Source organism: Acomys russatus, chromosome 23 (genome assembly GCF_903995435.1).
Source record: "Acomys russatus chromosome 23, mAcoRus1.1, whole genome shotgun sequence".
NCBI classification, from domain to species: Eukaryota; Metazoa; Chordata; class Mammalia; order Rodentia; family Muridae; genus Acomys; species Acomys russatus.
The window spans coordinates 9,096,627-9,168,715 of record NC_067159.1 but is presented as its reverse complement, the minus strand read 5'-3'; the positions used below and the strand labels follow the sequence as shown (position 1 = coordinate 9,168,715).

The 72,089-nt window shown below is 42.0% G+C and overlaps 2 protein-coding genes and 1 pseudogene across 3 annotated transcripts in view; 2 read left to right on the top strand and 1 right to left on the bottom strand.

Moving 5' to 3' along the window:
• The window catches only part of LOC127206564 (acidic mammalian chitinase), an 18,850-nt gene extending 15,034 nt beyond the window's left edge, over window positions 1–3,816 (bottom strand). The window contains exons 1-3 of the mRNA XM_051165875.1: window positions 3,784–3,816; window positions 3,328–3,394; window positions 2,927–3,128 (exon numbers count right to left, since the gene is read on the bottom strand). Of these exons, the coding sequence (XP_051021832.1) occupies window positions 2,927–3,128; window positions 3,328–3,394; window positions 3,784–3,795 (281 nt within the window). The 5' untranslated portion in view covers window positions 3,796–3,816. The remainder of the gene's footprint in view (window positions 1–2,926; window positions 3,129–3,327; window positions 3,395–3,783) is intronic.
• Window positions 3,817–24,842: 21,026 nt separating this feature from the next.
• On the top strand, window positions 24,843–38,405 carry LOC127206139 (suppressor of cytokine signaling 6-like; annotated as a pseudogene).
• Window positions 38,406–40,019: 1,614 nt separating this feature from the next.
• Window positions 40,020–60,487, top strand: Pifo (primary cilia formation). Of its 2 annotated transcripts, none has more exons than XM_051165676.1 (6): window positions 40,020–40,194; window positions 56,001–56,143; window positions 56,741–56,839; window positions 57,587–57,717; window positions 59,099–59,216; window positions 60,235–60,487. In XM_051165676.1, exons 1-6 carry the CDS (start codon window positions 40,020–40,022, stop codon window positions 60,301–60,303), a joined length of 735 nt encoding a protein of 244 aa, XP_051021633.1. In that variant the 3' UTR covers window positions 60,304–60,487. The 2 variants fall into 2 exon arrangements, with proteins under 2 accessions (XP_051021633.1, XP_051021634.1); XM_051165677.1 differs by lacking the exon at window positions 40,020–40,194 and adding an exon at window positions 55,674–55,896.
• The last annotated feature ends 11,602 nt before the right edge of the window (window positions 60,488–72,089 follow it).

Genomic DNA, 72,089 nt, shown 5'->3' with positions numbered 1-72,089 from the left:
TGTCAAGAGAACAAAGCGACAGCCTACAGACTGGGAAAAGATCTTCACCAACCCTACATCTGACAGAGGTCTAATATCCAAAATATATAAAGAACTCAAGAAATTAAACACCACCAAACCGAATAACCCAATTGAGAAATGGGGCTTGGAACTAAACAGAGAATTCTCAACAGAGGAATATCTAATGGCTGAGAAACACTTAAAGAAATGCTCAACCTCCTTAGTCATCAGGGAAATGCAAATCAAAACAACTCTGAGATTCCATCTTACACCCATCAGAATGGCTAAGATCAAAAACTCAAGCGACACCACATGCTGGCGAGGATGTGGGGAGAGAGGAACACTCCTTCATTGCTGGTGGGAATGCAAACTAGTACAGCCACTTTGGAAATCTATCTGGTGCTATCTCAGAAAAATGGGAATAGGGCTTCCTCAAGACCCAGCTATTCCACTCCTTGGAATATACCCAGAAGATGCTCCAGCACACAACAAGAAACTTTGCTCAGCCATGTTCATAGCAGCCTTATTCATAATAGCCAGATCATGGAAACAGCCTAAGTGTCCCTCAGTAGAAGAATGGATAAAGAAACTGTGGTACATATACACCTTGGGATACTACTCAGCTATTAAAAACAAGGAATTCCTGAAATTTGTGGATAAATGGATTGAGCTAGAAATTATCATAATGAGTGAGTTAACCCAGAAGCAGAAAGACTTAAATGGTACATACTCACTTATATCTGCATACTAGCCCAAGGGGCATGTCCCACGAAAGCTTTCACTTACCAGGAAACTGGGACAGAGGGGAGGACATCCTATTGGGACTCTAGATGAGAGAAGCATGGGAGAATGGCAAAGTAGAAGGATCCAGAGGGTCCTAGAAACCTACATTATGATAGGCAGATATGGGCCCAGGGGTCCCACTCAAACTAAGGCACCAGCCCAAGGACAATACAGACGGTAAACTTTAAGCCCCTACCCAGATCTAGCCAATGGTCAGAACATTCTTCACAGTTGAGTGGAGAGTGGGATATGACTTTCTCATGTACTCTGGTGCCTCACATTTGACCATGTCCCCTGGAGGGGGAGACCTGGTGGCACTCAGAGGAAGGACAGCAGGTTGCCAAGAAGAGACTTGATACCCTATGAGCATATACAGGGGGAGGTAATCCCCCTCAGGAACAGTCATAGGAGAGGGGAATAAGGGGAAAAGGGGAGGGAGGGAAGAATGGGAGGACACAAGGGATGGGATAACCACTGAGATGTAACAAGAATAATTAATAATAAAAAATTTTTTTAAAAATACAACTTTCTGAACATGACACCTGTAATACAGGCACCAAGATCAACAGTTAATAAGTGAGACCTCATGAAACTGAAAACTTCAGTAAGGCAAAGGGCAACATCAATTGAACAAAATCGTAGCCTACAAAATGGGAAAATATTTTTACTAATATTTACCCATCTGAGAGAGGACTAATACCAAAAATATATAAAGAACTCAAGAAACTATCCAAATCCAAACTATCTAAATCCAAAAACCAAATATTTCAATTACAAATGGGGAATAGATCTAAAGAGTGAATTCTCAATAGAGGAATATTAAATGGCCAAGAAACACTGGAAGTGTTGAAAATTCTTGGTTGCCAGAGAAATGCAAATGAAAACTATTTTAAGATTCCATCTTACACCTGTCAGAGTGGTTAAGATAAATAGCATAGGTGACAGATCATGCTGATGAGAAGAAACTGGAACAAGTGGAATAGTCATCCATTGCTGATGGGAGTACAAACTTATACTATCACTATGGAAATCAGTATAGTCGTTCCTCAGAAAACTGAGGAGCTGATCTACCTCTAGACCCAGATCTACCACTCATGAGCATATACCCAAAGAATTCTCTATTCGACAATAAGGACACTTGCTCAAGTATGTTCATTGTGGCTCTATCCATATTAGCCAGGAAGTGGAAACAACCTAGATGCCCCTCAACTGAATAATGGATAAAGAAAATAAGAAAATGTAGTACAATTATACAACGGAGTATTACTTGGCTGGTTAGAAAAATAAGCAAAAAATAAGACATTGTGAAATTTGAAGGCAAATGTATGGAACTAGAAAAACAATCATCCTGAGTGCAGTAGCCCAGACCCAGAATGAGAAATATGAGATGTATTCAATTACAAGTGAATATTAGCCATTAAGTAAATGATAACCAAGCTACAATTCATAGGCCCAGAGAGGTTACATAAAGAGAAGGGTTCTAGGGTAGGTGCAGAGATCTTTCTGGCAGCAAGCCATAAATCAAACAGGTAATAATCATAGAAGAGAGGGTAGAAAGACTGTAGGAAACAGAGACATTGGACTACAAGGAAAATGTTTTACACACACAACAGAGAAGTTGCACATATGAATTCCCAGCATTTCAACAGCACACACACCATGTCCATAACCTCAAGCCAGATAAAATATAAGCATGGAGGGGCAAGGTGGTCAAAATGTCCTATTCCTATCTGAAGCCACTAATGCCCATTGATAGCCTCCGGGAGAGTCGGTTTTCTTTAAGGATGCAACTCCGAGTAGGTAAGCCATACTCCAGTGGATGCCCACATATTCAAGAATATACGGACAGCACGAATTAGACTCAATGGGTTTAAAACAAAAGCGAGGACACTATGTTGCATAGGTAAAGAAAGAGGGAGCATCTGGGAGGGTTTGGTAGGGGACTGATATGATTTAAATCCATTACACAACTTCTTTAAATTAATTTTCAAATAATAAATAAATAAATAAATAAATAAATAAATAAATAAATAGCATGGACTTGTTATTGCAAGTGTTATGAGTAACATCTTCAGAAGCACTAGTGGTGGCCACCACTGGTCCAAAATTTTTGGACCTAAAATTTTTTACCCTCTCATTTTACCTGTTTTTCAAGCCATTGAAAGCTTTGTAGAGAGTAACATCATTCCATTCTATGGTGGTGATCTCATTGTTCTGCATCCCAGCAAAGGCGTAGATCAGGTGAGTACACAGGCAGGGGTTGATGTCATCAGGCTTGAAACTCCCCAAGCCTGGCCGATACTGGGCCCAGTTGGTGAAGTAGCATATCAGATTGTAGGCAGACCCTGTGGTGGCCAGGAATAAGAACGATGATCTGGGTGTATTTAGTCGCTGGACTGTGGTAACAGTTTGGGCTCTGCTTCTGTTTCCCTCTCTGTCTCAGAGGCCTGATCTGGGAGTACTCTTACAGATAAGAGATGGTACAAGTATATGTGGGGGGGAACTTGGGAAAGCTTAGGCTCCTTCTAAGAAAAAATTACTCACAGTTCATGAAGCTCAGTGGACCCATGAAGCCCAGTAGATGAGAATTTAAAATTCTTAGGTGATCAAGCTATAAAGAATAACAGCTGAGCTAAAGTCTATGCCCTCACAATGCAAATCCCCCCTCTCTCTCTCCCTTTTTTTCTAATGTGTTTTATTTCCTAACACATTTTCTAAATAGAATAATGCTGGGATGTATTTTTAATTAATTATATTAAGACAATAGCATTATATAAATTCAAATGTTTGAATTTCATGGCAAGCAATTGTTTTGTCAGCAGTAAAACTTGGAATCAGTAGCAGGGCACACTGGCACATGCCTGTAAACCCAGAACTTATCGAGGCAAAGGCAGGTGGGTCGCTGTGAATCTACAAAGCAAGTTCAGGCCAGACAAGGCTACACAGATAAACCCTGTCTTGAAAAAAAACAAAATAAAAATCATGAAATAGGTGACTTACCCAGATGAGCATTCAGCAGAAGGGCCAGACCTACAAAGAGAAAAACACATTTATTCTGAAACCGCTGCCTAAATCCTCTAGGATATAACTGTAAAGCCTTATGGTATATCAAGTTTACCATGTATTGTGTCAGCCCAAGTGAAACTTTGCAGTTGTATAAAGGGATGGTCTTTCCATCAAACATTCTTTGATCTACACTTTACCGATTGGTCAAAAATTGTCCTTATCCTTTAATACAATTCTGTGTCCCATTTTTGTAAGTGAGAAGTCTACTATCTATGAAGCAAGGCTGACTGAAATTGCTCCTATTTTGTAGCACTCAGTGACCACACAATCAGATATGCCTCATTTCCCAGAGCTGGTGTGAATTCAGTACTTCAACAGATAAGCCATCCTTAGAAACTGAGTCAAGCTACAGGAATATGTTGGTAGAATCTTCAGAGAAGGTTTGCTAGAGAAGGGTATGTCTCTAGATGTTTCTCCTTGGCTTCAGCTGAGCACTTTCTTTTAGGCATTATCTTGCTCTATAGCTCAGGCTGGTCTTGACCTAGGGAACCTCCTGTCTGTACCACTTGAATCCCACGACCACAGGCTTGGATCTCCATCAAGAGAACTCAGTCACATAGCTCTGCTTCTTTTATATATTGAGCTTTGAGATCCCTTTTTGCAAAGGTTTTGAGGCACAACAAAGTTTCTAATTCACAAATTTAGAGCAGCTTGTAAGTCTTACTTAAATGTGAATTGGCCATTAAAAAAAAAAACACTCGATCAATCATCTGAGTGTTTAAGAGTGACGGTTTTGTCATCATAGTCTCAGCAGGACTATGAAGCATAGATAAGAAATAATTCTACAGAAAGCAGAGCAAAGAAGAGCTGCAAATCTCTGTGCAGATTCCTGTTTCTTTCATCTTCAAAAGAGCCACTTCCAGGATACAGAGAAGTAAATAAACATAATATCAGTTTAAGGCAGGTGGTGTTGGAAGATAAATGGATAAAATGAATGGCTAGGCAGGACAGGAAAGAGTAAGATGAGCATCAAAAGACCATGAGACGGACTTTTAGGGCTGTGGCAGTGACTGGAGCCTAGAGCAAAGAAAGAATGATGGTATGAGGAAAGAACATTTGCCGTGAGAAGAAGGAAATGAAAAGTATAGAGGTGTAGGGTGCCGGCTGCTTTGTGCTTGTGAGATCACCAGAGAAAAGGACATTAGGCAAGGCCAACGCTCTGCCTCTAACTACAGACTTACCTGCCACAAGAATAACCTTGGCCATGGTGCCTTCAACACTGCCCCAGCAAAGCCTTACATGGCTTTTTATATCATCTCAGTGCGTACTTATCACAAGGCTTTCTAAGTGGACGGTGTTTAACCAAGAACCAAGATGAGACTAATCATTAAATTCACAGGACTCCCGCCCCCCCACCCCCCGCAGATTTGACTGCTTAGATCTCTCACCTCTGCCATCACCTTCCCCACCCTATATGTACCGTGTGTCTCCTTGGAAGGGGCATGTAGACCATTAGAATTGACCTTGAAACTTAATAGCTTTTTTGGCAGCTCCCATTGTGGACAAACACCTGTTCATATACTGAAGTTAGGTTTCATTTTGTGGACATTTTGTGCCTGGAATAAAAGAATATTCTTATTGGAAAGCAAACACTAACAGCCCTTGGAAATTATTAGCTGTTTTGAAGCCATTTTATTTCATGGAACTTTCACAGGCATCATGCATAATCAGTGCCTAAAGAACTTTTCCTCTTTGAGGGATGCTTCCTAAACATCCTGCCTATACCTGTTCTTAAGAGTGACTTCACACTATAATTATAGGGTACTTGGGTACTTGCTGAGACTGAAACATCAACCAAGGACCACACATAAACTAGAACTAGGCTCCCTACAAAGATATATCTGATGGGCATCTCAAGCTTTGTGGATCCTCTAGTGAGAGGATCGGGGACTTTCTCTGACATGGACTTCGTTGCCAGCTTTTTGATCATTTCCCTCTTGTGGAAGTGCCTTGCCAGGCCACAGGGGAAGAGGACACACTTAGTCCTGATGCAACTTGATATATTGGGGTGGATTGGAAGTGGGGCTCCCCTTTTCTGAGGAATAGGAGAGGGGAGAGAGGAAGGGAGAGTGGGACAGAGAGGTGAGGAGGGATGGGGCTATGACCGGAATGTAAAGTGAATTAACTAATTAGTTAATTAATTTAAAAAAGAATTTATGAATGGGAAAATATTCTGATTTACCATTCTTTCTAGTAAACTTCTACTTTAGCCAAAATGTTTTTCTAGTTATAAACATAAATTTTAGAAAGCAATTTGACACCATTTCCATTTTGCAAAACAATAGAATAGATTCTCCAAACTCTTGATTGTCACAGACATGAGGATAACTCATAACAGCTTTGCTTGACAAAATTCCAGAGACCTCTGACTGTCCAGCATGGTCACTAGACATCCAAAACAGCTGTTGAGGCTTTGCTTGACAAAGTTCCAAAGATCTCCAGCTGATCACCACTACCCCTAAATATTATCTATGGCCCAGGTGTAATGTTGTTTAGAAATCTGCTAGCTATCCTAAAACTGTTTTTTCTCTTTATTTCTCGGCCCTTAGGAAACTCATACAGGGAAAAAAATTTCCCACAGAGAATGTTGAAAGAGGACATCTTGCCAAAGGCTTGAAACAATGATAAAGTGTTTTGCTCTGACTGTGAGCACCCAGGCAGAGACTGCATGAAAGAAAGTTAAGACCTGGACATAACAGTACCTGGCTAGATACTGTTATCTGTTGAAATGTTTCCTTATAATTTGCTTTGAGAGGACTAGAAGGTGGGCTTGGAATGTCATGCTTTACAGATATTTTACAATAGAGGAACCCTTGGCAAGTTAGCCTAGGCTTGGATAGCACAAATGTTGGTTTGGGACTGGAAGTAGGTCAAGTTTTTTCTTTAGAGAACATTTAGCTCAAGCTATGTTCCTATGACCATCTTGTCATCTTTATCCTGGGGAAATTTATGATCAAACTTTCCTCCATATTGTTTATTTTTTTTATTAATTTATTCTTGTTACATCTCAATGTTTATCCCATCCCTTGTATCCTCCCATTCCTCCCCCCCCCCCATTTTCCCATTATTCCCCTCCCCTATGACTGTTCCTGAGGGGGATTACGTCCCCCTATATATTCTCATAGGGTATCAAGTCTCTTCTTGGCTACTTGCTGTCCTTCCTCTGAGTGCCACCAGGTCTCCCCCTCCAGGGGACATGGTCAAATGTGAGGCACCAGAGTACGTGAGAAAGTCATATCACACTCTCCACTCAACTGTGGAGAATATTCTGACCATTGGCTAGATCTGGGAAGGGGTTTAAAGTTTACCTCCTGTATTGTCCTTGGCTGGTGCCTTAGTTTGAGCGGGACCCCTGGGCCCAAATCTGCCTATCATATTGTTCTACTTGTAGATTTCTAGGACCCTCTGGATCCTTTTATTTTGCTGTTCTCCCATGCGTCTCTCATTTAGAGTCCCAATAGGATGCCTTCCTCTCTGTCCCAGTTTCCTGGTAAGTGAAGGCTTTTGTGGGACATGCCCCTTGGGCTAGTATGCAGATATAAGTGAGTATATACCATTTGATTCTTTCTGCTTCTGGGTTAACTCACTCATTATGATCATTTCTAGCTCAATCCATTTATCCACAAATTTCGGGAATTCCTTGCTTTTAATAGCTGAGTAGTATTCCATAGTGTATATGTACCACAGTTTCTTTATCCACTCTTCTACTGAGGGACACTTAGGCTGTTTCCATGTTCTGGCTATTATGAATAAGGCTGCTATGAACATGGTTGAGCAAAGTTTCTTGTTGTGTGCTGGAGCATCTTCTGGGTATATTCCAAGGAGTGGAATAGCTGGGTCTTGAGGAAGCCCTATTCCCATTTTTCTGAGATAGCACCAGATAGATTTCCAAAGTGGCTGTACTAGTTTGCATTCCCACCAGCAATGAAGGAGTGTTCCTCTCTCCCCACATCCTCGCCAGCATGTGGTGTCGCTTGAATTTTTGATCTTAGCCATTCTGATGGGTGTAAGATGGAATCTCAGAGTTGTTTTGGTTTGCATTTCCCTGATGACTAAGGAGGTTGAGCATTTCTTTAAGTGTTTCTCAGCCATTTGATACTCCTCTGTTGAGAATTCTCTGTTTAGTTCCAAGCCCCATTTCTCAATTGGGTTATTCGGTTTGGTGGTGTTTAATTTCTTGAGTTCTTTATATATTTTGGATATTAGACCTTTGTCAGATGTAGGGTTGGTGAAGATTTTTTCCCAGTCTGTAGGCTGTCGCTTTGTTCTCTTGCCTCCATATTGTTTAAAAGATAACAAAGCAGGTTATGCTGACTGTAGTTTGGAAATTAATTGATTTTTTTTTTTTTTTTTTTTTTTTTTGCTGGTTGCTTTGTTGTAGGTTACAGAACTTTTTGTGTTTCCTTGTTACTCTGTTGATTTCTGATTGCCCTAGTGATTGTAAGGATGAAAAAAAATCATGATGTAATATGTAACAAAAAAATTGAACTTCATTTCAATAAAATACTGGGGTTGGCCCAAGGAGAGAAGGCAAGCAAGTAACAGACATGAGAGAGTAAGAGAAGGGGATGGGGTACAGCAAGAGGGATGGATAGATGGGGAATGACAAGAGAGATAAATAGACGGATAACAGCAAGCAAGAAAAAAACTGAAAAGATGGGCAACAGCACGCAAGGAGATATTTGGACAGACAGACAGCAAGTGAGATAGAGACAGAGATAGATAGAAAAATTCTCCTGGCCTTGAAGACCTTCAGCTTGTATTTCACATGCCTGAGTCTCTGAGTATTTTTTTCCTCTGTTCCTCAACCTCTCCTCAACAACTGGTTCCTTTAGCTAGATGTTCAACCAACGGTTGGTTTTCCTTAACTAGCCTTTCACTGTCTGCTCAATTCTCCCTACTGCAGATCCACCTGTCTTCTCTCCTCTTTGTTGTTCCCAGAGCTGGTCTTGGGGAGCAGCATTTGATTAGATTTAAAGTGCCTGACATAAACTCCCTCCTGTAGAACAGACCTCAAATCCAAGCAAAGAGCTATTGGTTAGTCTCATAACTGTCACTTCACTACTGTACCAATAAAAACATCATGGCTGGCAGAACATTATTACAGTACACATCCTCTACAGCCTTGTACAGTGATTGGCTTTTCTTCACCAGCAGCCTGCACAGCACAGTATGAAAGCTGGAAGCTTCCAGCTTCATTCCAAGTTGATTTCTCTGTGGCCTCCAAAGTTTGCAGTTTCTTCAGCTATAGGGTTTAACAATCTAGTTCTAGTGGGTAACCAAGAGCAACAGTAATAGCCTGAATTGTTAGAGAGTACAACAGCTGAAACAAAGGAATGGGGATGAGCTAGAAGGAAAGGCTTAGAGGATTCAGCAGAGTCCCCAAGAAATGGTAGATAGAGGGTCATCTTGTTCTTTTTCAAGAACATGATCTTATTTTTCATTAATTTCCAAAGTTCAGAATGAGAAACTACCTATAGTCAGTAACTGGTGAGTTTGAAGCTGAATAGACTTCTAGGCATGGGCCATATTGCACACATTCCTAATAAAGACAGAAAATGATAAATATATCTGTTGTATTTCCACCTGCCCTTTGATAAAGAGAACTCATACTGTTAGTGGTTATATTAAATACCAATTTAGTGCCTTGTATCATTAAATATCCATTGTGAGAGCCAGAGATCTACAAAATGTGTACATGCATATATGGAGGTGGACATTGTATTATGCATATAGTTATTTTAACAGTTTTTAGGAATAAATTCTGGGCAGCGAAAATAAAATCAGAGCCATAGGCCCAGCATGTAGGAAAAGTTCTACCCATAGGGAAAGGCAACAGGAAGGCAGAAGCTTATTGTGACATGCGGGCAGAAAATTTGGGTTTTCATAAATTCCCATGAGGCAAGAGAAAATCAAGATAAGAGACGAAGTTAACATGTCCAGTGTTGGCTAGTACTAGGATCACCAAAGAAGCCTCTTTAGCTTTTCGTTTTCATTTTTGAGAATATAATTAAAACATTTCTCCTTTCCCACTCCCATGCATACTTCCCAACTCTCCTCAAATTCATGCCTCTTTTTTCCTTGTTATCACATGGATGGACAGATGGATGGATGGATGGATGGATGGATGGATATACATATACATTCCTGAATAAAACTTGTTGAGACCATATAACATTACTTGTATCCATGCCAAGACCATGTAATGTTACTGTACGTTTTCAGGGCTGACTGTTTGGTACTGAACAACCAATTTGTGTGCTCTTCCTTGGTAGGGCCAGCTTTCCTTCTATTGGCTTTACTCATAGTTCCTTTTTATACAGTTGAGTCCTCATGGGTTTTTCTCTGTCCATGTGGCATCTTTGCTAGTATTGTCCTTGTTCAGCTCACATTTGGACAATCACATTGGTGAGACATTACAAATGTGGCTCCTAGGCAATCATGTTGATGATATTTTATAAACATGGCTTCTGAAATGACAAACAGACACAATCTCACAGAAAATTCCCTGGTCCTCTGGCTCTTACAATCTTTCCACCCCTCTTCTGCAATGTTCCCTGAGCCTTAGGTGCAGGTGTGCTTTGTAGATGTATCCACTGGGACTGAGTTACACAATGCCACATTTTGACTGGTTGTGGTTTTCTGTAGTAGTCTCCATCTGTTGCAAAGACTATCTTTTCTTGAATTACTGCAGGTCTATAATTAAAAAGGGAACATGGACTGTATTTGATCCTGAGGGTCCAGGATATTTTTCTCAGAGGGAATTGTGTGCACATACGAGTAGATAGGTGACAAAAAGCTTTATTTCTAGTGTACCCTATAGGTATTAGTTGTCATATTTAGTCATTTTCCTTATTTAGCCCCAAAATTCATGCTTGATAAGTCTCTATATGTAGTAATATATTCCATCCATAAGCCAATTAGACTCAACATAAAGATGATTCATCAGAGTACAGAGTTCCTCATGGGTTGCCCCCATGTACCTTCCTTGCTCCCTCCATGGCCTTATCCAGCCTCCTTTTCATCCTCAGTCAGGAAGATAATGATCAGGGTCTGAGTATCCGCACATCCTGGAAGACAAGTGGCAAAAATAGAGGCAATCAAACCAGACACTCTCGTGGAATCCTCCTGAAAGTACAGCCCTACATGTTTCCAGTTCAAGAGAGACGGGATATAGACCCAGTAGGGTCCTAAAAGCCATCACTCATCATTCTCTGCACAAAGGGGAAGTCGTCTTAGTGGCAGGTTGCCAAGAAGAGACTTGATACCCTATGAGCATATACAGGGGGAGGTAATCCCCCTTAGGAACAATCATAGGGGAGGGGAATAATGGGAGGGAGGGAAGAATGGGAGGATACAAGGGATGGGATAAACATTGAGATGCAACAAGAATAAATTAATTTTAAAAAAAAAAAGAAAAAAGGTGTTTTGTTTTCTTTTGGAGTTTGGTTTTTGTTTTGTGTTTGTTTGTTTGTTTTGAACCTTGGTAAAGGAAGGAGACCATAAGCCAATGGCAGACCCACCGGAAAAGTAATTTTATCTTCACGGTTTATTCAAAATAATCTCAGATTCATTAGTTTGTATTTTAAGGAAAACAGAGGTTTTAAAAGGAAAAAGGGGAATTCAAGATAGAGAACATGGCTCACAGAACAGAAGCCAAAGAAGCAGATGAAGCACATGATATCTCCTAGTAGTCATGATCAAAGAAGAAACCGTGGAAGCAGTGACCTGCCTTTCTACAGGGATACGAGAACACAGGTTATTCTATGCTCTAAATGGGCTCAACAAGCACAAAGACAAGAGTCTTTTTTATCATGCATAGAGTCATTTAGGACAGATGACTTATACTAAAGGACTAACGTGTGATGATACCAAAAATGTGTGGGGAGACAAAACTAGAGAGTCCCATTACAGTGAGAAACACTTCCCTTTATGAAGCAGTGAGAAGTCATTCAAACAAATCTCCAGCCACATGAAAATTTTGGCCACACATGACACAATTTATAAAGCAAAGAAGGGAGTTAGAGTAAACTTCCACAGTGACCATCTCCGGGAGCAGCGGTGATAGGTAAGGGAGCAGATGGTCCTGAGAAGAAAGGAGACTCCAGGGTCAGAGAAATGGCATAATGGGTTTGAGTCTCCATGATCAGTGAGTTATAGAAAACAGAGATAACAAAAGTACCAAAAAGAAATGAGGTGATCTTAAGTGAACAGTATATTGAAGCTATCCACAGAGATCTAAGTAGGAGGAAGAGATGATCTCAAGGGGAAAATAAACAGAATATCATCACCCACGAGAGTTATGGACTGAGGGCTGGTTGCATTATGCTGAATACTGAAGCCAACATTACTTGTGAAAGAATCATTAATAGGAGAAGAAGACTCTTAAGCATAGAGGAACTGAATGGATCCACTTCAGATATAGAGGTCAGAAGAGAGAAAAGGAAGAGGAATAGGAAAATAATTGAAGGTAAGGAGGTAATAAGTTTTTGAACAAAAAAAAAGAATAGGATACATTTTCTTAAGGAGGGACCTTATTTTTACAATGAGTAAGTAAATTACTTCAAAAAAATGAAGAAATGTGAAGTTAACTAATATTCTTGAATGATAAAATAAAGAGTTATAAAGAGTGAAAGAAGTGGTCAAGAAATTGCTTCACTACCAAATAACTATACATAAAACTATCAAATTCAGCCAGGTGATGACACATGGCTTGAATCTTAGCACCCAGGAAACAGAGGCAGGCAGATCTCTGAGCTTGAGGCCACCCCGATCTACAAAGCAAGTTCCGGGACAGCCAAGGCTATACAGAAAAATTCTGTCTTGAAAAAACAAAAACAAAAAAACTCTAACAAATCAATTACACATAAATCTTTAACTTAATAATCTACTCAATAATGGAACTTATGGGTTGTTTCTGGGCTTAAGGCCAATCTTTTCTTCCAATAAAGCGAAATCCAGAGAGCATTGTTCCCTGTCAATATTGAGTCTTCAAATAGCCTTTAACTTTCTGGTCACTTCCAAGATCAACATTTTAAAGCAATTAAAGCAAAGGAGAATCTGATAAAGTACATAAGAGGAGGCAGTGGCAGTGGACAGGACATTCTCCACAGTTGAGTGGAGAGTGGGGACTGACTTTCACATGAACTCTGGTGCTCCATATTTGACCATGTCCCTTTGATGGGTAGGCCTAGGGGCACTCAGAGGAAGGATAGCAGGCTTGATACCCTATGAGCATATTCAGGGGGAGGAGGTCCCCCTCAGTCACAGTCATAGGGGAGGGGAGTAGGAGAAGAGCGGGAGGGAGGGAGGAATGGGAGGATACAAGGGATGGGATAACTATTGAGATGTAATATGAATGAATTACTAAAAAAAAGAGAGAGAGAAGATGAGGCAGTGGGTACACAGGTATGCTTTGGGAGATCAGCTCTCCCTACTTGCTAATCAGGAAGCACCTCAACTCTGCCTGTGACCCATGTTCTCCCTCTTGATATTTTTTTGCTCCTTAAAATTTTTGTTTACCTTCAAATACAAACTAAAGAGTCTGAGGTCATTTCTTTTGAACAAGTATAAAGATTAACATTCCTTTCTTTGTAAGTCTACTATTTCCTTAAAGGCTCTCTTCCTTCACCAGGCCTCAACGACTTATAAATGAGAGTTAAAAGGAACATGTTCTTGGGACTGTGTGGACCTCAGGGGGTCTATAACCTGAAGATGATCTTTTCAAGAAAGAAATACAGGAAAAGTTACTGCTAAAACAATCATTGGTTCACAAAGGTTGTTCAGTCACAGAAGCTTCCTTCCAAATCATTCATCCTCTGCCACCTTGAGGCCAGATCTTTATGGTAACAGTGGTAAAGGTGTTAACTCCAGGGACAGACCACCAAGTTGCCCTGCTTTATTTCTCTGTGACTTCAAAACTTAGCATGACCCTCCATAATTTGGCTTAAAACAAAGTACAATAACTGTTTTCTTTTATAGTTGGAAACTCTCTAAGCTTAGAGGATAGGGACCATTGAGCAAAAATCCAAATGCTGAAGCCTGTAACATGGGAGTATGCAAAATAAATATTATGCAGGCATGATGGCACATGGTGATTCTACAGTATTTGGAAGATGGAAACAATACCGTCAGGGTTTTAAGATCATCCTTAGCCACAAATTGAGATCAAGGACAACCCAGCCAACATAAGAATCTGTCTCAAAATCAAACAAATAAACAATGGTAAAAGCATGAAGAGACATAACTATGGTGACGTCTCTGTGAAAGTGTGGTCCATTTGGTCAATAAGATGGTCCCTCTTACTGTCTCTGGAAAACAACCCTGAGAGGTGACAGAAGAAATATGTCCGTCCCAGCTCACACCCAGCTGGCCTAGATTAGCTGTGTGGCACATTCCAAGTAACATGGAGACTTTTGGCTCCAAAAAAATAGTTCATTTCTTCCTGGGGGAAATGTCTTAGTTACAAGTGCCAAATAGCCACATGTAACCTTCCCTTCCATGTCTGTTTCCAAATGAATAAAATGAGTGAAATGACAGTCACTACTCATCTAGTCTGGCTGAAGATTAACGAGTGAATGAATATCAGTTCCTCAGAATAATACCTAGAAGTTGTATGCTAAGAACGCACCAGTGAAGGTTATTGCTAGGACACGATGCTTGAGCATATCAAAGTCACAGTCTACCAGCTTCAACCTTTTATTTCAGCTGCAGGGAATAGCTTCCACAGTAATTTACTTGTCTCCTAATTCTTAGATATATCTAAGCAGACTTTTCTCACTGAAGTACCTACTCAAACTAACGACATTGCAACAAACATCATTCCTGTGTCAGTCATGGCATGTTACCGGGAAAGTTCTCTGGAAATCTGTAGTTTGTAATTAGTACTCACTAGTGAAGAATATGACCGTTTATTCACCTTCTTCTGATAACATGCCATGCCTACCAGCCATTAGACCACAAGCTGACTAGGCATGGGCCCCTCGATTCTGATTACTTCAATCCCTGCCTGTGCTCTCACTTGGTCAGTGCCTTTGCCAACATCAGGACAAGATACTGACCAACTTGTGAAATGATGTGACTCGCTACAAGGCATTGTTGGCTATAGAAATAACAAGTAACAGAAGAAACAATGTCTGAAGCCTTCTTTTATATTTTTTACTAAATAAGTTATTTCATCCTGATCAGTTTTTCCTCCCTCCAGTCCCTCGATCTCACCTCAACTTCCCCGCCCCATCTACCCTTCCTCTCCTTCTCCTCAAAAGAAGGGGAAGACTTCCATGGATATCAAGCAGCCTTGCCATATCAAGTTGCAGTAGGACTAGGTGCATCTTCTTCTACTGAGGCTAGACAAGGCATCCCTTGTCTAGGGGAAAGGGATCCAAAGGCAGGCAACGTAGTCAGAGACAACACCTGCTCCTGATTTAGGAGTGCCATGTGAAGACCCAGCTGCATAACTGTTATGTATGCACAGAAGGGCTATGTCCATCCCATGCAGGCTCTCTGCCTGGTAGTTCAGTCTCTATGAATAACCATGGGACCAGGATAGTTGACTGTAGGTTTTCTTGTGGTGCCCTTGGCCCCTCTACCCCCTACAATCCTTTCTTTCCCTCTTCCACAAAATTACCCAAGCTCCACTTAGTGTTTGGTTGTGGTTATGTGCATCAGTTTCCATCAGCTGCTAGGTGAAGCATCTCTGATGACAGTAATGCTAGGATCCTGTCTGCAATATAGCAGAATATTATTAATAGTGTCAGGAATGGTCTCCCTCTCATGGCGTTGGTATCAAGCAGAGCCAGTCATTTCCCTCAATTTCTATCTTTTACCCCTGCACTTTGTAGGCAGGACAATTTGTGAGTCTAAGGTTTTGTGGCTGGGTTGGTGTCCCAGTCCCTCCATTGGAAGTCTTGCCTGGTAACAGTAGATGGCCTGTTCAGGTTCCATATCTGCCATTTCTAGGAGTTGTAGGTGGAATCACTCCCATAGATTCCTGGGAGTTCCCATTGTCCTAGGTTTCTAGCTCATCCCAGAGAAGTCTCCCCAGTCCAGTTGTCTCTCCCAGTACTGTTTCCCTCTGTGCATCCCACACCTCATCTGTCCTGTTCCCACTCATTAGTAAGACATCTGGTCCCTTCCATTGTGAAGTTAATAAATATTTGCACATAACTTTAGGTTTATCTTCAGTTTGTCAGCCCTAATGTCTTTCCATGGCACTTAAAATACCTCCTCTCTTGTTTAAATAATTTAAAACAAAGATGGAATGTGCCAGAGTATGAGGTGAGGGATAATAACACAAATCACCATTTTCCAACTTCATTATGTGGGCTTTAAGAGTCTGATGTACTCACTCCACGATGGCTTGTCCTTGAGGATTATAAGGAATTCCTGTGGTATGTTTAATATTAAAGGCAGAACAAAAATGAGCAAAACCTTTACTGGAATAAGCAGGGGCATTATTGTTTTTAAAGGTTTATGCATTCTTAGATAAGAGAAACAATAGAACGAATGTGGTACAACATCCTTTAAGGCTTCTCCGTACTTGAGAATACTATTTATACAAACATGTACAAAAGAGTTTCTTCCAAAAGAAGGAATGTGTGTAACATCCATTTGGCACAAATCTCCAGCCCTCAAGCCTTGAGGGTTTACACCTAATTGTTGGGTTGAATGCTGAACTGGACAGACCTGGCACTGCTTAACAACTTGTGGAGCCCCTTCTCTGAACAAATGAAATTGATGCTGAAGAGTTTTGATGATATAAGGCATGCTTGTTCTGTGGGGGTGAGTGTTGGCATAGTCAATTTTGTAGCTTCATCTGTCAAGCGATTTCCTTCTGACAGAGGTCCCAGAAGAGAAGAATGAGCTTGCAGATGAGTAAGAAAACAGGGGAACTCTCTTGTCTGTACCAAAGTCAGAAGTTCAAGCAGGAGGTCATTTATTTAAGTCTTATCATAATCAATAACAGCAACTGGGAAAAGTCGAGCAACATAGTGAAAATCAGTATAAACATTAAAGGACAATGTGAAAACATAGAAACAGCAATCTCAACCTTTTGAGCTAAAGTAAAAGAAGTCTGCTTTTTCACTCTTTGTGCCTCTGTAACTACTACTGGGATACCTGTGCTGAAACATCAGTAAAGACAGTAATGGCACAAAAAAATCAGTTATTGCTGAAAAATATAGGTAAGGTGACAACCTGTAATTTGAGAAATTTCCCCAAAGGGTGATGAGGAAGATGAAACTTTATTTGTCCTGTATAATTATGAAATGTCAATTGTCTATCCTCTGACATATTTTAAAACCACTCAAACTGTTCATTATTATAAGGTACTAAGACAGAAGTGAAGTCTGGGCCAGGTGTCGTAGTGCACGCTTTTAATCCCAACACTTGGGAGGCAGAGGCAGGTGGATCTTTGTGCATTCGAGGCCAGCCTGGTCTACAAAGGGAGTCTGTAATAGCCAAGGCTACACAGAGAAACCCTGTCTCAAAAAATGAAAAAGTGACGTCTCCTCCTAATATTTCTCTGCTTTGTTTCCTTGCTTTCATAATTACCATAGCAACCAAGGTATTGTAAGCAGCTAAAACTGTTCTTAAAGCAGCTGACAAATGGACCCATTCTAAAGGACCTTCCTGCCAAATGACCCCAGTGTAAAGCACATAGGCAGGACCAAAAGTTCCCAGGGCAAAGCAAGGGAAATTATCTGTAACTGATGTTTATTTAATTTTTGATAGACAAGTTGCAAAAGCAGAATTTCCCTCTTGTATTAAGTCATGAGGGGAAGTTGGATCTGAAGGCCCTTTCAAACTATTAAATGATCATTTTAAGTCTTTAGTAGTCAATTTTAAGAAAGGACTAACCCAATGTACTTCTCCCAACACCTAAAGTTTTCAGATGTGAGAAATTCAAATGTAGATGCTGAGGAATCCCAGACGGTGTCTGGGTAATTCTACCTAGATAATTGAAAGAAGGTTGTAGTTGAATTTTGTCAGGAGAAATTTTAAGTCAGTAGGCTTCAAGAGCCAGGGTCATTCCCTGCAAAGTTTGCATAAAATAATCATGATTAGGATGAGGCAATAAGATATCAATCATATCATAGATAATAAGGACAAGGGGATGTTTTTGCCTTGTGGATAACAACGCTTCATCCACAAACTTCTGACACAGTGTTTTCCATACCCTGAGGCAAAACATTCCACTGAAAATGTTGGTGAGGTCTTTGTAAATTAATTTAAGGGAGACTATAAACAAATCTTTTTCTATCCTGTTTAGCAAGCTTAATAGTAAAAAAAAAAAAAATCAACCTTGCAAATCAATTACTACCACTTGGTATCAAGGAGGAATCATTGTGGGAGTTGGCAATCCAGGCTGTAAAGCTCAATTGTTTCCATAGTAGCATTCACCTTTTTGAAATCTTGTAATGAACTCCATTTCCCAGATAGATTTCTTTTTTATAACAAAAACAGGAGACTTCCATAGCCTTGTAGATTTTTCTAAATTTCCCTGTTGCAGTTGTTCTTGGACTAAAATTTGAGCAGCCATTGTTTTATCCAGAATGCTTCATTTGAAAGCCAAACAATAGAGTCAGCAGTTAATCCAAAGGCCCAGAGGAAAAAGGATGCCCCAGTCCCAGGCTCTCCACCCTGGAGAACAGGTTTGAGTATGTATAGACCATGTTTGCCCAATCCTTTATAAGGATCAAAACTCATCTGAAAGATCTTGTAGCCCAGGAGAACTTTATTTTTCTTGGGAATTCCTTCCTCCTTGGGCCAACTCCAGTACTTTATTTAAAATGAAATTCAGTGGGTTTTTTTTTTCCATTACAGACTACATCATTATTTTCTCATATTTTATAATCAATGGGGCATTTAAAAATCAACAGAGCAAGAAAACAATCTAAAAAGAAATGCAAAACAGTTCTGTATCACCTACAATAAAGCATACAGCAAAAATCAATCAATTTCCAAGCAATGGTCAGCATGACATGATTATTACTTCTTAAATAATTCTTGGGAAAGTTTAATCATCAATCTCCCTGGGCTAAAACCATTGTTTTTACATGATTGTCATAGCTTGAAACTAAATGTTCTCTGATGAAGAAAAAACTTGACTTACTCTCAGTCCCAAACCAACAGGCGTGCCATCCATCTTTATCCAAGCCTAAGCTGCCAAGAGATCCTCTATTGTAAAATATATGTAAAGCATGATGTTCCAACCCACCTTCTATTGCTTTCAAAGCAGATTCTAAAGAAACTTTTCTACAGCGAACAGTATCTAGCCAGGTATTCTTATGTCAAGGTCCTAACTTTCTTTAAAGCAGTTTCTGCTTGGCTGCTCACAGTCAAACTCTCATTGTCTCAAGCCTTTGGCCAGATGCCTTCTTTCAACATACTCTGTGGGAAGAAGTTTTCCAGTGTGAATCTCACTAGTACTAGAAATAAAGAGAAAGACAGTTTTAGGAGAAACAGATTTCAAAGCAGTTTTTAGAAAAAATTTCACCTGAACCATATATAATATTTAAGGTCAGTGGTGATCAGCCAGAGATCTTTGGATGTTGTTTGTGATGTGCTTTGTTTCAGTTTGCAAATGTTTTTATTGAATGTTCCTGCATCAATGTTCATAAAGGAGATTGGTATAAAATTATCTTTCTTCATTGAGTCTTTGTGTGGTTTAAGTATAAGAATGACTGTGGCCTCATAAAATTAATTTAGTATTGTTCCTACTGTTTCTATTTGGTGTAATAATTTTAGGAGTATTTATATTAGCTTTTCTTTGAAGACCTGGTAGGATTCTACACTAAAACCATCTGGCCCTGGCCTCTTTTGGTTAGGAGACTTTTAATGACTGCTTCTATTTCCTTAGGAGTTATAGGCCTATTTTCATTATTTACCTGACCCTGGTTTAGCTTTAATAGGTGGTATCTATCAAAAAAATCCATTTCATTCTAATATTATGGAATACAGGTTTTTCAATAAAACCTAATGATTCTTTGGATTTCCTTGGTGTCTGTTGTTATGTCTTCCTTTTCACTTCTAATTTTGTTAATTTGGGTATTCTTTCTCTGCCTTTTAGTTAATTTGGCTAAGGGCTTGTCTACCTTGTTCATTTTCTCAACGAGCACATTCCTTGTTTCATTTATTTTTTGTATTGTTCTCTTTGTTTCTAACCCCTTAGTTTCAGCCCTGAGTTTGATTAGTTCCTGCCCATCTACTCTTCTTTGATGTGTTTGCCTATTGTTCTAGGACTTTCAGGTGGGCTGTTAAGTTGCTAATATGAGATCTCACTGTTTTCCTTATGAAGGCACTTAGTGCTATGAACTAACTTTGAGTATGATGTGCCCTCATTTTCACTAAACTCTAGAAAGATGTTAATTTCTTCCTTGACCCTGTGGTCACTGAGTAGAAATGTCTTCAGTTTCCATGAGCTTGTAGGCTTTCTGTTCTTTTTTTTTTTTTTTTTTGGTAGAAGTCCAGCTTTAACCCATCATGGCCTGACAAGATACAGGAGATTGATCCAAAATGGTGGTGCTAAGTATGCTCCATAACTGAACAGCAGGACAGCAGTGAGAGCAGAGCAATTTACAGGCTTACAGTGGACCCCAAAGCCCAAAATGGCTATCTTTCTCAAGTGAGACAAGAACCTACACTGTGAGAAAATCTTGGGTCTAACTCCAGGTCACCCAGCTAAACCCTGGAAAACCCTCCAGGGGTCCCGCTAGCACGGCCTCATCTTCAGGCCTTCAGGTACATGTGTGGGGCAGCTCCAACTGTGGGTGCCTACTATCACTCAGCAGAGACTTTCCAGATACTGAAGCTCGCAGGCCCCCACCTCAGACCCTCCTGTGAAGTGGTAACCTTCCAGAATGGGGCATGCAGCTTGTATCACAGGTGCCCACTATCACTGATATGCTGTGGAGACTTCCCGTGTACCGTGTCTTGAAGCCCCAATCTCAGATCCTCCCATGAAGTGGTTAGCTTTTTGGGAGGGGACACACAGCTCAGAGGCCCACTATCACTGCCACAATGCACAGACATGCTGGGTACTAAACTTCTGGCCCCAACTTCACAGCATTCTATGAAGTGATTACCCACCAGATGGTTATGTTCAAGATACCACAACCTCAACCTTTCCTGTGGAGAAATGAATACCTTCTGATACCTAAGCAGGCAAATCCAACTTTGAGCTCCCCAACTCAGTGATCACAGTGTCTGAGCACATTGACTGAATAGAGTGGCTGGGCAGTGGGACCTCATTAATCTTGGAGCAAGACAGCCAATAGCAAGGCAGTAAACTCCAGGTCTTGCCTTCTCAAGAAAACAATACCTGGGCACCTGAGGAGCTGACTTGGCCCCCAGGTTCATACAGCTGAGGAGAGGCCCCAGCAAGTCCCTGAGAACCACCCACCAATCCAAGACCACTCCCAACAATCTGAGGAGGACACCTTCAGTAACATCCAGCTTCCTGTCCAGGGATCTACCCACACACCCTCCAGGAACTCCAGCAGGCACCAGGATCTACTGGCCAACACCATAGACAATAGATGGCTAAAGGCCAGCATAAAAACATAACCAACAAAAACCAGAGAAATATGGCATCTTCAGAACCCAGTTATCCTATAGCAAGCAGCCCTGGATCCCCTAACACAACTTAAACACAATAAAAAGACATTAAATACATACTTATGAAAATGATAATGGAGGAAACAAAGAAAGTCTTTAAAAAAATACAATAAATCCTGAGGGGGATTACCTCCCCCTGTATATGCTCATAGGGTATCAAGTCTCTTCTTGGTAACCTGCTGTCCTTCCTCTGAGTGCCACCAGGTCTCCCCCTCCAGGGGACTTGGTCAAATGTGAGGCACCAGAGTACGTGTGAAAGTCTTACCCCACTCAATAAGTTTGAGGCCTTTAGAGAGGAAATGAATAAATCACTGTTAGATTTTCAGGAAAATACAAAGAGGTGAAGGAATTAAACAAATCATATAAAGAAATAGAGGAAAATGTAAACAAACAGATGAAGGAATTCAATAAAATGATTCGAGACCTAAAGATGGAAATGGAAACAATAAGGAAAGCACAAACTGAGGATATCCTGGAGAGGGAGAATTTAGGGAAGAAAACAGGAGCTAAAGAGGTAAGTGTCACCAACAGAATACAAGAGTTGGAGGAAAGATTCTCAGATGTAGAAGACACAATGGAAGAAATTGATGCATCTGTCAAGAAAAATATTAAATCTAAAAAATTCCTGACACAAAATATCCAAGAAATCAAGGACACCATGAAAATATGAAACCTAAGAATTATAGGATTCAAAGAAAGAGAAGATTCCTGGCTCTAAGGTCTGGAAAATATTTTCAACAAAATCATATAAGAAAATTACAGCAATCTCAAGAAAGATGCCTATAAGCATACAAGAGGCCTACAGAATACCAAATAGATTAGACCAGAAAAGAAAATCCTACAGCCACATAATAATCAAAACACTAAATGTACAAAAGAAACAAAGAATATTAAAAGCTGCAAGGGGAAAAGGCCAAGTAACCTATAATGGCAAACCTATCATAATCACACCTGATTTCTCTGCAGAGACCATAAAAACCAAAAGGGTCTGGGAATGCATCTTACAAACCCTAAGAGACCACAGATGCCGGTCAGGACTACTATACCCAGCAAATCTTTCAGTCACCATAGATGGAGAAAACAAGATATTTCACAACATAACCAAACTTAAACAATATCTATGCTCAAATCCATCACTACAAAAGTTACTAGAAGGAAAACTCCCACCTGAGAAGGTTAGCTACACCAAAAAAGCAGGATATAAGTGACTTTACTACAGCAAAATCAAAATCAGACAACCCCACAAACACATTTCCACAATCAGCACTAAAATAAAAGGTTCTAACAGTCACTGGTCACTAATATCTCTCAACATCAATGGACTCAACTGTGCAATAAAAAGAAACAGACTAACAGAATGGATGTAAAATCAGGACCCATCATTCTGCTGCATACAGGAAACACATCTCAGCCACAAAATTAAACATTACCTGAGAGTAAAGGGCTGGAAATGGTTTTGCAAGTAAATGGACCCAAGAAGAAAGCTGGAGTGGCCATTCTAATATCTAATAAAATAGACTTTAACTAAAATTAGTCAAAAGAAATGAGAAAGGACACTTCATACTCATCAAAGGAAAATTCCACCAGATGACAACCCAATTCTGGACACCTATGCCCCAAATACAAGGCACCTACATTCATAAAAGAAACATGACTAAAGCTTAATCACACATCGAACACCATACATTAATAGTGGGAGACTTTAACACCCCACTCTCACCAATTGACAAATCATATAGACACAAATTAAACAAAGAAATAATGAAACTAAGAGATGTCATGAATCCAATGGACCTAACAGACATCTACTGAACTTTCAACCCAAACAAAAAAGAATATACCTTCTTCTCAGTCCCTCAAGGAACCTTCTCCAAAATTGACCATATAGTAAGTCACAAAGCAAGCTTCAACAGATACAAGAAAATTGAAATAATTCATTGCATCTTATCAGACCACCATGGACTAAAGCTGTATTTCAACAACAATAGAATTAACAAAAAGCCTATACACACATGGAAAGTGAACAATGCTCTACTCAATGACAACTGGGTCAGGGATGAAATAAAGAAAGAAATTAAAAACTTCCTAGAATTAAATAAAAATTAAGGTACAACATATCCAAACTTATGAGAAACAATGAAATCAGGATTAAGAGGAAAGTTCATAGCACTAACTGCCTTCATAAAGAAATTGGAGACATCGCATTCAAGCAACTTAACAAAAAGAAAAGTAGATTTACCAAGGAGGAGTAGATGGCTGGAAATAATCAAACTCAGGGCTGAAATCAATAAATTGGAAACAAAGAAACCAATTCGAAGATTCAAAGAAACTAATAGCTGGTACTTTGAGAATTTCAACAAGATAAACAAACCCCTAGCCAAACTAACTAAAAGACAAAGAGTATCCAAATCAACAAAATTGGAAATGAAAAGGAAGACATAACAACAGATACTGAGGAAATACAAAGATTTATTAGGTCTTACTTCAAAAGCCTATATGCCACAAAATTTGAAAATCTAAATGAAATGGAGTTTTCTTGAAAAATTCCATTTACCAAAGTTGAATCAAAATCAGTTAGACAAGGTAAATAGTCCCATATCCCCTGAGGAAATAAAAGCAGTCATCAAAAGTCTCTCAACCAAAAAAAAAAAAAAAAGCCCAGAGCCAGTGGATTCAACAAAATACTACCAGACCTTCAAAGAAGAGCTCATATCAATACTCTTCAAATTATTCCACACAATAGAAACAGAAGGAACATTGGCTAACTCACCTTGATACCTAAACCACATAAAGACTGAAGGAAAAAAAAAGAGAATTTCAGACCAATCTCCTTTAGAAACATTGATTCCAATATACTCAATAAAACACTTTCAAACTGAATCTAATCTAAGAACATGATCCACCATGATCAAGTAGGTTTCATCCCAGGAATTCAAGACTGGTTCAATATACAAAAATCCATCAACGTAATGAAAGATCCTGCCTACTGAGATGTGCCAAAGAGGAGGGCAGCCAGGGCTCCTGCACAGAGGCTCAGCTCCCCCTGGGCTGCTGCCCTGCACCCTCCCTTTGTGTAGGAGAAAGGAGGAGGGCCAGGTGGGGTGGGGAGGGGGGAGGCTGAGCCAGCAGCCTCAGGTGCTGCATGTATAGACGTAAAAAGATTTAGCATCCATCCCTGCTCCAGGAAAGTTTTTGTTTTGTGTGAGGAATGGTAGTATGCTGGCCAGATTTTGTCAACTGGACACAAGCTACAGTTATTTGGGAAGGGGAACTCTAAATTGAGAAGTTGTCTCCATATGATTTGCCTGTAGAAAATAGCTCCGGAGGTTAAATAAAGCTGGGCAGAGTTCACCCATGAGGCATTGCAGCCTTTCCCAATGTTTGGGGATATTTGCTCCAGAGAGAAATTGCCCCCTTGGATTAGGTTACTAGGCAGAGTGAAGAAAGTAAGTCTGAAATTTTTCAGAAAATCTCTCAACCTGAGTAAAAGCAACGAGTTTATGGTGATTCAGTCCCAGTCCCTTGCTGCTATGGCAAAGATATTGCCAACTGCAACACTGGCAGTGAGGAAGAGAAAGGGAAGATCAGGTCCAAAACTGAAGAGGTGTTTGTCTGCCAACAGAAGGCCAATGGCAAAGGCAGCACTGTGCCCACAAATAAGGAGACCTTCTCCTCAGCTTCAGCACCTAGTGACCTCAAGGATGTGCACGCTCCAGGGCCCACCTGCTCCATATAACTGTGCAGCGACCACTACAGCCCCACACCCCGGCCACTGCATCCCACCAGCTCAGAGGACATGCATCAAGATGGAGATGTGGGTGAAGGCTCTGGTGCATGGTGCCAGCCCGGGCCTAGTCAACATTGTGCCCACGGAGCTGCGTGACCTCCAGCCCATGGAGCTGCATGACCTGCAACCCAGGGAGCTGCTACAGCCTGGGTAACTGCATAACATGCAGCCAGAGCCACGCTCTGAGTCCTGCTGCAGGCCTGGCTCACCCAGGGACCTGCACTGCCACCTGGAGGAACATGTGCCTGTAGTTAAAGGACTCATGTCTCGTGACTACCTTCAGTACACCGTGCCTTTAGACTACAGGATGTGCCCTCTGGGAAGGCCACGCAGCTGCTGCCTAGATACAACCTCTCCCATGGAGGTGTTGGTCATGCCTCAGCCAAGGGGGAATGGCACTTTCTCTGAAGATGACAGTTATGTAGACCAGGGCCTGGATGTAGGCCCAGAGATCCTTGTGGATTCATCGCTGAACAACTTGGTGATTGGCACCACCGGAGTCATGTTGCGGAGCCCTAGAGCAGGTTATTTTGATGCCCCTCCCCTCTCACCATTGCTACCTCCAATGCAGAATAACCCAGCAACCTCTCTGACCCCTACATGCACATGGCTGAAAGTGCTTGCTGTCATTTGACTTTCTATCCTAACTCTGCACCTGGGTTGCAAGAGTTTTTTTACTCAGTGCAAAGTAGTGGTCCCATGGTTGTTACAAATCTTAAAGGGGAGCATAAGTGCCTGCCAAAATTCCACCAAGGAACTCCTACAGCTGATACACACCTTCAGCAAAGTGGCTGGATACAGAATTAGCTCAAAAAATCAGTAGCCCTCCTCTATACAAAAGACAGATGGGCTGAGAAAAAAATTAGGGAAACAATACCCTTCACAATAACCACAAAAAAAAAAAAAACATAAAGTATCTTGGTGTAACTCTAACCAAGCAAGCAAAAGACCTGATCTATTGTCCAGTGTAAAGGCCTTTAAAAGGTTAAAGGGCCAATCAGACAATCCCAGACTAGCCTCAAGCACCAATAGCAATCAATCAGGTTGGTATAGCTCTGAGGAAATGTGGGATATGAGGGGGGGCCCAAGGTCACCTCAGGAGACTTCCGTAAATAAGGCGGAAATGTCACCACCCTAGCCTCGGCTCCATTTTGAGACTTCACTAGTGTGCTAAGAGTCCCTAGTAGATCAACACCGTGTAGTGGATCGTGGACTGTTTGAGGAGTCTTGGGAGCCACTGACGCGTCACTGGCCATTCTCCGTGGCCTCCAAAAGGCTTATCTAGACACTTCCACAGTTTAGGAGGTAAATCTGCCTGGCCCCAGGTGAAAATAGGCTATTCTAAAAATATATCAGGTGTCTGTGTCTTTACTGATTCTAAAAGCGGGCTAGATAATACCACTGTACTCATCGTAAGCCTAATATTAATCATGTATTAGGCCATACCTTTAAACTACCAGCAACAGTCTACAAAAAAACACAAACCAATACTTAGTGCATACTAGTCTGAGGGACTTCAGAAGTCGTGTTCACTTTCCACTGACGAGTGGCAGAATCTGACCTTTAAGAAAGCCTAGAAGGGAAGATTTAGCAAGTATTTCTTCTTTAGCAAGTAGGGCAGGGGGGGAAGCGGGGCACAGGTGAGCCAGCCCCAAAGGTGTAAGAGTAGGAGAGCTGGTCCTGTGACTCCTCTGCCATGTGATTACCTGGGCGCTGGGGTGATGCCCTTCACCTCATTTATCTCTTGCTGCCTGAGGCAATATGCAGAGCTGGCCCTGGGGTCATGAGAACGGGTGAGGTGGTCCTGCCCCTCACTGACTGCACCCCCAGGGAGAATAGGCCCTGCACCTCACCTTGGCAGCACAGTAGAGCTGGCTGGCCCTGGTGGAAGGGGCATGGGTGAGCCAGCTCCGAGGACATGCACAAGGAAGAGCTGCCATGAGACTCAGCTGGGTGTGTTGAGGTAGATGATGCCCCGCCCTTCACTTCATCACCTGAAGCAGTTGGGAGAGCTGGCTCCAAAGCCTTGAGAGCAGGAGATCTATCCCTGCCCCTCACGGGCTATAGGACTTGGGAGAGTGAGCCCAGCTCCTCACATGCACAACACAGTGGAGTTGCCCCTGATGGTGAAAATACAGGTGAGCCAGCCCAAAAGTCTGAAAGAGGGAGAACTGTCCCAGCCCTTCACTGACTGAAGTGCTTGGGAGAGTGGACACTGTGCCTAGACTGGGCAGTACAGTGCAGCTGGCTCCGGAAGCATGGGTGGGGGTGAACCACCCAAGGGCATGAGAGAGACCAGGAGTGCTAACCCTTCCTCCTGACAACGGTAGCATTGGGTAGCCTAGCCAGAGCAGTACTAGAGAGCTTGCCCTGGTAATGCTGATAAGGGAAAGCCAGCAAGCTGACCAGTTCATCTACCACCCAGACCCAGATCCGTGGCTTTGAGTTGCCCCATCCCAAAATCAACATCATCTCTGAACTGTTAGTGCACATGAAAGGGCCAGTCCTGCTGACCTAAAGCTGCAGGATCTCCATAACACAGGGCAAGAACGGGATAACCAGGAGGAGGCCTGGTGGAGATATAATGTTGATGGTGTCACAGAAGCCAGAGACCTCTAACCAGACCACTAGCTCATTACAGTGAGCATTTGCAAGTAAAGATGTGGACAGAAGGGTATACCGTGGGATGCACTGTGACACACTACAGCTTCCGTGAGATGTTTTCTATGCTTTGGGGTGTGTGTGTGTGTGTGTGTGTGTGTGTGTGTGTGTGTGTGTGTGTGTGTGTGTGTGTGTGTGTGTGTGTGTGTGGTGTATTTTGTGGAGGAGCTTGCAAGGGCAGAGGGTAGATAAGGGGACAGGAAGATGAGTGGGACTGGGGTGCATGATGTGAAATTCAAAAAGAATCAATAAAAAGTGGTTGGTCTTTTTTAAGCAGGACACTTTGGTGAACGCCCGTAAACCCAGCACTCAGGAAGGCAGAGGCAAGCAGATCTCTGTGAGTTCAAGCCAGCCTGGTCTACAAAGTGAGTCCAGGACAGCCAAGGCTACACAGAGAATTCCTGTCTCAAAAAAAGTTAAAAAAAAAAAGAAAGAAAGAAAGAAAGAAAGTCTAGGAGGGAAGATTTAGCAAGTGTTTCTGTCCCTTTCAACTGCTCTGCCTACCTAACTTGAAGTTCTACTTTACTTCCTGAGTTCTAACCTCATTTGAATCCAAGGCCAACTTTGAGTAGTAAAATATTTCATGATGCTCACTGTATCATCTTCATAACTAAATCCATAGGAAACATTCCTTGCCTTACCAAATTTCATGGCAAACGCAAGGTAGTGGCCTAACTAATGTAAAAAGGGAAATTAATTTCTATTAATACCTCACACGTATCAGTGAACAACTGAACTGCAGCTGCTTAAGAAGACAAGGAAGGAGCCTGGCTCTTGCACCATATGTTGTGTACTGAGTAAACCTAAGATTGAGAAGTCCAAAAGTCATTCCTGAGTGCCTTGGGAACATAAAACAACAGACTTATAAGTGACACTAGGACAAATGCCAGTAATAAGAAAATTAATGTCACTTCAGACTTACTCCTTTTGGTGATAAGAAAAAGTAAACATCTTTGTTCAAATGTGTACAATCCCTAAGTAAGCTATGATTTCATTTCTTTAAATGAGTGGAGGAGATATGGGCATGTTATCAATAAACACTACGTAAGTAAGTTAACATGTCGTTTGCCAGGGTTTTTTTTTTTAATAGCTTCTTAACAGATAGTGCAACTGGCCTCAGCCTTCTGAACTTCAACCTCTACTTCCTGAATGCTAGAATCACAGCTGTGAAGCATAATCACTGGTGTATAATACATAATGAAAAAATCTAAATCACCAGGGTAAGCTCACGTGGTACAAAATGGAACCTAATTGTGTTTCTGCAGGTCTCCTACATATGGTCTCTCAGCCTGCTCCATCAAAGGTCTCCCAGTGTTGGCTCTTAGCTTGTGGATTAATTTTAGCTATTTTTAAATTTCATGCAAACTGGATTGATGTGGTATTATACTCTTTTAATCCAAGCTCTTGAGAGGCAGAGGCAGAGGAAGACAGATCTCTAAGGTCAAGGCCAGCACGGTCAACACAGCAAATTCCAAGGAAGCCTAATAAAACCCCATCTCTCAAAAAAAATTTTTTTCAGTACAAACTCACATATATATCTGCCTCTGACTCTTTTCATTTGCCACTGTGAGATTATAGTCTTGAGTACATTTTATTATAAAATATTATTATTTCAGTTTTATGGCTGTATTTAAAACCCATTGTATGGAAAGACAATGAGCGAAACAATAGGAAGTCTGATGGCAAAATGTCATCTTGAATATGATACAGCCATTACAATCACAAAATCCAGGCAACAGTCAGGCATGGATGGAGAAAGGTTTAAGGGGCCCTACCACTCACAGCTGAACTATCTATTACTGATAGATATGGGGAGAGACAGCTGTGTACCCACTGGTGACCTTACCAGGCTTCAAAGTATCATTTTAATCTAATGAGCACACAGATGACCCTAGTTAAACTAAGTGGAACATGAACACACACACACAGAGGAGAGACAGACAGACAGACAGACAGACAGACAGAGACAGAGAGACAGAGAGCTATGAATCTAGAAAAGGAACTTCAAAGAGAAGGGACTTGATACAAATAAGAAAGAGGGAGACTACCAGCAGAGGTGAGGAGGTGAGGTCTGCCTGGAGCCATCCAGTTCCTGAGTGCCAGCTCCAGAAACAGCAGCCATTAGAGACTACAAGCAGAGTTCCAGAGGCGGAAGCCATTGGGGACTACTAGTAGTGGTGAGGTCTGTTCCATGACCTCCACATGCTAGCTCCAGGGCACCAGCTCTGCCTACAATCCTAGAGGCAGCAGCCGTTGGAAACTACCAGCAGTGGTGAGGTCTTCCATAAGCTCTCCAGCATGCCAGTTCATGGGTACCAGCTCTGCCTATGATTCCAGAGACAGCAGCCATTGGAGGCGACCAGCAGAGCTCTGCCTGCAGTTCCAGAAGTCGCAGCCATTAGGGACTACCAATAGAGGTGAGCCCTATTCTGTGTCCTCCACACGGCAGCTCCTTGGCACCAGCTCTGCCTGCAATCCCAGAGACAGCAGCCATTGGAGATTACCAGCAGAGGTGAGGTTTGTCCTAAGCCATTCCGAGTGCCAGTTCCCTGGTCCAAGTTCTGCCTTCCATTTCACAGGCAACAGACATCAGGGACAACCAGGGACCACCAAGCCTGCCAACACCAGAGACAACCATGGCTAGAGGACAGCATAAGAACACACTCAACAAAACCCAGTATGGCACCATCAGAACCCAATTATCCTTCTACAACAATCCCTGGATATCCTAACACACCTGAAGTGTAGTAAAAGAACATTAAATCTAATCTTATGAAGATGATTGAGGCCTTTAAACAGGAAATTTATAAATCCCTCAAAAACACACACAGGAAAATACAATCAAACGGCTGAAGGAAATGAATAAAGCTGTTTAAGACCTGAAAAGGAAAGAGAAGCAGTAAAAAAAAAACACAATCTGAAGCAATCCTGGAGATGGAAAACCTAGGAAAGAGACAGAAACTACAGACACAAGCATTACCAACAGACTAGAAGAGAGGAAAGAGAGAATCTCAGGCATGCAAGATACAGTAGAAGAAATTGATACATCAGTCAAAGAAAGTGCTAAATCTAAAAAGTTCCTAACACAAAATATCTAGGAAATTAGGGACACTATAAAAAAGGCCAAACCTAAGCATAATAGGAATAGAAGAAGGAGAAGATTGCCAGCTCTGCACCAACAATGCCTCAACACATCTTGCAGGCAGGACAGATTGTAGGTTGTCAGTTTTGAAGTTGGGTTGGTGTCCAGATTTCTCTTCCCACAGCCTACAGAGTACCTTCTTGTGCCAGAGAGCCTAGATCATAGCGATGAAGGCTATGTGCCGGCAGCAGCTCTACCTCTCTGTATTCAATGAGCTGTGTGGATATTGTCTTTTGACTGTCAGTTTTCAGAGAGAACCTTCTCCGCTAGCCTTATCCTGGGTTGTTTAGGGATTTCCATTGGTCTTCAGCCAAAAACTCAACTGAACATAAATTTTTGTTTTATGTGTATGTGTTTTGCCAACACGCATGCCTATGCCCCTCATGCATCCAGTGCCTGTGGAAGCAAGAAGATGGCCTCAGATCCCGTGGAGTTGCAAATGGTTGTAAATGCCTTTTGGGTACTGGAAGCTGAACCCAAGTCCTCTGAAATAGCAGCCAGTGCTCTCAGTCTCTGAGGCATCTCTTTAGACCCTCAATTGTTTTACCAAAATCTTTCCAATCAATTTTTTCAATGCAATCGTGATAACCATTATTCTGGTTTTTGTTGTTGTTGTTTTCTATGTGTTCAAATAGTTTTGATTTCACTTCTAAGTCTTATCACATTCCTCTGCCTTTCTGTCATTCCTATTACACTTATGCCCTTCAAGTTCACAAGTATTACTGAAAATGGTGGGCGTAAAAGAAACTTTTATTCACCTGTATCAATTGTTGTCTCGAATGCTTACTGCCTCCATCTGCTAACCTAGGCCTCATCCTGGAAGCTTCCAGTCTCTGTACAATCTAACCTAGGCCTAGGACATTTTCAGCCTCTGAGACTTACTGCTTAATAAGCTCACCCTTACTTGCTCTTTCTGAGCTCTGGGCTGGCTGGTTCAAGTCTGCTGTTCTGGTTCAAACGTCTCTCCCAGCTGATTTACTCAGTCTGGCTTTTCTCTCAGCCCTGGAATTGCTCTGCTTGGCCTCAAATTAACCCCAGGAATCTTTTCTAATATTCTGGCTCCTAATTCTCTGGCTCATTTGGTGTTCGCCTGAGTTCTCTTTCTGTAACCTGTCTCTCTGTTACTATTCTGGTAAAAAAAAAAAAAAAAAAAAAAAAAAAAAAAAAAACTCTGCCTCCCTTTCTCTCTGTATTGCCCCTTAAGTAACTTCCCCTTCCTCTCTGTTCTTGTGAGAATTGGGCATATCTTATTCTGTCAAATCTTGAAACAAAACTACATGGACCACTTGAAAAAAGAATGCAGTACTAACTCCAGAATACAGAATAAGAATCTATAAAAGTGTCTCAATAAACCTAGAATTTAAATGTCCTCTCACAACCCTTATGATTAATTCTTATGGCAGTTGAGGTTCACAGTCAGTATTCTCAAAAATGTGTGAAATGCTAGCCAGACAAATTTATACTAGTTGTCAGACTAGGAAAATAAAAATGTTCAAACAATATTTATCATTCTATCCAATGGAAGAAAATATGATCTAATTATACTTTTAAGTTATAGGCATCATAATTACTGTCAGTCACTACCAAAACAAAAAAATTTCTACAATTCATATTTACCTCAGGACTTAAGCCACAGTTAAGGTAAAAACACAAAGAAAATTTGTGGCAAGGGAAGAAAATTGTGCTGTAGTATATCATATCACGTGAAGACAGGCCATGATATGATACTATATTGCATAGAAAAAGCTGTTTTAAATAAGGGAACCACTGGATTTTGAAATTATTTTTTATTTTTTACTTTTAAGGAACATCCAGCTGAAAATCCTCCTGGCCATTGAAGGCTGGGACTTTGGACCAGACCCATAAGTTCTCTCTAGAAAGTCACTCATTCATTTACTATCAAAATCAAGCTACCCAACACAGCCCTCACAACATCAGGGAAGATATTGAAGGCATCTGATAAGTGATTGCATTAACAAAATAAATTGACAGGAACCTTACTCCTGAGCAGAACATATAAGAAAGACTACTGTGCCGTTATATGTTTAAATATAAGTGGACACCCAAGTGCAGCACCCTTTGAGCATTAGTTACCTGCTTCCAAAGTGCCTCTTCCTTAAATATTTCAAGGGTACAAGGGCTCAGGCAGGTATTGTACAAGTTCATCTTTTGGGAAAGGGAAATTAAAAGTCTACTCATAAGAAAGACTTCTTTGAGTGCATGTGATCTTGGAGGATATTTGAAGACAACATGGTAAGTTAAGATGGATGTTAAGTTAAGGCAATTTGGGAGTAGTTATAGTTGGGGATAACAAAACAAATAGAATGCAGAGCAGAAAGCTGCCATGTGGTTGCAAGGGAGGCTAGAGAAAAAAACAGGTCAGCTGGGAGAGAAGTCTGAGCCAGAACAGTAAAGTTGAACCAGCCAGCCCAGAGCTCAGCAAGAACAAGCAAGGGTGAGTTTACCAGGTTGAAGCATCCTAGTGGAGGGCTGAGGGGCAGAGTTTGGGCTATGAAGTGTTTTTATTCCAATGACTTAGGATCACAGAGGCTTTATCCTGCCTTCTTTAGTTCTTCCTCAGGTTCACTGCCATGGTCTCCACTCCTCACAACCACCAGACTTTCATTAACTCAGCCATCAAATTCCTACACCAGTATGAGTTTGATGGGCTAAACCTAGACTGGCAGTCCCCTGGGTCTTATGGGATCCCTGCTAAGGACAAGCATCTCTTCACTGTCCTAGTGCTGGTGAGGAAATTAGGAAAAGAAAGAAGTATTTTCAGCACTAGAACATTCAAATTCTGTCCTTTCAAAGGAGAACAGGGTAGTTACAGAGGAAAACTAAACTCAGCTGAGTTTAGAGTTATAGACTCTTAGAACCGCAAAGATCCTTCGGGGGAAACGGCCCACTTGCCTTTATTCTACAGGTAAGTAACTGGGGATATATCATGACCTTCTGTGCTCTCTAACTACAGCGTTCAACACAGAGAACAATTATATGAGACTGTCTACTGTTACTTTGAGTAACATGTGCTCTGTGGCACATATTGAGTTTAGGCTCAAAATGTAAATAAGGCAAAATCTTTGGCTTTAACGAGCATACAATATGAGGCAGAAGACTGAAACGTAGCCAACGACTTACAGACACATTATGATAAATGTCATGGTAAAGTCTAGAGAGAGTACAAAAGAAACCCAGAGAAGTTTGTGTGAGGCAGGATCTGCTTTTGAGTCCAACTACTGATCATATTTACAGGTGTGTGTGGTGCCACCTACTGGCACATGGGCATACCACTGAGGAAAACTGATTCTCTTTTCCACCATAGCCAATAGTTCCTTAACTATTGGTGAGACCTCCTGAGACCCTCTCCTCTCCATATTGAAGTGTTGGTTGGCTTGATCTTGTGCCAGTATTGTGCAGAGAACCACAACTGTTACGACTTCATGGATGCAACAACTCCATCATAGCCAGAAGGCATTGGTTTGGTTTGGTTTGGTTTGGTTTGGTTTTTCAGTAATCTTCCCCGACCCCTGGCTCTTACAATATCTCCAACCCCTTTCTCCAATGTTTACTGAGCCTTTGGGAGATGGTGTGTGATCCAGATATCCCATTTAGGTCACAACACTCCATGGTCAATTATTCTCTGCATTTTCACCAGTTATGAGTCTGAATTAACTGCCGTTTGTTGCATAAAGAAGCATCCCCAGTGAGGGATGAGAGTTTCACTAACCTGTGGGTACAAGGATAAGTTATTTAGGAGGCAGATTGATACCATTTTCCTGGTAGGAAGACAGTAATAGTAAGGCCTGTGACTCCTCAACCACAGGTTCTTTGCCAGACTTTTAGTACCAGGCATGCGTTCCCCTCTGTGGAGCAGGACTTAAGTTCAATTAGAAAGGTGTTGATTTACCCCATAACATTCATGCCTGTATTACATTAGTTGGCATATTTTTTCAGGCCAGTTGTTACTATATTTTACAAGAGTCACAGCTGGGTAAAACTTTTTTTAATGGCTTTTCTCCCCCAGCAGCCTTCTGGTAGTCAGCAAAGAAGCACTTCCGGGTCAGTACTAGCTTAGCTTTTCCACATCCTATAACAAAGTGTGTGATGTTCTTAGCAATAAGTCCTCACCATCACGTTCTAGTGGATAACCAACAGCAACGGCTATAGCCTGTGCTGTCCTGAAGGTCTCTGGGATACCCTGACCAACAACTTGAAGGCTGGTATTCCACATTTGGCGGTGGACTTTTTGTTTAATAACCTATAGCTTCTAAGAGGAGCATTACACCACCCCCATGTAGGTAACTCCAATGAAGCTTCCTGTGTGGTTTTACTAGACATGCTTAGAATTAGTTATCCTTCCTCTTACCCTCACTGTACTCTACACTGACATTCCCACTCCACACTTAACCTGCCTCTCCGCATTTAGCCTCTCCCCATTATTCCCTTTTCCCCATCCAACTATCTGTTTTCTACTATTCTCTCCCCTCTCCTCTAATCTCTTTCTTCCTTCCCTGTACCCCAATGGCCCCTCTCTAGCTTCCTGGCTTCTACTGACTATCTCTATTTTTAACTGAAACAGGGCTCTTGGCACAACTTATAGACCTTCCCACTAAAACAGCACAGTGTAAAACCACAAACATTGCAATATATGAAGTTAACATTTGAAGACAGCTCTAACACCCTTCTTTCTCTTTCTAATTAGTAGAACTTTGGGGGTTTTTTGATCAGATACAAAATGATAAGTCAGTAAAATAAAGGCATAAAGGAATTCTGTAGGCAAAAAAAAAAAAAATATGAGACTGATGGATGAGGGCTCTCTTTATATTGGATACTTTTCTATATCCGTGGGAAAACCCCTTCACTAACTAAAATATTCAGTCAGTTGAAGCACTCTGTCCTCTAATCACATAAGTAATTTGATCTAATACTATGTTTCTTTTTTATTTTTCTCCATTAATTTATTTATTTACTTTACATCCTGATCGCAACCCCCCTGCTTCCTCCCAGCACCCCCTACACATCCCTTTCCCTATTCTCTCCTCTCCTTCTCCCAAGAGAAAAGTGAGGTCCCCCAAGGATACCAACCCTTCTTGGCACCATAAGTCACTCAGGATTAGGCACATGCTCTCCCACTGAAGCCAGACAATGCAGCCCAGTTAGAGGAAAGGGATCCAAAGGCAGGCAACAGAGTCAGAGAGAGCCACCACTCCAGTTGTTGAGGGATCCACATGAAGACCAAGCTGCACATCTGCTACATATGCACAGGGCACCTAGGACCAGTCCATGCATGCTCTTCGGTTGGTAACACAAATATTATAACACCCCTTCATTTAGTAGAATGTCCTAGTCTCTTGACCACCTGTACACATGGCAGTTTCCACCAGCATTCTGTTGGAAGATGACCTGGCACTCCCAAACAATGGAACTATAATAGCTAACCCCTGCACTTCCTCTAAGATTAGTCACACGAAGTACAAGTAGATTACGATCTGGCACTGATTTGTACCTGTTATCCAGCCATCACCACCTTCTTTCTCGGATAACTTTGCATTTCGTCTGATGAAATGTTGGTCTTATGATATACTTCACCTACTGAGAAAGCAGAAGCAATTTTTCTCCACCATTGAAAGCTGGAGATAGGGAACTGCAGCAAATGGTGCTTCAGAATGTGGTGATGTTGGCAGAGCTCTCAGTCATGTGGGACCGAGATATTGGATGGGTGGCTACAGACTTTAGATGGGACCTAGTGAAATTTTCTATGCCCTATAAATATTAGATAGCTGTTCTACTGACTTTATTGAGATGGCGGCAGAGAAAGGTAAATGCAAATGTAATTTTCAAAAATACTTATATTAGAGGGTCTGGAATGAACTTGTGATTTACTCTACTGTACTTTAATATTCTGTAGAAAATGTGTGGAGATTTTGAACAGGAAGCCATTAAGAGCAATAGCCCTAAGCTGATGGTCACTACGACAGTAGCTGGTGTCATCTCCATTATCCAATCTGGCTATGAGATCCCTCAATTGTCACAGTAAGTGGTCTACCTTATTCTTAAACTCCTGTAGGAAAGTAAGGAGAGGATCTTCATTCATGAGATGTTTTGATGTATGTGGGCTTTGTATATAGGGGTTAAAGGGTGCATTTTTCTGGCATAGGTGTGACAAATGGCCATCAGAAATTATTTAAACAGCATCCTTCATCACAGCTCCCTAGACTACATTCAGGTCATGACTTACAATATCCATGGCTCCCAGGTTGACTACACTGGAGAAAATAATCCCTACAAATCACTAAATGACACTAATATCAACATCTTCCTTAATGTGGGAAGACGCTACAATATGCAAATACAGAGCAGAAATGGTCCAAATTGTAAGAGGTTCATCACAGAACATAAAACAAATCCTGAATATACAGTATTCTTGCATATCTCATTAGGTACAACTTCAGTGAAATAATTTGGAAAGAAAACTAATAAATTGTTAACATATAATTTGATCAGCTAGAATACGGAACTAACCCAGCACAGGTCACCAGATACCTAGGGCCTATAATTAACCTTCTCCCACTACAAGATTATATCATGACCTACTGGAATGAAAATGGGGCAGTACCTGAGAGGCTCATTGTTGGATCCCCAGTGTGTGGATGCACCTTCACCCGGATTGAGCCCTCCAAGACTGAAATTGGTGCCCCTCTGCTACTGTACTAGGGCCCTACACAGAGGAGTCTGGTGCCTGGGCTTTTAGGAGGTCAGTAGGTTGTCTGCACAGTCCTCTGTGAATATCAGGCCCAGAGCTGTGCTGTAGCCTAAGGGTTGGGGAATAGAAATGCATCCCAGAACAACTTCCAAAAGCACCTTCTCCTCAAAATGACCTACTATGAAGAAACTAGGCATAAACTTGCCCCTGTCAGCTTTGTAAGCTTTTCCAGGTCTCTGAACAGTCTCTTTTGCTCCCTGCAAAAGTAACCTTGAATCTACCTAAATTACTAAAATGAAATTAACAGTCGAAACATGAGTTCCCTTGGTTTGGGGGGGAGGGCGGGTGTATGATTTGATGAAAATGTTTTCTCGATGGGTAAATACCATCTGCCTCAGGAGAAATGTGCAAAGACTGTGTAAGAATGTAATGGAGCTAGCCGCTCTACCATCTGCTGCCTGCCTGTGTCCTTCAGCACGGTGTCTGGGGCTGTGAGGAGGAAATGGTTGAATTTTTGGTGCACAGGACAAGATGAGGACATTCACAAGAAAGGTCTGGCACGCAATGACCGTTCTCAGGAGGGAGCCACTGTGACCTCTCGACTCCGGAGCATAAGCACTGAAGCTTGCCTTGTCCTAGATTGAAATCTAAGCCCAGAGCATCATCCCACTTCTGCTGAAGGCCCAGCACTGCTCTCGTGGTCCCAGAATCGACAGTTGCAGTGGACTCATGATGGAAGTGCAGTGGGTGTACCACGGAATGTCGGCCCAGAAAATGAACCAGCAGGATCCTTTTTAAAAGAACATGTACTGTACTTAAACCATAGTGGTGTCTGCCAGCTGCTGTCACCCCTCACATGGTTGCCTGATTAACTAGTCATTAGACTCAGTGAAGCTGGTTAGACTATCACCTCCTGGAATTCGCAATTAGGAACAAGGACTGTTGGTTTGATAGTCATCAGCAATATATAAGCTCAGGAGCTATTGAGACGTAAGAAGAGAAAGCAGCTCTAAACACAAAAGATAGAATGTAGGATCAAGTGGGAGCACTTGCCAATAGCTTTGTAGCCCTGATTCTAGCTCCTTCATGAAGCCATATGTGCTTCTGCCTTTAGAGTGTATAAAACTCTGCTATGACTATGCAGTTCTCCTCTGTTCTCTGTTAAGAAACACTTTGTTCTTTCTTCTTTGTTAAAGTACTTAATTGTATTTTTATTATTCACAACTAAAGTATTCTTCATGTAATAAGAACACATATTTTTGGGTTTTTTTTTTTTCCTCCAGCACCTACTCTGCGCTCACTTTAGGTGTTGGACAAGATTATTTTTGGTTTTTCTCCTTGCCTTTAAGAATGGGTCTCCTTATATAACCCAGACTAGTCTCAAAATCCTGGGCTCGGTGATCCTCCTGCCTAAACCTCTGAAACAATTGTGATACAATCAGATGCCACCACATCCAGCTCAAACTGTAAGTATTGAACACGCATTTTTCTAACTTAGTTATCACACAAACTTCACAACATAGATAGTACTACTTCCTGGAGACTGAGAGCTGGAGAAGCCTGGTTCCTTGCAGAGCCAGAGCCAGAACCAGAGCCAGGCAACCAAAGCTTGGATCCTTCTCTGCTGTCTCACTCTCTCCCCTGACACCAAGCACAGGAGTCTTATGAGATATAACAGCTCTGGTGACCGATGAAGGGCATTTGCCCCTCTGGTTAATAACAAAAACTCCAAGCACTTTCTACTGCTGCATGACAGATGCCGCTCAGGCATAATGGTAAGAAAAGCTAATAACCGCTTACAAGTGTTGAACGATAAATTTAAAAAGGCAACAAAGAAGATGAAAGCTTATTACAATGTGCCCAGTGAAGGGCAATACTCTAGTTTGTCAAGTTCCAGACAATAACACTTGTGGGAAGATCTTAACCAAAGCCAAAGACAGCCAACAATTCTCTCATCTGAGAAATGTTTCTTGGGCACTGTTAGGGCAAGAACAAACTCCCTGTGATAGAAATGAACAAGACATGTTGAATTATACCATAGCTGAAGCGAATAAGCTCTGGATTTTATTGTTGTTAATTGCTAGAGCTGCTACTCAAATCAGTCTTTCCAGGCACCTTCGTACCACAGTACTGCTTTGCAGAAAACAATGTCATAATGACTTGAAGGGGAGCTTCTAGAGCATGGCTGTTGCTTAGCAGCCAGTCTTGGGCACACCCCTCATTTTCTTCCTTAAAACCCACCAGTAGAGCAGTGGCTCATGCAGACAGCAGAGAAGGAACCCGAGCCTCTGGAAAGTACCCATGCAATACAGACATTGTCCAAATCTCTTGAGGCATTTGAAAAAACTAAAGCAGATGAGCTGGCTGAAAAGACCAAAGATCCTGAATCCACAAGACTGGCCGAACATCATGCCCTTTGGAACCTCACTCATGGTAATGATGCTCTCATATCCTAGAACATAGATGACACAAAACTGCCTTTGTGGTGGAGGATAAATTGCAAAGAGGCAGGTTAGAGATTATGTGAGATGACAAGAGGAACTTGGTCCCTGGGTTGGGAGAGGAAGCCTCTGCTAGCTGTGCCCAAAGCCTTGGCAAAGAGAATTAGAACAAAAGTGCCCTTAAAGCTGGCTGGTGCCGTGGGCACAAAAGAGATAGGCTGGAGGTGTGTTTCCAGCTGTGTGTTAACACATCTAAACTCACTCCCTTGTTGTGGGCGTTGTGGGTGTGACCTGACTTCCGATGCTTGGGTGGAAAGGGTGTCCACAACTCCGAGAACTGGGAAGGCATCCCAGCCCTCAGGTGGGACAGTGTCCCAAGGGTATCCTAAAGCATGGGAGCCCAGGAACCTCACAGCTCTGGGAGCCCGCTGCCCCCCACGCCCCTCCACAGTCCAGGTCCTTGGGGAAGGTCGTCTGTTGGGGAGCAGAGGGCGGGCAGTGGAGAAATCCCTACCTGAGTGTATGTGAGTGGGAATGATGTGTTTGTGAGTCTGTGTGTGTGTGAGTGTTTGAGAGTGTGTGTCAGAGTGTGGATGAGTGTGAGTGTGTGTCTCCAAAACCTATCCTCTTTGCTCTGGCTGAGGCCACGGCCACCAGGGCAGTGGCGGTGGTAGCCTCAGTCTGGCTGCCGAGGAACTTCCGAGACTGTGGTGGAGGCAGCCTCCTTCTGGAAAGCAGTGATGAGGCAGAGGCAGCAATGGCCTCAGCAGCCTTTGATCTGGCCACTGCTACTGGTCTCATGGTGGCCTGTGGAGGAAAGACATGAATACTGCCATGGTTGTTTATAGATACCCAGGGCCTCAGGGGCTTCGGTAGCTCCCACAAAATCATGAAGATAGGAACACAAACCAGTACTTAGTGCACATTCGTCCGAGAGACTTCAGAGCCCATGTTTACCTGTTACCACTGAATAGCAAGAGTGTGACCTTTAAGAAAGTCTAAAAGGGAGGATTTAGGAAATCAGCTTCCTCTCCTCTGTCCACTTCCTCTGGACACCTACACTTCAGCAAATCAGAAGTCCTCAGTCTTGTTCAGATCTAAGGTTTGCTTTGTCTGACAAATTGTTTCATGATGCTCATTTTCTCGTTCTATTATTAAAGTAATTGGCAACATGTTCAGCATCACATGAACTCATAGGCTGGTATGTAATGCCCCTAATTTTAATTTTTTAAAAAAAGAAGTGAATTCTAATAATATGCCATGTAGACCTGTGAGTAGATGCTCAGCCTTAACTACTTTTTTAAAATGATGTTGGATTCTTGCATCATTTATTTTGTAACAAATAAAAGTTCAAATTTTGCCAGGCATGGTTGTGCACACCTGTAATCCCAGAGCTCTGGGATGCAGAGGCAGGTGGATCTCTGTGAGTTCAAGGTCAGCCTGGTCTACAAAGAGAGTTCAGGACAGCCAAGGCTACACAGAGAAACCCTGTCTTAAAAAACCAAAAAGAAAAAGAAGAACAAGAACAAGAACAAGAACAACAAGAAGAACAAGAACAAGAAGAAGAAGAAGAAGAAGAAGAAGAAGAAGAAGAAGAAGAAGAAGAAGAAGAAGAAGAAGAAGAACAAGAGTTCAGATTGTATCTCATAAGAGTGTGAGAGGAGATTTACACGTGGACACCAACCCCTCCCCTCATAAAAATGTTAAAATTAATGCCGAGTGTGGGGGTGCATGCCTTTAGTTCCAGTACTCAGAAGGCAACAGCAGGCAGATTTCTGAATTTGAAGCTAACCTGGTGTATACAGTGAGTTCCAGTGCAATCAAGGGATACACAAGGGAGGAGGGGGAGGAGGAGAAGGAAGAGGAGGAAGGAAAGGAAGAGGGAGGAAGGAAGGGAAGCAGACACTTCCATCTTGCTAGTTTCTGGTAACAGTAAAAAGGCAAATAATAACTTGAACCTGTGTAACTTGTAGATAAAATCCCTTTACGACTGAAAGCAGAGAGTAGATAGGTCATGTGTGAATAGTGAGTAAACAGTGTTATCTCATTATTAGATTTTTTTTTCATTTTTTTAACAAAGTCTAATTATGTAGCTCAAACCCATCTCAAACTCTGTTTTCTCTGGCTTCCGCGTCCAGACTGCTTGGGTCACAGGTGGTACCAGCACACCTGGCTCAGGGATGTTTACATAAATTATCTTATTGTTGTGTAATACATACTGAATAGGGCCTAAATCCACAATGAAGTGGCTGATGAGCTCACTGGTGTCATCAGTACACTGTCCAAGATGGAAGCTCCGCATGACTGCACTGCTTGCCTATATGGCCTCTCAGCCTGCTCCACCAAAGGCCTCCTTGTCCAGACTCCCAGATAATAGATTATTCTTACTTATTTTGAAATTTCATAAAATCTGGCTTATATATCTTGTGCATGTTCATGTCTGAGTTTCTTCAATCAACATGGTAAGACTATAGTACTGACTTGCAAGCTTTTCACTTGTTTTGTGTGTGTGTGCATATGAGATGAGCCCACATGTGCATGCCTGTGTGTGTGAGTATATATATACATATACATATATATATATTAGAGGCGCCACAAGACCACGTCATGCCCTCCTCTGTCAATCTCCACCTTACTCCCTTAAGAGAAACTCTCTTAGAGAGCTTAGAGCTGTTCACTTTTCAGCCAGAACAGTGACAAGCAGACCCTCCAGTGCTGAGATTATAGGTATGAGCGTCAGGCCTATCTTTTTATATAGATGATGGGGAACCAAATTCAGGTCCTCATCCTTGACCCATTAAGCCATCTTTCCAGCCTCCTTTGTTTAATTTATTTTATCTTTGATATTATGATATAATTACATCATTTCCTCCTTCCCTTCCCTCCCTCCAAATGTTCCTATATCATCCTCCTTGCTCTCTTTCAAATTCATGGACTCTTTTTTCATTTGTCACATATGTGTGTGTGTGTGTGTATGTGTGTGTGTGTATTCCTAAATATAAACTGCTCAGTCTGTGTGTGTGTGTATTCCTAAATATAAACTGCTCAGTCTGTGTGTGTGTGTGTGTGTGTTTGTGTGTGTGTGTGTGTGTTTCTAAATATAACCTACTCAGTCTGTCTGTATAATGTTACTTGTACATATGCTTTTAGGGCTGGCCATTCAGCTTTGGATAGCCAACTGATGTGCTCTTCTTGGAGAAGACCATTTCCCCCACTCTCGGCATTCCTTAGTTGCATGTGGTCCTTTGCGTAGGGCTGAGTCTTCCTGGGCTTTCCCTATCCACTTGGATGTATTTATTTTGTTGTCCTTCTTCAGCTCATGTTTAAGCAGTCACGTTTTGACTTTGTGGATGTAGCTTCTGACACTGCTAGGAGAAACAGTCTTACAGCAAGCCCCCTGTTCCTCTGGCTCTTACGCTTCTGTAAGAGCTCTTATGCTGCCTTCTGCTCCCTCTTCACAATATCCCTTGAGCCTTAGGTGCAAGAGTGTGTTGTAGATGTATCCACTGGGTTCCACAACTCTGTATTTTAATTGGTCATAGTTTTCTTGTAATGGCCTAACCCTAACCCTAACCCTAACCCTAAACCCTAACCCTAACCCTAACCCTAACCCTAACCCTAACCCTAACCCTAACCCAGGCTTCTTTTCATTGCTTTTTTTTTCTGCTTATGTGTGTGTTCAGTGAATAAGTGAGTACATGTGCACAGGTATGTATAGAGGCTAGAACACAACATCATGTGTCATCCTTCAGATGATAAGCACCTTGTCTCGTTGAGACGGTGTCTGGAACTCCCATTCTGGCTAGCCGGCAAGTCCCAGGACTAATCCTGCCTCCACCTCTTGAGCTCTGAGATTACAAAAAAAAAATGTACCATGATGATTTTTATACGTCTCCTTGGCATTGAACTCAGGTCCTCAAGCTTGTAAAGCAAGCACTTAATTACTGACTAAGCCACCTCCCCAGCCCCAGGATTTTCTTTTTTTTATATAATTTTTATTTTTATTTTTATTAATTTATTCATATTACATCTCAATTATTATCCCATCCCTTGTATCCTCCCATTCCTCCCTCCCTCCTGATTTCCCCCTACTCTCCTCCCCTATGTCTGTGACTGAGGGGGATCTCCTCCCCCTGTATATGCTCATAGGGTATCAAGTCTCTTCTTGGTAGCCTGCTATCCTTCCTCTGAGTGCCACCAGGCCTCCCCATCCAGGGGACATGGTCAAAAATGGGGCACCAGAGTTCGTGTGAAAGTCAGAGCTCACTCTCCACTCAACAGTGGAGAATGTCCTGTCCATCTGCTAGATCTGGGTAGAGGTTCGAGGTTTCCTGCCTCTATTGTCCTTGGCTGGTGCCACAATTTGAGCAGGACCCCAGGACCCAGATCTACGCATCATAATGTTCTTCTTGTAGGTTTCTAGGACCCTCTGGATCCTTCTATTTCCCCATTCTCCCATGCTTTTCTCACCTAAAGCCCCAAGATTTTCTTATCATTCCTTTACATTTTATGTTCACTGTTGTCCTTTATATTGATGTTCCATGACCAATTTCTCAATTTTGTTGTAATGGATATTTTTATTTCTGTTTAGTACTATGATAACCAATGTTGCTCTCAACTTTTTAGCACATGTCTTTTAAGGCATGCTTGTGTGCATTACTGCCAAGTAAATGCCAAGGAGGAAAAATTGAGGGGCCACAAAGCAGTCTATGTTGGGTGTTATGAAGGTCACTACAGTTGTGCAGAGCACATGCAATGACTGACTTACATTTCCACTGTCTTTGTTTCTTTACTGCTACTATGATAAAACACTATGGCCATAGCTACTCATAAAAGAAAGAGTTTTGGGAGGTTTACAGTTCCAAAAGATTGGGGTCTGTGATAGCAGAGCAGAGATAGCAGGGTGGTGGAGCACAGATGAGAGCCAACATCTCAAACTACAAAAAAAAAAAAAAGCTACCACCTGGGAAGCAAATATTCAAATGCCCGAGACTTAGGGGAGGATGGGCGTCTCATCCAAACTACATCCAACAGAAGTTTCCTCTATTGTTTCCACTATTTCACATTCTATCTCATTTCAGTTTCAAAGTGCGTTGCCTTTTTAAGTCGTTGGATAGGCACCCTTTATCTACTTGCCAATTATCTGAATGTTCTTTTGTGAAGTTAAAACTATAGTATTATTCCTCTTTTTTATTAAATGAACTCATTTTTATTACTTTTTAACAGCACTCCATATCCTCTAGGTCAGAGCTATTCAATAAAAACACAGCATATGAGGTGCAGTGGTGTACACCTATAATCCCAGCACTCAGAGGCAGAGGCAGCTCCGCCTGGAGCTTTGTGAGTTCGAGGCCAGCCTGGTCTACAAAGTGAGTCCAGGACAGCTGATGCTAGACAGAAAAGCCCTGTCTCAAAAAACTAAAAGAGAAAACAGAAAGAAAGAGAGAAAGCAAGATATGCCTTGTGTATAACTTTGTTTTCAAGTAGCCACATTAAAAGAATAAGACACAAGAATTTAATTTTAATGATATGTTGACTTAACTGCAAATACTATCATTTCGCTCTTTAGTGGTGTTTGGGACCTAAAACATCCCTGAGAGCTTATGTGAAGTCTTGATCCCAATGAACAGTGTTCAGAAGTGGGGCCTTTTGGGTGTTGGCTGGATCGTGAGGGCTCTGGCCTCTCTGATAAACACCCATGACTTCAGATCTTGATGGACTATATGCAGGTTCTAAAACCTAAGAAATGGGTCTAGTTGGAGGAAGCAGGTCCTGGGGGACATGTCCTTTAAGAGTATAGCTTGCCCCTCCTCCCCCACAGCCATGGCCCCAGCATCCTAGCTGCCACTGAGTAAACAGCTTAGTGCTCCACTTGCTGCCATGATGTCCTGCCTCAGCTGAGTAACCACGATGAAAACCTTAAAGCCATGAGCCAAAACAAACACGCCTTCCTTTTTACGTCGTTTTTGTGGGCGTTTTGTCAGAACAGAAGAGTACAGCCTAACACAGCTTCTCTAACTTGGACGAGCCATGTTTCAAGAACTCAGTGGTCACACATTTTAGTGGTTCCCCACTGAATGCCTTAGGCCTTGAAGCTTCGCTGATGTGACTGTCTCTGACACCTTGGTTTGCATTCTCATTTTCCAAATGATATTTCTTTGTTCAAATTACTATTTTGAAACAATTTCAAACCTAAAAAGTTGCACAAAGAACAACCTTTTCATCCCAGTTCGTTCATTGTATCCCTCCCCCTCTCTCCCTCTCTCTCTTTCTCTCTCTCTTTATATATGTATGTCTCTATCTGTCTGTCTGTCTGTCTGTCTGTCTGTCTGTCTCTCTCTCTCTCTGTGTGTGTGTTTGTCTGTCTGTCTGTCTGTCTATCTGTGTGTGTATGTGTGTGTGTGTGTGTGTGTGTGTATTGTTTTGAATACACTTTTTCTGACATGATACCCACTCACCCTGAAAGCCTCCAGTGAACTCTCAGGAGGTGCTCTCTTGCACCACAGACATATGACTCTACCACTCTGAAAACCAGCATCCCCACAGCACTGCCCTTAAACCTGCACACACCTTTGAATTCCTCCAACTGTCATAACCCCGCTTCATGTAGGATCCCACCCAGGAGATTGTGTTGCCTTCCATTATGATGTTTCGTCGAAATCTTTAAATCCACAATAATTTCCCCAGCCTTTCCCTTGCCATTCAAATGCTTGATGGTCTTTAAAAAGCTATCTGCAGGAAGATCCTCACCATGGGTGCATTTTAGATTGGAAGAGCTGCCTAAGCATGTCCAAAAACATAGAAAGGCTGGGTCACCTCATGGCCTGATGTTATCATCCTCCTGATGTATCTCTCAGTGGCGCCTCCAAAAGCCCATTCAGGCTTAATGGAGTAATCTTTGCTTGAAGTCAACTGATGATACTTTAGTCATATGTCCAAATTCTATTCATAGTAAATGCTAAAAAGTTGATGAAATAATCAAACTGTAGCCTAGCTAAGTTGATATATTTATTTTTTTAAAAACTCACAAACAACACTCCTATATTGCACCACATCCTGCTTCTTGGGGAACTCAGGAGTTTGGCATCTACTCCCAATTGTCTGTCAGAACATCCACATGATGGCGGCCAAATGATTATGTTTCATCATTATGTCGGTATTTCCTTTTTGTTATATCTCCAACATACGTCAGTGTGACCTCAGGTTCCACTGAACCTGAGAAGATCGCTCATCCTTCCCTACTTTCTGATCTCAGGATAAAACTTTTCAGATTTTTATCATGAGGTATATTTGTACATGTTGGTTATTAACAATATAAGATCCATAAAGAGATTTATTATTAAAATAACTAATTTTAGTTTGTTAATATGATAAATTATATTGGGTTTACCTTTAAATATTACATCAGACCTTGCATTCCTGAGATAACCACAACTTGTTTCAGGAAATGACAAACTACATTTTATCTGATAAATTTTGTTTTGTTTCTTTTCATTTACGGTCATAAAGATTTTCTTGTGATTTTACTTGCAAGCATTATAAAATAAACTGAGTAATACTGTCTCTTCTATTCATATTTCTTTCTTGTCTTTGTCTTTTTCTTTTAAGAGTCAAAATAGATTTCATTTTACTCACACAGAAAATATTAGAGTGCACAGAGAGCGTTCCCAAGCATTCCCCATTGGTTTCCTTTGTAGTCACTATGTCACATTATTAGATATATTATCAACATTAAGAAAGCAACAATGCTACATTATTGTACTAATTATACAGGCCAGACCTTGTTCCTACTAGTGTCTTCCATGGTCCATTGCATCATGTTGCTTTTTTTTTTAACTTTATAGAAGTTTTATTTTATTTTTTTAATTTTTATTTTATTAATTTATTCTTATTACATCTCAATGGTTATCCCATCCCTTGTATCCTCCCATTCCTCCCTCCCTCCCATTTTCCCTTTACTCCCCTCCCCTATGACTGTGACTGAGGGGGATTACCTCCCCCTGTATATGCTCATAGGGTATCAAGTCTCTTCTTGGCAACCTGCTGTCCTTCCTCTGAGTGCCACCAGGTCTCCCCATCCAGGGGACATGGTCAAATGTGAGGCACCAGAGTTCGTGTGAAAGTCATACCCCGCTCTCCAATCAACTGTGGAGAATGTCCTGTCCATTGGCTAGATCTGGGTAGAGATTTGAAGTTTGTGGCCTGTATTGTCCTTGGCTGGAGCCATAGTTTGAGCGGGACCTTTTAAAAGAAATTATTTTCATACGATATACTTTAAGTACATCCTTTCCCCTCTCCTGACTCCTCCCAGATACTCCTTACCCCCAACTTTCCTCAGTTGCCTGGAGTTCATTGTGTAGGGTTGGGGCCTTGTGAGCTTTTCCTGGCTAGTTTGGCATCTTCATTGGTGCCATCCTTGTTCAGCACATGTTTGGACAGTCATGCTGGTGAGACTTTACAGGTGTAGCCTTTAATGTTATGATCTCAGAGCAAAATCCCTGGTCTTCAGGCTCTTAGAGTCTTTCTGCTACCTCTGCTGCAATATTCCCTGAGCCTTAGGTGTGGGAGTACTTTGTAGATGCACCACTATATTTGTCTTCTCCATTGTATCGTCCTATGCAGCCCCTTCTTTGTGTAGTCTAGTCGCCCCACCCCCGCCCCATTCTCAGCTAGTTTTGTCTGAAGCAAACAAGACTACCAATGCTGAGTATTGATGGGTTGCCTATTTTCAGCGTACTCTACAAGATATGTTTCATGTCACTAATGATGTTAATTTAATTCTCAAAAAAAAAAAAATATGAGAAGAAAAATATTATTTCCTGAAACATAGGTTGAGAGTTAAAAAGGGATCCCATGAACAATGTGTTTAAGGGCATGATGAGTCAGTACAGAAAGTCCCAGAGTCAATGAAGTAAGAAGCCAGGACGTGAAGAAGCTCTGATGGGAGACTAATGGACAGAGATTATTTTTTATTATTATAATCTATTCACATTACATCATGATTGTAATTCCCTTGCTCTTTTTTGGCTTTTCTTTTTTTTCTTAATACATTTATTTTACTACACATGTATAAAACAAACTACATACAGCAGGGAGAACCACGTGACAATCATGAGAATCGTGAATTCTATAAATGTTACATTCATAGTGGTTTGGCTATTTGTGTTTGTCCAGTTTGAAATAAATGTCTTTCCTGTCTTGTTGGGTCTAAATTTCTGAACGAGATTCAATATCTATCCTATCTCAACTCTAATAACTTAACTTCTTTATCTTGATCTAAAACGATCTTATCCCCTAACCAACTAAACTTGAATGTAAGACTATACTATCTGGTCTTCAATGCCCCTCAGAGACTTGAGAAGGAATAAAACTTAAATTCCTAATTGAACCAGCTGTGCGGGTTAGCAGCTTCCAAAATGTACAAATTGACTTAGATGGTTTTACTGCCTGAACAGTCACCCAACACCCTCTATAACATTGTGCCTCGTCTTCAGCTTTCTGGCCCAGTATCTGTGCCAGACTTGTTCGCAGGGCAGGAACTACTGAGGACTTGCTTACCCTGGCTTGGCAGAGTGTGGCCATCGACTCTGCCTGCATCTAAGCTGCCCATTTTTAGGCAGATTCTGTTTGTGGCAGGAACAAGGACATTTTCCCCAGTGGCTGGTTTGCCACATTTGAAGCCAGCTCCATAAGGAGGCTCTTTGATGTTAATCATCTTCTTTGAGGTCGGCTGGCTGTTGTCAAGAATTAACTTGTCTTGTTGTCAAAAAAAAAAAAAAAAAAAAAAATTACGATTATAAAAACAACTTTAAATGCCATAGTCTCTGTGTCTCTGAGGCTTTTGGGGACCTTATTCAACTATTTTACCTCATATATTGATAAAGTCATATCTATCTGTTAGACTTGGGATATATATTCTTGTGCTAAAATCTGACAAGTATTTGATATGCCCATGTTTTGTATCAATATACTAAATTCTATAGCAATGACTTACGCATAACCTTCATTATGAGTAACAATTAAGGCCTTGAGTTAAGGAGTAGGTTCAATCATCTAGCTTTGTTCTATCCTCCCTCTATGTTCCTAAATCTCCCTTTCTTTCTTTTCAGCTCCCATCTCCTTACCTATGCATGCAAGATAAAGGAAAAGAAAGACGTCCCTGCATTTCACCTAGTTTTTTTCTCTGTATAAAACCAATAATGATTTATGACCACCTCTCTATGAGAATAAGCATTTATGCCGGGCGTGGTGGCGCACGCCTTTAATCCCAGCACTTGGGAGGCAGAGGCAGGTGGATTGCTGTGAGTTCGAGGCCAGCCTGGTCTACAAAGCGAGTCCAGGACAGCCAAGGCTACACAGAGAAACCCTGTCTCGGAAAAAAAAAAAAAAAACAAAGGTGAGAATAAGCATTTATAGACCAAGAGAGCAAACAGAAACCTCTACGATGCCCCCCCCCCCCTTAGAAGGACTGGGGCATCATTCTCTGAACAACCAAGATGTCCGTAAACTGAAGAATGGATAAAGAAACTGTGGTACATTTACACAATTCCCTTGCTCTTATCTTCCTGTTCCTACCCTCCCTCCTTCTTCTACCCTATTCCCCTCCCCTAGACCTCTGACAGGTAGGGCCCTCCTTCCCCACCATCTGACCATAGCCAATCAGGTCTCATCATGATAGTCTTCATCCTTTTCCTCTCTGTTCTCACAGGGCATCTCCACCAAGGAGCAGTGATCAAAGCGTGGGCACCAGAGTTCCTATCAGAGGCAGTCCTCTGTTCTCCCCCCTCCACCCTCCCCCACGTGGAGAATGTCTATTAGCTACATCTGAACAAGGGGTCTAGGTCCTCTGCATGCAACGTCCGTGGTTGGTGCATCAGTTTGTGGAGGCTCCCTGGGTACAGATCACCCAGCCTTGATAGTCTCCCTGTGGAGCTACACACACACACACACACACACACACACACACACACACACACCAGGTCCTTCCATCCCCCAACTCTTCCATACAACTCACAGTACTTCACCTTGTAGCTGGCTGCGAGTCCCAGTGTCTGTCCCAATCTCCGTCTGGGTGGAGTCTCTCAGAGGACATCTATGGCTTATTTATATACTTATAAGTATATACCATACATGTCTTTCTGAGTCTGAGTTACCTCACTCAGGATGATCTTTTTTAGTTCCATCCATTTGCCTGAAATTTTCAAGATTTCCTTGTTTTTAATAGCTGAATAGTATTCCATTGTGTAAATGTGCCACAGTTTCTTTATCCATTCTTCAGTTGAGGGACATCTAAGTTGTTTCCAGATTCTGGCTATTATGAATAAAGGTGCTATGAACGTAGTTGAGCAAATGTCCTTGTTTGATGAAGCATCTTTTGCCCAGGAGTGGGATAGCTGGGTCTTGAGGTAGCACTATTCTCAATTTCCTGAGGAAGCACCAGATTGATTTCCAAAATAGTTGTACAAGTTTGCACTCCCACCAGCAATGAAGGAGTGTTCCCCTTTCTCCACATCCTCTCCAGCATGTACTGTCACTTGAATTTTTGATCTTAGCCATTCTGATAGGTGTAAGATGGAATCTCAGAGTTGTTTTTTATTTGTATTTCTCTGATGACTAAGGACATTGAGCATTTAAGTGTTTCTCCGCCATTCGATATTCCTCTGTTGAGAATTTTCCGTTTAGCTCTGTACCCTATTTTTAGTTGGATTATTTGGTTTCGTGATGTTTAATTTCTTGAGTTCTTTATATATTTTGAATATTAGCCCCTTGTCCGATGCAGGGCTGGCGAAGATCTTTTCCCAGTCTGTAGGCTATCATTTTGTTTTGTTGACATGATTCTTTATACAGAGAGAATTCCATCTTGTTTTCTTATAACTCAGTTGGGCTATTATCTCATAGGTCAGGAAAAGCATCAAACCTCTCTGTGGGTTGACTATGTCTTTAAAATCTTAAACCCTTAATATTGTAGGCACAGAATTGCCTATAATGTGTTGTTATCAGAGTTTCCTTAAGTAAAAGAATATAATAAAATCTCTCATCATACGCGTTCACCCCACCAGATGTAAATAAAAGCCTTCATGTATTTGTTATTTCAAAACTTTTGAAGAAGTTATTTACCACATGATACTGTGTTCTATAACCCAAGCCAATAATGAATGGCTCTAAGAGATTGTTCCATTAATAACAGTTTTAAATTTGTGGTAGAGAGTACAACTTCAGTTTTGACTTTACATTCACACATGTTTAAGGCCAGATCAGAGATTCAATGAAGAAATACGAACACATTTATAACTTACATATTAATGTTTCTTCCATTTTCTTTTTCATCCATAATTTATGTTGAGAAATGTTATGTACATATATATATATATTCATGTCATAAGACATCTTACATTTTGTTAACATGTTATATGTATAACTTGTAGCTTTTTTTTAATGTAAAGGGACATAATAAGTTATCCAGGCAATAATTTGTTCCTGAGAAAATGATTTAAAGCAGCAAATTGTTAAAGGCATGGAATTCTGCAATTTAGTACATGATCAGCATGCTAAAATAAACCATCTAACCTTGAAGCCTGAGCTATATACATCAAATGAGCATTTAATTAATTTATTTCTCCTTTTAGTCTCAAATCAGATTATCTTGCAATGTAATCATATTACAGAAAGAAAAAGTTTAAAACTGAGATTTTTCTGTTTTGAATTATCTTTTCATGCTTTTCACTCCGTTATAAACTGGAATGACAGTATTTTTCTTAGGTAGCTAATTTTTAAGTTTCTTTTTATTTTTCAGTATCTTAGATGCCACCTATCCAAACAATGAGGATTTGATCTTTATACGTCCTATACATGTATTGAAGTGTCATGCTGTATCTTATAAATATATATTGTTTGTGACAATTAAAACCAAAGTATCATCTTAAAATTAACTAGCTTAACAAAAATGTTAACATTTTGAAAACATGTTACTTCCTAAAACAAAAACGGAAGTGAAAATTATTAAATTAATGCCAACATGTATTTAAATTTTCTTTATCATTAGTGTTACCATAATCATGTTTTTATAGAATTCTTGGAGTAAATTATATACTAGGACCCTGAGACCCAGTCTTTAGTCCATTTAAGTTTAGCTCCCTTATGGCAGCTGATACTTCCCCATGCTCCAGTGACTGGCTCATACACACACACACACACACACACACACACACACACACACACGGGCAGCACTGACTTAATGAGTCATCAAAGAGACGGTCAAGTTACAGAGTTGGGGTGGAGGTGAAGTGGGAGCGTGGGAGGAGTTGGAAGAGGGAATGGCAGAGCTGTGGTTTTATTTCGTTGTGTGCATGTATAAAATCCTCAAAAATAATTTTAAATCACACCTCCTTGATAAGGAACTTCAAAAAGCAAAACCACCACCACAACAACAACGGAATAAAACCCAGAATACAAGACGAGGTTTTTCTGTATAGCCTTGGCTGTCCTGGTTCTCACTCTATAGACCAGGCTGCCCTGGAACTCAGAGATCTGCCTGTCCCTGCTGGGATTAAAGATGTGCACCACCGTAGCCCAACTACTTTGTTAATTCTTGTTTAAAAAATTGATAGATAATAGATAGATCTTTTGTATGGTTGTTTGTTTGTTTGTTTGTTTGTTTGTTTGAAGCAGGAACCCACATAACCCAGGCTGGCCTCAAACTCATTATGTAGCTAAGAATATCCTCGAACTCTAATCCTCCTGCCTTGAACCACTGTGTGCTGGGCTATGGGAATAGGCTCTTTCCCAGTTGTGTTTTGTAGACCCCAGAAGGACACTTGGACAATATGTAATCCACAGAACAGTTCATTGTGCGAACAGGCGCTGCAATACAGGATGTTTAAGCACTCTGGTACACTGGCCAAGGGCATCCACTCCAATAATGTTTAGACAAAAAAATGTTCTCCCCAGCCCAAAGGCAAATTTGAAAGTTTTCGGCACAGAGACATGACAAATGTTTGGGGAGATGGATATGTTTTTTCCTGGTTTGAATATTACACGATGCACACATGTACTTAAATAACCTGTGAAGACATGAATACCTGTAATTATGTGTCATTAAAAACGTAGTGTTTTAAATGCAAATGTGTGCTTTTGCAAATTTCCAAAATAGTATTTTATTTTATGGTTCTGGGAAATGACTCTTGGGCCTCATGAATTCTAGGCAGTCTCTCTGAGCTACATCACCAGCCCTCTTTTCATATTTTATTTTGAGGTAGGTCTCGGTTAGTCAGACTGAATTCACAAAGGCCTGGAACTTGTCACCCTCCTGCCTCAGCTTCCTGAGTAGCTGAGATTAAAGGCTTATACTAACAGGCCCAACTTTGACTTTTAAAAAAATCTTCCATTTAATGTGTAAAAGCAGGTTGGAAATATAGTCCAGTAGCTAACAGCAATGGCTACTTCTGAAGAGGACCCAAGTTAGGTTCCCAGTGTTCACAAGTTCCAGGAGAGCCAACACCTACTTTTTGGCTTCCACAGGCACCTGCTTACAAGTGACATATGACATACATACTTACAATTGGACTGTGTATACACACACATACACACACACACACACACACACACACATAAAATAAACGCATCTTTAAAACTAAATAAATCTGTAAAATTATCTCTGAAGAAGTTGCTAACATACAGCACATGTAGACTGAAGGATCATCTTTAAAGAGACAGCAGGAAGGAGCAGACAGTGTGCCTTGTTTCCTCTCTTCCCTAGACAACTCCTAAAGCTACCCTAAAACATAGTGAAACTATGACATTTTTCTTCCCGTTAGGATGAGAGAGCTCAGAGGCTAATTGGCTGTTATAGTCAGTGATGAAAAATTTTCACATGGCCAACTGCTAGGAAGCACAAACTGTATGGTTTTGTTCCCACGGCCTTAAAATTCTCAGCAACCCTATCAATAGGATTATGAGCACACTGAGACTTAGAAGTTTTGAGAGAGGAGAAAGGGGGGAAGGGAAGAGAGAGAAGGGAGAGAGAGAGGAGAGAAGTGGAGAAGGAGGAGGAAAGAAGTGGGGGAGAGAGAGAAGAGAGAGAGTGAATGAATGAATCTCGGGCCTGAAGGAAAAGAAAAAATGGGTCTAAAATGGACTTGCTATGGTCCTCGCGCAACCTTACCTTCCATCCTTTGGCCCTGTCATTGTCCGGCGGTACAACTTCTTTACTTGTCAATACAGGTTTTCTGCGTCCCTGGTCCCAGTCATCCAAACCTAGGGTGGTCCGAACCCCTCGTCCCTAGCTTTACAGCAATGCGTTTCTCGTGCGTGGGCGTTTCCAAAGTAATTTGCCACCCTCTCACCAGCGCAGCTCTTTCACCTGGCACCTAGCAGGCTCCACCCTCAGTCCAGAGGCTGTGTTAAGGTATCCTTAGAGTACAAATCTGAAGTGACCAATGCCGTAAGCAATCTGCTACGCAGGCGCGTTCAGGGCCTCATGCTCCACCTCTCTGGATCTTTGCTGCTCCGTTCCCTTGGCAACGTAGTACACAGCGCGAACCCTAGCACCCTGCACGATGTGCTACAGCAGAGTAGGTGAAGAGAGTAGCAGAGGATTACAGCATAGACAGCAGGAGAAGGGTAACAAGAACAGGAGAGATGAACACGGAGGAGATACACCTTGCTCCCCCGCTCCGAGGAGTTACGCCTGTTTTACGTGAGTTGGCAGCGGGGTCCTCCGATCCACCTGCCCTACCCCCCTGCCCCGCCCACCTCCCTCCACTCACATGCTCGCCTGGAGTTTCTCCTCTTGATTTTTAGGGAAAGTGGATATTTATTCCTTTGGGACCCGTCAACAGAGGAAAATATTTCCTCACTACTACCCCGCAACCTGGTTCGGCAACAAGTACATCCCTCTTAGGGGATCACCTCACACAGGCCCTGGGTGTTATGCTGCGACTGATGTGAGTATTCACCTCCCCCTTAGGTGGGTCTCGGTTTCCTGTATTTAGAAGGATACATAAGTGCTCTGGTAGAAAAACTACTCTATGTGTGACTTTTTTTTTTTCTGGGCCCCAACATGAGAAGGAGCTGCTTGCTCCACAGCCACAGCTCTACAGTGTAAAGGACCATTGTTCAGCACTCTGCGTTCCCCAGCTGAAGCCTTGTCTTCAGATAATCCCTGCTCCATCTTCACTTACAACATCCCCTGGAGCTGATGTCAGTTTCCTTCTGTTTAGTACATCCCTGAGGCTGACCGTTCCATAAAATTAAATTCAGCTGCTGTAGCCTCTAAGGATGGAAGTCATTGGAATTCAAAGAAATTCCATGTGTTCATCTATCCAGCCACACACTTTGCAAAATTACTTGTGTTGTTCAACTGTATGGTTTTGACTATAAAAGAATCAAGAGAAATGAGAGAAAGGGGCATTGTCTTGCAGAGAAGACTACACAGGAGCATGCTAAACTCACTCCACTTTGAAGGCTGTTCAATGATGGTGTTACTCATGTTCTTCATCTCTCTCCCCCTCCCTCCTCCCCTCTCTTCCTTCCACTGGAAGTGGAACGGCTTGGCATATAACCTAACGCGAATTCCGACCAGTACGAAAGGTTATGCTATTGGAGCCAGGACAGCTGTGAGGTTTAAGCCAGTCAGCAAGGTAATGTTCTGGGATTGCACGTGGTCCTTGTGGCAATGTTAAAAAGCTGAGGCGTTAGCATTGTAAGCAGGTAAGTGACCCAGGGGGAGTGAAAAACGGCTCACTGAAGAAATGGGGCTGAGAAGGGGCTTTAATAACCTAAAGTTAAGGTACAGAAGCTATGTTTCTTATATATGTCATATTATCTCGTCAGTTAAAGGACAAATCTCAGCTTGTGTGTATGTGAGAGAGAGAGAAAGAGAAGAGAGAGGAGAGAGGGGAGAGAGGGAGGAGAGAGAGAGAGAGAGAGAGAGAGAGAGAGAGAGAGAAGGTTTCAAGTCTAACTATGAGCAAAACAAAAAAAATTCCTTATTGCTCTCCTTTTTCTGATGCAATTCTGAGCATAGACTGTACCAGGCAAATGTGCTTCCACTGAGCTATACCCCCTGGCTAAATAAGACCCTACTCTCTTGTTGGTATTTTTGACATGGACAGCCAAGAACTGGAGACACTAACTATAAAAATCTCCCGGTGGTGTGTACCAACTTACTGAGATTCTTCACCCATACTAAGTACATTTCTGTGTTACATATTGTTATATAGCCAAACCATCCCCGCATCTAGGTTTTTGCCTACATAGGTCCATTTCTACCTCTTTGACACACTGAACTGTAGCTGGTTTATAAACAGGATGAAAATGATCATTTTGTTTAATCTTCAATGAATGGTGATGAAATGGATCGTGTGTTATCTTTTCTCTGATTACAGGAAGTGACACCATACCCAGGAATGTACCAGAAAGTTGATACTGGGAATGAAAAACACAAGCAAAGCCTTGCTCCATTTAATGTCTTGATGCCTCGACTGAGGCATGAAGAAAAGGCCACTTCCTATCCTGGGTATGTTTACTGTTTCAGAGACGTAGAAAAAGAATCACATAAAACAGGAATTACATCCAAACTTTCCCAGCTAAATCTTTAAAGAATTAAACTCTCTGGTCCCTCATGTCTGGTGCTATATAACTGTAGAGTCAGTTATTAATTCAATAGATATTTACCAATGTATCAGGTGGTTTTGTAGCCTCCACAAATCATTCAATAGACCCATCAAACAGGAATCCTGATCTCCTGGAGATGGCATCTTAGAACCAAATAATCTGAAGTAAATACTCAAGAAAATATCAACAGTAATAAGGATACTAGCCATATAATTTATTAGTGAAACTGAGACACTTCTGAGAGTGAAAGGAGGGGTGTCCACGTGACAGTTATCTCAGGACAGTAGCTGTGAGCTAAGACCGTCATGCTCACACCGGACCATGTGGTAAGCCAGTGTCATCCTGTGAAGACAGGAACAGGATGATGATATGATAGAGTGATGGGCTAGAAGCTACTTTTCCTGACATGGTTAAGGAAAACACTCAGAAAATGCCACTCGATCTGAGATCTGAATGAATAGATTAAGCCACTCCTGTGAAGATGTGATGACAGAGCATCCCAGGAAGAAAGAGTAGCAAGTGCAAAACTTTTAAGTTGGGAAGGAACTTGATGAAATAGAAAAGGAGGACATTTTCATGCCTAGGGTATAGAGAGAAGGGAGGAAATGTGGACACAGAAGAGGAGAAGATACAGAGTCTAGGCCTTGAAAAGCCAGTAGGGTTTAGTGGCAGTTATTCTACATGGGTATGAAACTGCTCAGTACAGGGAAATAGTCACAGTCTTTCCTTAACTAGTGAGAAATCCAAGAACCAGAGAGTGCAAGTAACTTTCCCAAGCTTGTGCTAAGGAAGTTTAAGTGTTACGTCTTGACTCTGTACCTACTCTAAGTCATTCCTCACAATAGAGTCTATAAGAGTATTGTAAACACAGGCAATCCAAAAATAATCTCATTGTCAAGAAACGCAACTGGCTCTGCTTTGCTTGTCCCTATAGTGTAGCAAGATTGTCTCTGAATATATTTCACCAAGTTCAACTGTAGGCAGTACTATAACCCATCACCATGCTGGGTCTCTTAATCACTCACTCACTCTTCTGGGATCCTCTGGTCTTTCAGATAAGGCCATTGAGTTACAGACATATTTTTAAACTAGAGTCTGTCTTTACCCTAGTTGGATGTTGAGGCTAGTTCTCTTTAACACTGACAACCTAATTAGAAATACAGCAACAGGCAAATGACACTTATGTTTGCCTGACAGCGAAAGGTTAGTCTTGTTTTCCCAAGGACTAGTGAAAGTCATCGTTCAGTCATCAATCATATCTGTTTATTTCTATTTATTTCTAGCCCTGGCACATACAATCCAGAGAGGAAGCCACCCCCAAAAGTTGTTTGGCCAATGAAATTTGGAGCTCCAGACTGGTCTCAGGTTCCATGTCTAGAGAAAAGAACTCTAAAAGCTGAGGTACTAAGGTTGGCCTTTAAAACACTATTTGTTCTTAACCAGAAATCTGTAAGGAAACTTTAGAAAGTTCATGATTCTGTATATATGTGTGTGTGTGTGTGTGTGTGTGTGTGTGTGTGTGTGTGTCAGTGTGAGGATCTTTTTGGAGAGCTATACATTTGCATTAGCTCTCTATAGATACCTACAACTGACCAAATATCATATTTTATTGATCCTTAGGTAAGGGTTTAACTGCTCCTGGTAATCTTCTCGGGAAAATGTCCTATATAATATAGGAAGAGGCTGAAGATAGTAATGAGTAGGTGACTGGGCAGGTGCAATCCATATTTATAACTCCTGATACACTGCTCTTTCTGACATATCACAAACAAGTGACATCACTGGAAAACAGGGGAGCATTCTGGGTAAGAGCATGGGAAGCACTGCCTGTCCTCAAATAGGAGTACAGTATTGGCTGCCTATGCGGTCTTTAGGCCTTTTTCTATATATCAATTTTTAATTGTTAATATTAATTTAATGATACAATTTATCTGGCATTGTTGTAACAATAAATAAGATAATATGGGAAAAACATGTAATACAATACACAAGAATATATGGTTATTATGAGTTAGCTATCATAATTCTAGACTGATGGAGTTTTTATTTTTTCTGAGTGGAATTTAGGATTAAATCCATGGCTATTTGTTAAATGCCTAATATATGGCTACATATGCTAGGACCTAAGGGTAGCATCTAGTTAAACATAGAGCCCTTACCTTCAAGATTCTGACCAACTACTCAAAATTTTCCAAGGAGCCAATAATTCCTCACGTTCTGAACGCCAGAGTATGATGCGAACGCACTCTGTACAACAGTCATCATGAATGTTGAATCACCACACCTCAGCCACTACTGAGCTGGGCTTTGTCTGGGCCACAGGATTCAGCCTGTGCGGTTCCATTTCACCTAGTCAGGGAGATCAGAAGCAGAGGATGCTTGCCGGGACCCTGAATCAGACAGCATTCTTTCGTTGCAGCTGTCTACAGACAAGGACTTCAGAAAGCATCGGAACCGTGTGGCCTACTTTAGCCTGTACTACAACTGAAAGGTGGGGACTGTCTGTCTTCACATGCTCTCCTGGCCACAGAATCTTCAGAATTGAGGACAGAACTGCTTCTGTGTTTCTGAGTTCCCCTCTCTACCAGTTCAGTGTCCAGGGAGGGACAAGGGTCTCATAGTCACCCTACACAGACATAAAGACTGGTCCAGAATGTTCTTACTCTTGTCTCTTTGCTTGTGGTCTAATGGTCCTTGTTGGGTGTCCAAGTAGTTTCATTTTTTGAGAAATACTCGAGGATCCCTTGACTACCATCTCCAATTCTCAGGCATCAGTCTTAAATGTTCTACTGCCATTGCTAGCCTTGCCACTAGGGAGATCTTAGCCTGTATATATCCAGGGCTTAGATAAGAGTTCAGCTCACAAGACATATAAAATATTTAGATTCAGGTTAAAACATTTATGTTTGGGGAGTTCTAAGCTTTATGAGTTCGCTGGTATAGAATGGAAATTTCCTCATTATGTTCTTTCCTAGACTGACATAAAACTCAAAGAACCCAGGAGCCCCATTACCCATGGCATCACCTGTTTAGTTTGCAAACTGAGTCCCTACTTAACATCAGGCAGAGTGAGAAGCACTGAGAATCTACCAGGAATGAACATACACCTAACTGAAGTCTTAGAGAAATTTCACAAGGCACCTAGTAGGCTGGGTCTGCCGTCCACCATTTAAATGACCCCTAAAGGTTTACAAGTGAGTCCTGGGGTATGAAATAAAAATTCACAGCAGCAGGGCACAGTGGCACGTGCATTTAATCCCAGCACTTGGGAGGTAGAGGCAGACAGCATCCTAGACTATGTAGTGAGTTCCAGGACAGCCTATGTAGAGAGACCCTCTTTTAAAAAGTCAAACATATCAAAGAAGCCACAGCAGCCATGTTTATAGTACGTATCTATGTATCTAGATACTCCGGCCTGGGAGGGCTAGCGCCTTCTTACTGATATCAAAATAACTCAAGTGCACTCATTCAAGATTGGTGCTGGACACAGCCTATCACTCTTTAACGTGGGTGAGTATTTTATTTGCATGAATATCTGTGTAACACATGCATGCCTGGTGCCCTTAGAGGCCAAAAATGGTTGTGAGGAAACAGTCAAGCTAGCATGCACTAAGCTCTACTCTTGCAAGGGAAAAGCTCTGTAAGTGAAGTTATTAAGTCAGGGTTGAGCTGCTGTCTGAGCAACAGTAGAAGCCTCATTGGAAGTGCTGCTCCTCACGTACACCAACCCTGCAAGATGAGATGTCACCAAGAGAGGACTTGCCACCTTCCCTTCCCCACACACCAGAACCACAGCACACAAAGTGTGAAGGTCACAGAGACCCAGGGACTCCGTCTCGCTCCTATTGCGCAGCGTCTACTGAAGAACGGATCTGAGAAATCTGTCTGTACACTCAACTGACCCCAAATTTACTCCACGAGTACTCTTTATTTTATGTTCTATTATCCCAACCCTTGCATATATGGCTAATAGTGGCTTTGCTTTTGTTTGTAGGTTGCTTAGTTAGGACTTCGGATTTTTCTGCATGTTTCTCTACCCAATATTAAGAAAACTGCCATGTTGTACCTTCATTGCATATGCTTCCCCCTTTATTTCTAGTCTGTTCCTCTTTTTACTTAAATTTTTAATTTTATTTTTTATTACTGGGAGTGTGCGTGCACGTGCATCCTTGATTGTGGGGGCGGGGTGCTGCCGTGCATGTGTGGAAGTCAGGACAGCTTTGCAGAATCAGTTCTCTCCTTTCACCTCTACTTGGGTTTCGGAGACTGAACTCAGATTTCCCAGCTTGTGCGGCAAGTGCCACTTACTCACTGAGCTCTCTTTCGATGCCTCTTTTTACTTCATTATAACTTCCCATAGCTTTAATATAGCCATTAGCAGTGTCCCAACTTGCCCCCGTCAGCTGCTTTTCTCACCATATTTTTCCCTCCAAAGGCAATCTAAATAATGAATCAAGTCAGGAAATTTCTGATCAAGATTCACTTTAATGCCCGACTAGTAAGACTATAGAGAGAGCAAGGTCAATAGGATCTTTTCTAATCTCACTCACCCTAGCCCCCAGGCAAGAATACAATAGCCTGAATCACTCCCTGTAGAACTTCCTAGTTCTCTGAGTAGTTCCCTGTAAGAACTTCCTTGATCCTTTGGATGGTTCCAAGTTGGGATTTCCCAACTTCTTTCAAAGGTAAATAGTCCAAGGATAGCCTAGAACACAAGACCTCATGAGGCAAAAGTCAGCAACTCGAAGGTCACAGCATCCAGTCTAAGGACAGGATTTCTGACATGGCAGAATTTGGCATGGCTCCCCACACTGCCCTCTGCCCTGAAGGCACAGGCAGGCCACAGACACAGAGCCCTGCCTACCACCATACATTGCAGCCTTTGACATAGATGGGCCATAGACACCTGCTTGCTGCCACAACACAGCATGATGGAGAATGTCACACGGTGGCGCTCCAGCTGTGTGGCCAGCCTGCAGCAACCACAGTGTGCAAGTATGTGGTGGACAGATGAGAGAGAAAGTGGAGTCGCTTGAGCGCTATGAAGAGAGAGGGAATTAGGGTCTCAAGGACGGAGACGAGTAGCCTCTTCTGAGTGGCCAACCCTGCCACATGGGACCATGGTAAGTTCCCAGCCAAAGCTACTGCTAAGGGACACATCTGGGTCCCTGGCCCCTGGCTATGCAGCGACAGGGGTCCCATGGCTTTTATTACCACTAGAGAGCATGGGGCCCATCAGTCCCTGTTCAAGGCAGGCACTGTGGATCATATAGATGTCCAGGAGCTGTGTAGAACTGGCCCCATGCCTCTCACTGGCTGCAGCTCTCAGGAGAGTTGTCCTCACCTCCCACCAGCAGCAGAAATCAGGAGAGGGGTCCTGTACCTCACCCAGGCAGCACAGTAGAGCGGGCTTTGTTTGGGGAAGGGGGAGCACAAATAAGCTGGCTCTGCAGATGAAAGCACAGGATAGCTGGCCCCACCACTCATCTGTACAGGGTTGTGGGGGGTGGTAATATTCTTTCCCCTTCCCCAATCGCCACCCCGTGGTAGTCGGGAGAGCTGGCCATGTAATTATGAGAGCAGAAGAACTGGTCTTGTCCCTCACCAATTGCAGTACTCCGAAGAGCAGGAGGCCCTGCACCTTACCTGAGCAACACCGGGGAGCTGGCACCAGTGAGCCAGCCCTGAGAGGGGGAGAGTGGGAAAGCTGTTCCAGCCCCTCACAGGCTGCAGTACTTTGGAAACTGGGCCCCAGCTTTGACTGAGCAGCACAGTTATCATCGAGAAACCATTGGGACATATGAAAGGCCTGGTCCTGCTGACCCAAAGCAGCAGAATCTCCATGACACAGGGCAGCAACAGGATAACCAGGAGTCCTGAAGAGGATCCAAGATTGATGGTGTCCTAGAAGCCAGAGATCTTGAACCAGACCAATAACTCATTTCAATGACCGTTTGCAAGCCAAGATTTGTGACCATAGCAACATACTGTGGGAATCAGTGTGGCATACATGTGAGCTGTTTTTCTATGCTTTGGGGTTTTTTTGTTTGTGTGGGTGTGTGTATTTTAGCGGAGGTATTTTGGATTTTGGTTGTACTGATGTGGCTGTAAGGAAGGAAGTCTCTAGCTTCACACAGTTCAAATCACAGAGAAAATGTACGATACATGCAGCAGCGTTCTCTATAACACTCAAATGCACACAGTGTGCATATTTCTAAGCCCTCACCATAGTGGGTACAACACACACACACACACACACACACACACACACACACACACACACACACGACAAATCAAGACTTAGCCTAGGCACAGAATTTACATGCAAGAAAAATTAAACTAAAAATACAAAATGGGAGCAGTGTGGTCCAGAAGCTACTGAAAGCAAAGTCCTAAGGAAGAAAAAATAAATAAATAAATAAATAAATAAATAAATAAATAAATGGAAATGAAAAAAAAAAAGTATTATTCCTTTGGTCTAGTACAGTAGAGCAGCCAAACAGCTGTGAGCACACACAGCTGCAATACACTCTGCAGCACTCACCTGCACCCCAGTCATGCCCATCTGGAGCTTGTCTTACTCCCTCCCCTTTATTCTTGAATTGAAGGTTCATGTTGGAAATGCCTTCATGCTCAATCCTCCAAAAATCTGATGTAACATTTCTTTTTCGAAGGATTTTTTTTTTTTTTTAAGGAAAATAGAGCTGCTGAGGGTATGCTTATACTGACAACTCTCACTTACTTAACAACAACTTTATACCAGGCACATAAGACATCTGATCATGGCAATACCCATATTAGGGTGACTGAACTCCCTCAAGGTCACAGTTAATAAAAAGGGGCAGCAGCAGAATTTCAAGTGTGATTTACCTGTACTCAGAACTCTGCCTGATCACAGCCCAGTAAGCCCAAGTGCTTTGTTTCAGAATGTGTGATGATATCAACTTTAGTGATAACGAGAAACATAATTTTATTTCATTTTTCTGGACATGTTTCACAACTGTTTTTCCTCATTTCCCTAACAAAATAAAATGTAGCCCTGCATGCTGCTGCCACCTAGTGGCAATATTCCTAGTTTACAAAATATACGGTCTTGAAAGGTTGAAAATGGCAATAGCTCATAACATCTTCCCCACAGCTTTTTCCTAGACAGCTGTCTTCTTAAGCGTATGCCCTGTGTCCTTTTCCCACCCATCTCAACGCAGTCAAGCAATTACCATCTCAGCTGTTGTAAAGACTATCCCATTTGACATCTCTGTCTCTGTCTCTGTCCACTGTCAATCTCTGAACACCCAGGCCTTCTGATTGTGCGAAAAAGCTTGCTTTTCAGCATATTCATGCAAAAGCTCTCTGAGCCTGTTTTCTTTTTTTCTATAGCAATGGGAACAACTTTTAATATTTTCAAAATATAGATTATAAATATATTCATAATATAAATTTGGTAAATTTTCTTCCATAACTTATATGTACTGATAGTTGTGGCCACAGGAAAATAGTCTGTTAATTTATAATCACATAAACAAAATTCAAATCCCAATGTAAAATGTGAACTTATGAACTAGTTGTTGCTTTTACCTGTTATTTCTTTACCAATTCTGTCACACAACAGCAATGTAACAACAAAGAATAAAAAGCAACTTTAAATAATGGCTATTTCCAGATGCACTATTTCTAGGAGAAAATGGGTTACTATAAATTGAACAAAAGAGTTACTTATGCAACTTTCTAAGAAGAATGTTAGCTTAAAACAGAACTAAAATAAGAAATGTTTTCATTCTAATCAAGAATGGTGGTGTATACCTGTAATTCTACCACTGGAATGCTGAGGAAGAAGGACTAAGAGAGTTGAAGGCTGCAAAGAAAAATAAAGTGAGTCACCTGAAAGAGTCTTTGTTCCATGCTAACACCTGTGGAACATGAATATTAAATTTTAAAATATAATAAATCTTAATATTTTAAAAGAACAGCATTCCTTATGCCACTGATTTTTGCCACCAGATGCTTATATTGTGCCCTTACTACTGAGCCAAGTTGTTAATTTCGTGAACTTTCCAATCTTTGGTAACATGTTTTATTGAAAAGCCATAAGGTAAAAATAAAAATTGAGCCTGTTTTCTTGACACAGCATGAAATAATACGTGCAAGGTGCGAGCTCATCAGTTCTCTCAGCTTCATAATTTAAGTTTGTCATCAGTGGGTTGGTCAGATGTCTCAGTGGGTCAAAGCACTGAGCCCAATAACCTGAATTTGGTGACTGAAATCCACACGGTGGAGGAAGAGAACTAACAGTTGTCCTGTGACCTCCACAGGAGCACCATGGCACGTGTCTGCACACACACAAAATAAACAAACAAATTTAATCTAAATAAAGTCATTGTTAAACTTCGTTTCTGATGTCACCATTATTTTAATGGGGGTTTTCATGTAGCAGGCCCAAGTTTATATGGAATAAGCATAAAATTTTTACTTCTGCTTCCACCTTCTCCACTCGGCAACTTTTTAGTCAATGGTCTAGCAAGTTACAGAGCCAACTGTCTAAGTGGGAGAAGGCAGCAGAACTCTGAAGAGTCTCATTAAAATACACATATTCTGGAGCAGCCAGCTGGGTGCCTAGTTAAAAGCCCCTGCCCCCAAGCCTGACCATCTGAGTTTGATTCCAGCATCCACATGATGGGAGAAGAGAATTCGACTCTCACACGTGTCCTCTGTCCTCCCCACAAGGCTGGGCGCCCACCGGGTGGAAAGGCTCTGTCTCCTGTTGTCTCACTGGAGTCTGTGGTTTGCTCCTCCACTGTGATTCAGCATACCCTTCAGCTGAGACACCCTTCTCTCTCCAATGTAATCGTGCCTCTGGCAAGATTCCTGTTTGCAACCCTTTCCTCTTGAGTCTCTCCCACCTCATCCTTGCTCTGTTCCCAGATCCATTCCCACCTGTCCCCGAGCTTCCTCCTAAAGCTTGACTCACCCGCCTTCTCTAATGTCCTTTGTCCCCAGACTCATAAAAACTACGTAATAAGTTTCAGTGGCCAAAATGACACACTTGGGTTCCAAATTCTTGCAAATTGTTAACACCTTCTGCCACTACACAAGCAAATGATCCCCACATCTCGTATCTCTACACTCTCCAAAACCTCTTATGTCTAAAACTTTTTGGTCTCTACTCTTAAAAAAAAATAAAAAATAAAAAATAAATAAATCTTAAAACCATTGGTTAGACTTTCTGTATCTCAGGATTTTAAGTTTATTGAGTGTGGCTTGAAAGACTGATAAAAATCTGTAACCAAAAAAAAAAACCTAACTTAAAACTTGTAACAGAAAGGGTTGATAGTTTTTTTAAAATCCATACATAGTGAAGTTAATTTGCTACCCCATGCTTGTATGTAACTTGAATCAATGCCTCTCTACTTTTTTTATAATTTGTTCACTTTACATCCTGACTGTAGCCCACTCCCTCTCCCATGTCACCTCCTGGTCCCACCCTTCCTCCCTCCCTTGCCTCTCTCCCCTAGTCTTCAAAAAGGGGGAGCCTTCCTCCTTTATCATCTGACTTCAGCCTATCAAGTCTCACCTGGACTGCCTGCATCCTCTTCTCTGTGAACTGGCAAGGCTGCCCCACCAGGGGGACGTGATCAACAAGTGGGCACCAGAGTCCATGTCAGAAGTAGCCCCTGCTCCCCGCATTATGAGAGCCACAAGGAGACGGTGCTGCTTATCTGCTACATCTGAGGGTCTAGGTCCACACCCTGCATGGGCCTTGGTTGGTGCATCAGTCTCTGCAGCAGCACCACCACCCACCCACCCGGATTTGTTGGCCCCATTGATCTCCTTGCGGAGCTCCTGCCCCCTCCAGGTCCTTCTTTCCCCCAGCTCTTCCATATGACTCTCTGTGCTCTACCCCAAAGTTTGGCTGTGAGTCTCAGCTTCGATTTCCTGCTGGGCAGAATCTTTCAGAGGACCTCTATGGCAGGCTCCAGTCTTGTTCCTTCTCTTCAACTGTTTCTCACGTCTATTCCCTTTGCCCTTCTGAATGAGAATTCTGCATCCTCCCCAGGATCCTCCTTGTTATTTAGCTTTTTTAGGCCTGTGTATTGTAGTGTGGTTATCCTGTATTATGTGGCAAATATCCACTTACTTGTGTCTTTCTGGGTCTGGGTTACCTCACTCAGGATGATCATTTCTAGTTCCATCCATTTTCAGCCTTCCCCTGTGGCGCACACCTTTAATCCCAGAACCCAGGGAGTCAGAGGTAGGTGGATCACTGAGTTTTGCTGTGAGTTCGAGGTCAACCCAGCCTACAAAGCAAGGCTACACAGAGAAACCCTGCCTCAAAAAACAAAACAAAAAAATTTTGCTACAGCCTACTATAGATGTAACTTGGATTCATTTTTGCTTATAAAAATAATACTAACAACAAATGTTTGATTAAAGTTTACAAATTCCTAAGATTATAAGGGTTTGTTCATGCTACCAAAAACTGACTTAAAGGTGTTTGTCTAGCCTTTATTTTTGATAACTTTAATTAGCTTTAGCTATTTGAAGAAACCAAGTCATGCAAAAAAAAAAAAAAACCTATAATATTCTGTAAAAGTACACTGTTAAAAAATTAGAACGGTGATGTTCCCAGCCTCTACATTGGCTGTATTTATGGTTTAAAGTTTTGTTTTGATAAAAAAAAAATTTCAGTGAAATCTTTAATTCAAATTGTTAAAGTTCAAATTTAACAGAGATAAAATTGTAAAATCCTACTAACAAGTTATTAATTTGTTGTAAAGTGTTAAAGATAACTGAGACAAACAAGTTAATGGTCAGTCACCTTATAAATGATCAAATTACTTAATGTGGTCAGAACTATGCACTTATTCATGCTAAATACAAATATAGTTCATTTACAGGGACAAGCTTTGACCCACATATGCTGTCAAGGTTAAGCCTAAAGCAAGTAAAAAAAAAAAAAAGTAAAGTTTATTTGAACTCAGGTATACTTACTAGAATACATGATGACCCTCAAGTCCCTCCTCTGTGACTGAGTTTGAGGACATGGCTGTGCCTAGGTGTGCGTGAGGAGAAGGTTGTTATTGTAGATGTGAGGAAGAGAACAGCCAGAGACATCTAGAAGAGTCCAGCCTGAACATAGTCAGTGGAGTAGACAGAAAAGAGATGGTGAAGACCAAGAGAGGGGAAGAGGAGAGAAAGGGAAGATGAGAGAGAGCAACAAAAGAAAGAGAGAAGTCATGGAGCAGAGCCAAGAGCAGAGCAGAGGGAGCACGTGGCCAAAATGCCGGGCTATATAGGGAAGAGAAGCTGGGGCAAGGGAGAGGAAGCTCAGGAGCTAGAGAGTTTGGGGCAGCGGAGGCGGGGGCACTGGGGGCGGTGCCAGGCAGCATGACTCTGTAACAGGGTCTTGTGAGTAGGGACTGAGGCCAGCTTAGACCTGGATATGCTAGCAGGCACAACAGAGTCATATGTCCCTGAGGGAATGCTGGCTCTTGCTTAAATGCCAAACTTCAGATTATGGAATTTCTTGGGACCTAGTAGACCCTGAGAGACAAAAATATCAGCTTCTGGTGGCAGCAACTAAAGGCAACAAGAGGCTCTACCTAGGGCTTGTTTTGAGAGTGGAAACACTGACCACTGGGTTGGGTGGGGGTCTGCCTCATTTGTAACTCACCACTGGGACCCTAGCCAAACAGTGGACCCTGTTGGGTTGACTGTGCTACTATGAATTACCAAAGTAGGTCTGTTACCCAAGTTCATCCTATACAGGAAAATCTCTCAGACCTTCTGGGTCTGGAGGCCAAAGGCTGATGTCCTGTGTGACAGCCAAAGGCTACAGACTTCTACCCCAAACAAAGCCATTGAAATCACCACGGAGGATTCCAGGCTGGCTGTGCAGGTATCACATAAGTCTCTGTCACTTCAACTTTTAACAGAGGCCATTGGGTTTATACTTCTATTCCAGTTTATCCTACCCAGATATCTGTGGTGGCGATGGCTTGCCCAGGTTTATCAGTGTAATAGCAGCAAGCAGACTTTAGCCAGGTTCTCCAGCAAAGGCTGCAGCTGCTAATCGGTCCATTTCATATGTAAAAATTGGGTCTATCTGATAAAGGCAAACTTACAGGAAGGTTTACTTTGCTGGCGGGCTTCATGCTGAGAGAGGTAAACTCACAAAACAGGATTCAATGTACAGACGAACTCAAGCTACAATGCTGTTGTTGTTACTAAAATGTTTACTTTTATTTAAACAATCTGGACTTGAGCCAAGAAGCTACATGAAGAACTGCATGTATGTATGCCACCCGTGTGTGTGCTGGTACTCAGAAACCAGAAAGGGATATCCCACAGCCTGCTGCTAGAATTACAAGCAATTTTAAGTCTGGGTGTTGGGAACAAAATCCCATTCTCTAGAAGAGTAGGCAGTTCTCTTAACTGCTTACCCAAACTTTCAGCACCCTACTAAAACAGTTTTAAAGTAATGTTTTGTCTTCTCAACATCTTGAGGAGGAGTGAGGCTGATTGTTTTGCAGGAGCAAATAAAACTTCCCAAGCATCAAATGTCTTTGGAAAAATTTCCCTTCTCTGTCTTCCTCACAGAGAGAATTGTAGGAAAATTTTCCGGAAGAGATAAGTTCTGGCTCTGCTCTCCCAGCCCCGCCCACACCGCAGTGGTGTGTGGGTGCTAATGTCAGAGAAGGAAGTCCATAATCTGCATACGGAGGAGATCCAAGATGGCTGCGCTGATCACACATCATGCGGATCAGCAGGACAACCACGACTGCGCAGCAACCTCAAGACCAAACTGAGAGCTACAAAACACCAGTGCTACTGATTCCCAGGTGAGATTCCCACACTATGTGGAGAGTGGATGGATCCGACCCCTGACCACCCAGCTAACCCACAGAAAAGTCCCTGGGGACAGCCCACCTTGAGGACTGTAAGATAGCCATGCAGCTTTGGGCATGGATCTCTCTGCCTGCCAGCTGCTTACCACCCTAGCCCATCTGGGTCACAGAGCAGATAGGCAGATAGCAGATAGCAGATAGGCAGAGCCCTGCCATCTCAAGGCCTGTGGAGCACCTGAGCAGCTTTGGGCTTGGATCTATCACAGATGCTTACCAGCCTGGCCCATCTGGAACACAGAGCAGATAAGGAGAGAGCCCTTGTCATCCTGAAAAGGACTGTAGGGCACCTGAGCGGCTTTGGGCTTGGAATTCTCTCATCCTCCTCCTTCCCCCGCCTGACCCAACCAGGATACAGACAGGGAACCCAGCAGAGCTGAGCTGAGTGCAGGCTCCAACACCCACTGTCCACCAACCTGGGGAGCACTAACAAACAGCCTTGGCTTGGAGCTCTCCTTGCTTGCTTCCAACCTATCTGCCACACGTGGGACACAGACAGCAACCCCATCTTTAGGCCTGCTAACACCAGAGACAACCAGATGCCTAGAGGCCAGTGCAAGAAGACAAGCAACAAAACTCAGAGCCATGTGACACCACTGGAAACCAATGATCCTACCACGGCAAGCCCTGGAGAGATGAACACCCACAAAGCGCAAGAAGAAGACTTTAAATCTGAGGTGATTAAAATGATAGAAGCCTTGAAGGAACAAAATAAATCACTCAAAGAAATGTAGGAAAATACATTCAAACAGATGAAGGAACTGAATAAATCTTATGAAGACTCACAGGAAAATACATCTAAACAGATGAAGGAACTGAATAAATCCTATAAAGAATTGCAGGAAAATTCAATCAAACAGGAGAAAGAAATTAATAAAGCTATTCAAGACCTAAAGAGGGAATTAGAAGCAACAAAGAAAACATAATCTGCACAGGAAAACATCACTGTAGACTAGACTCAAAGAAATTTCCAAAACCAGCAAAGGAGGGAATCCACCTTGAAAGAAAGAAGCTGACAATTGGATTGTTGAGATCATTTCAGACCCAACTATCCAGGGCCCAGCAGGGCTTGGGGAGACTGAAGCAGCAACCAAGGACCATGCATGGACTGGACGTAGGCCCCCAACACAGATGTAGCCAATGTGCAGCTTAGGCCCCATGTGGGCCCCCCAGGTTTCTGACACGGACTCAGTTGCCTGCTTTTTAATCACTTCCCCCTGGTGGAGCTGCCTCATCAGGCCACAGGGGGACTTAATGAGCTGGGGTGGGTAAGAAAGAGAGGATGGGACCAGGAAGAGAGTAGGGAATGCCTACAACTGGCATGTAAAGTAAATTAATTAATTAATTTTTTAAAAGGATCTCAGGGTAAGCTGGA

What these genes read in the sequence shown, in the direction of transcription:
- Pifo (XM_051165676.1), top strand. Translation starts at nt 40,020, where the DNA reads ATGCAGACAGCAGAGAAGGAACCCGAGCCTCTGGAAAGTACCCATGCA. An exon ending in GGTTTAAGCCAGTCAGCAAG is followed by an intron (nt 56,840 to 57,586) that starts GTAATGTTCTGG and finishes CTCTGATTACAG; the next exon opens with GAAGTGACACCATACCCAGG. An exon ending in AAAGAACTCTAAAAGCTGAG is followed by an intron (nt 59,217 to 60,234) that starts GTACTAAGGTTG and finishes CTTTCGTTGCAG; the next exon opens with CTGTCTACAGACAAGGACTT.